Source organism: Eumetopias jubatus, unplaced genomic scaffold (assembly GCF_037043125.1).
Source record: "Eumetopias jubatus isolate StellerSeaLion01/CBP00866 unplaced genomic scaffold, mEumJub1_p1.0 scaffold_12, whole genome shotgun sequence".
NCBI lineage: Eukaryota > Metazoa > Chordata > Mammalia > Carnivora > Otariidae > Eumetopias > Eumetopias jubatus.
In genome coordinates, this window is record NW_028274818.1 from 7,407,011 (window position 1) to 7,479,099 (window position 72,089).

At 39.7% G+C, this 72,089-nt stretch overlaps 1 protein-coding gene across 1 annotated transcript; it reads left to right on the forward strand.

Moving 5' to 3' along the window:
• The first annotated feature begins 6,561 nt into the window (after nucleotides 1-6,561).
• Nucleotides 6,562-43,665, forward strand: NUF2 (NUF2 component of NDC80 kinetochore complex). The gene is made up of 14 exons (XM_028104745.1): nucleotides 6,562-6,657; nucleotides 10,226-10,365; nucleotides 11,552-11,626; nucleotides 12,634-12,710; nucleotides 13,422-13,483; nucleotides 17,926-18,023; nucleotides 19,215-19,288; nucleotides 20,550-20,646; nucleotides 22,082-22,144; nucleotides 24,719-24,856; nucleotides 26,804-26,944; nucleotides 27,858-28,033; nucleotides 28,943-29,078; nucleotides 43,274-43,665. The coding sequence occupies exons 2-14, from the start codon at nucleotides 10,243-10,245 to the stop codon at nucleotides 43,406-43,408; spliced, it is 1,395 nt and encodes a 464-aa protein (XP_027960546.1). The 5' UTR covers nucleotides 6,562-6,657; nucleotides 10,226-10,242; the 3' UTR covers nucleotides 43,409-43,665.
• The last annotated feature ends 28,424 nt before the right edge of the window (nucleotides 43,666-72,089 follow it).

Sequence of the window (72,089 nt, forward strand, 5' to 3'; positions counted from 1 at the left end):
TTTTTCTTGAGCCTGAACTCTAAACATGTATTTTAAAGCCAATAAATTTAGAATCTAATTTTTTCCACCTAGAACACTGTGTTTGATGTTTATCACTCCACTTCTGTTGACTTTCAAGGGGCATAAGGTTAATGTTAATACAACCACGCCACCCAGTGAACATGCCGTGCATACATAAATGTTACTAGAATTTGCTATTTTCTTTAAATATTGGTGCATTTTCCAGTAGATATACAGCCCCAAACTAAAATAGTAATTCACAAATTTATAAAAGCATTATACATTTTTACTTATTCATTCACAATTAACTATGGTTAAAATGTGCAAAGGATATTCCAACACTTGTGATAAAGGGTTTTGCATATTAGATATAACCTGTAATGTTGCCAAGCAATAGATGTTAGATGACAAATTGTTTCTCTCTTACAAAATGTTAGGCAAGCATAAAACTATGACACTTCTTTGCATGAGGTATTATCTACATCTTTCATACATAGTTTCAAAGATTTTTTCTGATGTCCTTCATATGAAATGTGTGTTCAAAATTTTACTTCAGCCTGCTACTCATGGTTAGTCATGATTTTTAAGAAATGAATATTATTAATAATATTAAGTGAGTTGAATAATGGCATCAATGATACAACCAACAAATCTGTGAGTCAGTCAATGTGATGTGGTCAAAAATGCTGTCATGATTTCAGACAGCATTACTATCCTACCTTACACCAATCAGACCACAGTCAGAGTGTGGTTTTCAGTTTAAAGTCCACAAAAGTTGAATAGAACACTTTTTTGGTCATCCTTTTATTTTTTCTTAAGAAATATAAGCACATTGAGGGGGGGAGCATAAAGACCCAAAGTATATACAATCAAAATCTCCTTTTACTCTGACCCACCCCCTCCCCATTTTCCTCCTCAGAGGCTACTACTATGACTGATTTCTTCCTGTTAGATGAACCATTTTTAAAAAGGAGTAGTTCATTCCAACAACAAACATTAACTGGGTGCTCAGTTTGTGCCAGACGTGGTGTTAGGTTCTTGGGAATCAAGTCATTAAGAACCAGCTCTGTGTAGTAGTTGAGACAGACATAAAAGAGATCATTTCAATATAACATAATTTTTTTTTTAAGTATACAAAGAATCCACTGATCTCTTCCAAATGCCATGGATCTGGACATTTTCATGTGTATCTCCCACAGGTGTCTTGAGCTTGACATGTCTAAAACTCAACCACCGCTCACCATCCAAAATGAGTTTCCCTCTATAAATCAGAATGACACCCCGTTTATCTGGGTGCTTGAGTCAGAAAATTCTCACGAAACAGACATTTATCAAGCAACTACAACATCTAAGGACTTGTGCTAGGCTATGAATATATGATAGGAAATATGGTAGTTCCTGTTTTCACCAAAAACTGTTTACGAGACTCTGTCCTTGCTTTCTCTTCCTTCTGCCCTCCTAGTTCAATCAGTTATTAAGTTCCACCATGTCTACTTAAATTCCTCTGGCATCGATTTCCATCACACTGGCAACACCCTAGTATGGGCTGCCATCTTCTTTCCTCTGGATTACTACAATGTCCCAGTTGGTTTCCCTTCCTCTTGAACTGGTTTCCTTGCCACTCTTGAATTCCACTTTTCTCACACAAGCCAGAATCATCATCTAAAATATAAACCCAGTCATGTCAAAACCCTTCAAGGTTTCTATTGACTAGAATATTCTTCATGATCTGGTCCCTGTTCACCTCCTCATCCCCTTGTCTAGAATCTGTGTTCCTAGATTGTGCTCTCCTCTCCTGTGTGGGCCTTCACCTGAGTTGTTACCTCTATCTGCTACACTTGTCCCCCCAATCCTGTTTAACCTAGCCAATTCCTAGATATTCTCAAGCACGGAGCCAATCAGTCTGAACTGCATTTTTTAAAAATTTATTTTTATTACCTGCTCCCCTTCTCTATGAGAATATAAGATGTCAGGTCAATTGTTAGATTGGTTTCTACCACATTTTTTTGTTCACTATTATGTTTCTAGTATGTAGCTCATCGTCTGGCACAAAATTAGGGGCTCAATAAAGTTTTCTGAATGAAAAGATGATTGCCAAGAAAGCCAGGAGGAAAGTCAACTAATTCAGACTATGGAATAGGTAAAAACTTCTTGAAAGACTCTCTGAAAAATAAGTAAGAATAGGTAAGAGTCAGGCAAAGAAAATCAGGATAGCCCAGTCAACAAAATAAGGTCTCAAAGTATAAAACAGCCTCATGAACGGGAAGTGGGTGTGATGGGACGTGAGGTTGGAAACATAAACAGTGACAAGATCATGGAGGTCCTAGCGTGCCAGGCTATGGAGTTAGACTTCATCTTGGAGGTGATAAGAAAGATGGATGGAAGAAATCTAAGCAGACAAATGAAACATTCAGATTTACATTTGGGACTGATCATTCTGGCTGCTACTTACAAGATGAATTTGGGGGTGTGGGCAGGGTGGTAAGGCTAGAGACAGCACTGAGATAGTGGAAATGAAAGGGACAAATTAAAGTTGGAATGGCTCATGCGCCCTCCCAAGTGGCTTTATCTAGAAGGCTAGGAAATTATTGGAGTCACCAAAAGTACATGACCGCTAGTTGACCTGTGAACTGGACACCAGCAACTGGAGGCTTCTCACTCCCTCCCCTGTCCTTGGAATGTGCGTTTAGCTTGCCTTCCCTGCGCCCAGAGGCTGCTCCAAGGACACAGGCTTGAGAGAGTGATGTGCTGAGACCCATCTGGATTGTATATGGTGACTGAATCCCATTAAGTATTCTATATAAACTTTCAAGATTTGGCAGGCAAGTGCAGAGATCTCCTCTTGCGGCCACACAAGACAAGTCTTGTATGTAAGTTCCTTTGCTTATTCAACCTGCTACCTACCATCTGGAGTGGCCTACCTCTTTCTTTCACCTCTCCCTGCCCTCCAACTATGGGTCTGGTTTCAGACTACACCCAGGAAGGTCCCAAGGAGCTGTGAACCAATAGAATTAAAAGCCTGAATCTCAAGGGAGAAATCAGAACAGCAGTTGTTTTAGGCTTCATGAGCAAACAGATTAAACAATGAGTGAATGATACTCCCAAGGAGAAAATAAAGACAAAATAACAAAATAATGTTGGAACTTACACTATTTAAAGGGCAGAGAGAGAAAGAGCCAGCTAAGAAGTAAGAGGTAGACAGAAGAGAGAGGAGTGAAGCAAAGGGAGTTAGGTTTCAAGGAGGGTTTGATCAGTGGTAGCAAATGCAGCTGAGAGGTTTAGAAAGAAAGAGAAGCACTGATCCGCAGCACAGGCCGGGGAGGTATATTTCATCTTCTAAAATAAGTAAGAGGGAGGTACACGTGGCAGGGAGGGGCATGAGGAAGCAGGAGGTTAAGGTGTGTGTTGCATGATGGCTTGAATTTTCTCAGTTAACTGGAAACAAGGTGACTGGAAATGTGTGTGTTCTGTAGGGAATCTCTGTTTCAATGCATGCGTGCCTGATGGCAAATAGGGAGTAAAATCCATCTTCGTATTTTCACCTATTTCTACCACCCTAGATCAAATGAATCAACTTTTCAGCCTTACTGATCTGCTGAAAACAAAGCAGAAACAACAATTTGGAACCCATCACTTTATTTTTTTTAAAGATTTTATTTATGTATTTGACAGAGAGAGACACAGTGAGAGAGGGAACACAAGCAGGGGGAGTGGGAAAGGGAGAAGCAGGCTTTCCGCGGAGCAGGGAGCCCGACGCGGGAATCGATCCCAGATCCTGGGATCATGACCTGAGCTGAAGGCAGACGCTTAATGACTGAGGCACCCAGGCGTCCCTGGAACCCATCACTTTAAAAAGAGATTTGTTTTAACCCAAAGCACAAGCTGCCACAGAGCACCACCTGCACTAAAGGTAAAGTCCCAGCTGCAGGCTGTCATTGTCTCACTGAGCATCCTCATCATGTCACTCAAAGGTCTGCTCAGTCCTTACAGGTCTGTCATCCAGCCTCTAAAGTGCAATCTAGAAAGGGAACATGAAATTAAAATGAGATCAGGAACAGGCATAAAAACTGCAGATGCATGTGAATGTGTGTTACATGCTTGAAAAACACCTTTCAGACTACACTGGCCACCTACTAATAAAGACAGGAGTTGAGGCTGGGAAGGGATAGTTTGTAAGAAGGCACTGAAAGCTCTAAGACAGGAAAGTGATGGATGATAAATTAATGGACTGTCAAGAAGCAGGCGGTGAGATGAAGCTGGAGACCACAAATGTGTCGTATGCCCCTGTGTACTGTTTCCTCCAGGGCACCAAGCTGGGGATTTATGGGATGCATTCAGGGTCACAGTTTTGACAGGCACCTGGGTCAGAGGCCTTGGACACAGGGAGTTTGGATGCTGATGAACCCTGCGGTCCAGGCTGGGAAGGGAGGCAATGGACTGAGGACTGACAGGGAAAATGAAATAGAAGGCAGATACAGAGCATGTGAGGGTATACAGGTGCAGAAAAATTAGATGCCACAGTCATAAAGAATACTAGGTTCAATATTCTGCTGCAGTTAGTGTCTTCATGGATGATGATTAAAACTCTAGAAAGTCTAAGTTGAAATTTCTGCCATTCCACCCTCTACCTCACATGGCCCTGTAATAGCAACTGAATTTTTAAAGTCACGCTTACCCTTATAGCTGAGATAATTTCAATAAATACCCATTAGTTCTTTCATACTTCTAACTATCAAATTGCCATATCGATGGTAAAATTATCCAACTAAACCATATTATAGAGGTGTCTTGTTTTTCTTTCTATTGGGTCTACTCTATTCTTGGCCCACATAGAGGTCACTCTTTTCCTGTCTGAACTCTCAACAGTTCAGACATTTGTTGAGTGCTTACCATGTGCATAGGGACCTCATACAAATAATAATCAAAATAACAGCTAATACTTATTGAGTGCTCACAATTCTGCCAGGCACTTACATGAACAAATTCATTTAATCTTCATGACAACCTATAAATCAAAGAGGACTATTTCTCCATTTTGCAGAAGTGGAAAGCAGCTTAGGTTAAGCAACTTGCCTGAGTCCACATAGGCAGTAAGTAGTGTGACTGGAGATTTAAATCCAGCTACTGATTCCAGAGATGTGCCCTCCACCCTTAGGTGTCCCCCCTTTCCTGCCTCTAAGGAGATGTGCTCCAGGGGAGGGTAAGTATGCACAAGTAATAAAGTTGATTTGGCCAAGTGCCAATGAAAGGTCTTTTTTCTCTTCTTTCCTGACTCCCTGAGATCTTTAAAATTCTACTTTCCTAACCTACTTTTGAGTTTAACTATTCTGACTTTGCGATTAACCTAAGAACATGGACTTAGGGAAAGAGACGTCCTAAACTATTTAATATGAAATGTATTTTTGTTAGAATGGGTATAGGCTTCTCTACCAATATGCACAAAAAAGCACCAGCGTTTGTCTACTTCCAACACAATATTTCTAGCATGATGTTTCACTTCATTCAGTCCAGACTCCCCATCCAACATAGGACCCTCACCGACTAATACTCCATCCCGCAGTCAGATGTAGGTCCCATTATGGCCTCTAGTGCCCAAAACCCAAATTAAACTTCACGGCTTCTCCATCGACACGAGTTCGCTCATGTCTTGTGCCGCAGGACGCTGACTTGCGATCATGTATGAAGCGCCCTTCACTGGGGCACGTGCACGTTTGGGGAACAGTCCGTGTCGGGAAGCACCTGTCTTGCTGGCTACTGTGGAGAGATGCCCGGAGGGAGGGAGAAGCTAAAATCAGGACACTGGCTTCTACTCTGGACAGTGCCGCTTACTGCACGGTAGGGAACAAATCACTTCCAAGCCCCCGTCTGCCTGCCTGTAAAAGTGAAAGGCTCTGGCCGGATGAACCGTTGGGTTCCTTTCACCTCTCGGGAGTCGTGTTAACCAACGCAGAATCAGGGGATTTGTGTCTGGATACTGGTTGTGCTACTTGTGAACACTGTGAGCGTCCTTGGCCAGCTGCATGGTCTCTCTGATTTAGATCCCTCATTTGATGACAGTATCTACTCGCCCCCATCTTCCTTCCCCTTTTAATGAAGCCTAAAACAGAAGCCGTGCGCTCATACTCGATGTCAAAATATCGGTATTAGTATCATCACTCTGCGACTCTACGACTTACGCTGCCCCACGGAGAGCCCCACATCCTCTCTCCCTTCTCACTTTGAACTTAGCTCAAGTCTCTAGAAACTGTCCATTCGCTTTTGCTCTCCACCTCGGGCCCGGGTGCCGCTATGTGGAGGAACTCTGCAGCAACCCCGCTCCCGGAACTCCCAGCCCTTCCTGCAAACCGTCGCGCTCCCACTTCCTGTGGAATCCAAGTCCGACTAGACGCCAACGCCGCAAAAAACAGTTCCGCCTAGATAGAGCCCGGCGCCTTCTCTCGCCGCACAAGGTCCACCCGCCTCGAGTCTGTTGAGCCTTACCGGCACCCGGCGCCGCGGCCGCGCAGGAAGTGGGCTGGGCGGAGGGGGCGGGACTTCCGGTAGGAGGCGGCAAGTTTGAAAAGACACAACGGTTGATGGTTGGTGTCTGTTGACTTCCAACTTCACCTGCCGCGGCTCCGGAGCTCTTCGCCCTCCTGCGGGCGGCTGGCTGGCGCGGTAAGTGAACGCGATCAAACACCGGAGGACGGGAGCCTGAGTGCGCCGTCCCTCCGGAGGCGCGGGCAGGAGCCTGGACGCCGGGCCTGGCAGTGTTTTCCTTGAGCGCAGCGCTGGGGAGGAGGCTGGAGAAGCCAGCCCCCGGGAGATGGGGTTCTTTTAACTTGGTGTTGGTCTCAGAAACAACCTGAGCTTAGTTCCTGCGAAACGATGAGTGTTGCTACGTAGACTGTGTGAGAAGAAACTTGAGCTGAAACTGGCCAGTTGAAGCTTGTATTTATATTTTTTTAACCCCTTTATTTAGAAGGCAATAGGTTTGAGACGCTCGTCAACTTTCTACAGATCTCCGTTGCTCACACATCGCTTAGCCAGAGCAAAGATATCATACTTAGTCTAAGAATCAAAGGAATGGAGCGGTGAATATATGGCACTGTGCATGCATAGCACGTTCATTTTCCCTGAATGAGTTCAGGAAACTTTTTACTTAATTTATTGTGGTTGTTTTTGTTTAGTCTTTGCGTCCTGGAATTTTGCTTTCATGAACCAGTTTTAGTAAAACGAAGTGTGTACGATTTAACAGGTATTCTGTCAACATCTACTCTGTTCAGCTTCTCAGTGTTGCAAATATAAAGAAATCAGAGGGATAATTAGCAGTTAATACCTGCTACTTGCTAGGCGGTCCGAGGGTCACTCTACATATGTTATTAGGTTGTTTACATGCTTTATCCCACTAGAGACCTCATACTGTTCAGTTGGAAGGCCTTTTTCCCCACCTCCCAAAAATGAATTGGAATTGAAATTGTACTATCAAAGAAAGATAGAAATTGTATATGGGAGATGATTCCAAAAAGAAGCATTGGGAGTTTGGGAAACATCTTGGAGGAGACTAACTTGAAACAGAAAATTCATTGATTTATTAAATATTGGAGTGTTTTAGAAACCAACAGAAAAAATTGAATTTGATATGGTGGGTGGGATAATTGAAGTATTTTTGTAAAAATATTACATGATGCATTGGTGTTCATAAGGATTAATCTGATAGAGTGTGTAAGACACATTAGAGAGGGATGTGCGATAATGATTATGAAGGTATTTTACACCTACTCTTTCTCTCATAATCTTTTTTTTTTTTTTAAGATTTATTTATTTGGGAGAGAGAGAGCGCGAGCACGAATGGGAGGGGCAGAGGCAGAGGGAGAGGGAATCCCATGCAGACTCCATGCTGAGCCACAGAGCCTGACCTGGGGCCTCATTTCACAACCTGAGATCATCACTGGAGCCGAAACCAGGAGTCGGTTGCTTAACCAACTGCACCCTTATTGTGATAATCTTTGATCCAGATGTAGCTTGTTTTGGAAAAGTGACTTTTTCTACAATATTTTGGCCCAGTATTTCTATCAGTGGTTTTTAAATCTATGACCTTAGATGAAAATGTGGAATGTGTATTAATGCTGAAAAGGACATTTAATATGTGAGGCATCAGGATCTGGAGTCAGAAAGATGCTGACTATGGAATGAAAGTGTGAAATTATAAAATTCAGTAATGGGAAGTGCAAATCCTTGCTTAACGTTCAAATAATTATGTTAAGAAAAACATGGAGAAGTCCTGGCTTGATATCAATGGGTCACATTGAAGATGTTCTGGGAGTTTTAGTTGATTGCGTGAGTGTGTGTGTGTGTGTGTGTGTGTGTGTGTGTGTGTGTGTGAGAGAGAGAGAGAGAGAGAGAGAGAGAGAGAGAGAGAGAAACAGAGACAGAGAGTCAGTAAGTGCTACAGTTGTAGACTAGATCAGCGTGGCCAATGTCTACTATATTGATGTTCTGCCCTAGGCAAACTGTATCTGGAGTATTGTGTTCAGTTTGAGCATTACATTTTAAGAAGACATTGACAAAATTGTTTTAGAGGAAATTGAGTAGAATGGTAAAGTTTCTAAAATAATATCATATAAGCAGTGGTTCTACTTAAATTATCCTTAACCTTAGAGAAGAGATGGCTAAGCAGAGATGTGATAACTTTCTTCACATTTTCAAAAGTGGTGTCATGTAAACAGAAATTAATACTTTCTTTGTAGTTGCGTTGACTGGAAATAGAACCAGTGGGTAAAGATTACAATAAACAGATTTCTACACAGTGTGAGGAAGAATTATTTAATTATTAAAGCCATACTGAAGTGGAAAAAAGTTGCCTTGAGAGTTAGTGAACTTTGTGATGTTTGCACGTGTTCACGCAGAAGTGCAAAGTTGTTGGTTGGTCATCTTTCAGAACAGCTTTCTACATTTATCAGAGGTTAGGCAAGTTGCTGAAGCTTCTTTTAACTATAATATTCTAAAGAAATATTAGGCACCTAAAGAAATGGATTTCCAGAATTGTGGGTCATTTCAGTTTGTTTGCAACGTTGAGTATATTCACATTGGGTCTCTTGAATTATGCTACTTCCTCACAGAACAGGGGATCTGTATGTAATAAATCCAATATTGTCAACTGAGAGGCAGAGGCAGTGGCTGCAATGGCTGGTGCTCCTGCTGCTACTACTGCTTTTCTGCTGGGCACGGCTAGAAATAAGAAGAAAACGCAAAGGTGTCAGCTCACGGGGGCTCCGAATGTAGTGTCAGAGTTCTAGAAACCTCACAATACACTGTGGCAGGTATTATAACAGTTAAAGGCAAGGCTCTAGGACATGATTTCTTAACCTCAGCGTTATTGACATTTGGACTGAATAATTCTTTGCTGCAGTGGAGGTGGGGGGCTATCCTGTGCATTGTAGGTTGTTTAGCAGCATGAGCTTCGAACCACTAGATTCCAGTAGCACCCCCATTCCAGTCCTGACAGCCAAAGATGTCGCCACATATACCCAGGTATCCCCCCGCAGGGGGGGGGTGCGAAATTGTGAGAACGACTGCTGTAGGGGGACACAGGTGGGAGTATCTCACATCTGAGAACATTAGGGGAAATTGGTGGTGGTGGTGGTTGTTTTAAGTTATCTGTCTGGTGATTGGGATTCCTACCAGTTACAGCATTCTATTTTTACTGTATTTTTTTCCCCTCTCTCTTCTAGGTGCATCTTAAATCTTATTACCCATCTCACTATGTGTACATCAAATAGGATGTTAGATCAGAGTACAGTTTTATTATCCTTATGTTGATACTGTTTATATACAGCTTCTGCTGATAGTGTTGCCTATATATCTTGCCTTGAGGATTAATTCTCAAGACCAATCTTGTTAAACCCTAAGTCCCCCAAATTTACCAAAGATAAAACAGGGATTTTCATGTATATTCGAGCAAAGTCCTCTTTCCCATTGAAAGAGAAGAGCATTAGGAAATTAGAGAAAGAAAACCATTTCAGAATAAAAGATATTTCAGACTACATACATGTATATACACATTTATAATTTAGGATATACATATGTTGTAATTTGTGTTATCTTACTAGGATGTTTGATGATAGTTAACACTACTATGAATAGTTCAACATTGGCTTGTTAATTTTGCTGATATTTATCAGCTTCCAGATAAAGAGAACAGCTAGTTGTCCATGTTTCTGATCTTTGCTTTTTCTTCCTTCAGACTGGGAGATTCCCAAGATGGAAACTTTGTCTTTCCCCAGATATAATGTAGCTGAGATTGTGATTCATATTCGCAACAAAATCTTAACAGGAGCTGATGGTAAAAACCTCTCCAAGAATGATCTTTATCCAAATCCAAAGGTACAATGTGATTGTGTTTGCGTGTGGATGATGGTATTTAAAAAGAAATGAAACTACTTGGCCTATAGTATTTGCAGAAGGGCATGTACCCTACTACTTGATGTGGGCCAGTCATTTTAATCCAGAAGCAATCTCTCACCAAGTGTAATTTTAAAATAATGTTAAGTTTATATGTGAGGTGACATCTGCATTTCCATTAGGAATTCAATTCCTTAATATGGTTGTTTCCTTAAAAAAAAGAACACTTCTAAATCATAGATGTATTAAAGTATATTAAATTTTTTTTATTATTGTAGTGATGGTCTGAGTGTATCATTTATTGGTAGGGCTTGAAGGAACCTATTCCAAGTGGTTTCCAACCATAAAAAGTGCTTAGGAAACAATTCTCTTTGGAAACTTACAGATTAATTTTCTTGCATTATGCCCCAAGGGGGGGATTGACTTGTTTTGACAGGCTTCATTCTTATTTCTTTAGTTATTAAATGCAAAAATGAACTATTTATGTGTCACAGAAAATCCCAAAGTCTCCTTCCATTTTCCTGCGTTGGTCTTGAAGTAATAACATAATAAAACCTGGTTTAATGATGTAGAACTCAAACTTCTTGATCTCGGTCCCTTTGTAATTCTTTAAAGTGGAAGGAATAATCTCAGAATAAATGAACTTGTATATGGGTCAGAACAGGTTCTACAGGCCAGTATCTGGCAGCTGCTGAATTAAAAGATAAAACTTTTGAAAATTCCATGCTACTCTATTAAATTTATACCCCCAGGATCATAGTGTTCACTTAAACTTTAACATCTCAGGAAACCTTAACGTCTAAAGCATGAAATAAGTTTGCCCATGGTCTTTAAAAAAAAAAAAAAATACACCCTCAGTGTACCGTTATGTTTGCCCCATGCCTGCAATCTATTTTGAAAGACTAACCCGTCTTCCCTAATGTGGATGGATTGCTTGGATTGGATTCTGTATATAAGCTTAAACAACTGATCTTACTGACCACTTATTATATCTGAGCAAACTGATAAGTATATATGTGTTTTAAGATTTGGAAAAATTAAATATTTCAAGAGAAATAGAGTAACTTTGTTACTCTTCTCTTTGCATCCATTGTCTACAATATCAGATGATGGTGATTCAGCTGTAGAGTCATGCATCAGAGTATTAAAAGTTGTTTTTCTGTTGTAGCCTGAAGTCTTGCACATGATCTACATGAGAGCCTTACAAATAGTATATGGAATTCGACTGGAGCATTTTTACATGGTGGGTTTAAGATGAGGCAAAATTACTTTCTTTTGCTGCATTTCCCTTGTTCATATTGCATACTGGTTTCAGGATAGGAAGTTCTTGACTTTATTTTTAACAAAATCAAAGGCTTATATAAAATTAATGTCACTGGCAAAAGAATCTTAGGTATAGTAGTGCCTTAAATTGATAGCTTTAGTAAGACAACAGTAGTAAAAGACAAATCACAAATTATTGGTGCTGTGTAGTTATTCAGATTTACAGGTTTGTCTTCAGAGGCTAATGAGCAACAGCACAGTCTTCACACATACTCTCTTCTGAGAAAAGACTCCCAAATTAGAGTGTGTGATGTACACTAAGATTGAAAATAATTGAAATAAGGCATCTGAGCTTTTAGCAAATTAGGTATTGCTAGTAGGAAAATCATTTTTCCTAATTTTGTTGTTGCTGTTAAATCCTCAGGGCATGATCTGAAATTTTACTAAAAATGTACTATCTTTAGAATCTCACCAATATGATCACATATTGTTTAAAAATCAAAGGCTTTGCCACATACTTGCTATGAAACCTTGCTAAGGCTGTTTGTGTATAAAATAGGGATAGCATAGTGTTTTAGGGTAGTTATGAAAATTAAAGAAGAATACATGTAAAATGCTGAGCATAGCTCCTGATTTTAGTATATGCTGATTTGACCCCTTCATTCATTCATTTAAAAAATCTTTACTGAGGACCTGCTGTGAACCTAGCATTATTAGTAACAACTCTAGTTTTGTGCTAGGATCATTATTGTTTACTAAGTTTTAAACATTTAATGATAATAAGGTTATTTTGATCTTAATTTATGATTAACAGAGGGCACGAGGTTGGCTCAATGGAGCATATGACTCTTGATCTAGGGGTCATGAATTCAAGCCCCACATTGGGTATGGAGCCTACTTAAAAAAAAAAGTTATTTTGAGGTTGAAGACTTTTCTCATTTTGTCTAATCAATGTGTAACTTAGATTTTGTGATATATTACATTTAGATGCCAGTGAACTCAGAAGTCATGTATCCACATATCATGGAAGGCTTCTTACCGGTCAGCAATTTATTTATTCATCTGTGAGTAAAGTGGTTTTATTTTCTGAGACTACATACATTTATTTTTTCATTACATTAAGCTTTTTTTTTTTTTAAGATTTTATTTATTTATGTGAGAGAGAGAGAGAGAGAGAGAGAGAGGAGAGAGCATGAGAGGGGAGAGGTCAGAGGGAGAAACAGACTCCCCGCCAAGCAGGGAGCCTGATGAGGGACTCGATCCTAGGATTCCAGGATCATGACCTGAGCCGAAGGCAGCTGCTTAACCAACTGAGCCACCCAGGCGCCTACATTAAGCTTTCTTAATGACAGGATTTTCTTGGAGAATTTCTATCATCTCCCTCTCCACTCCATCAGTACATTAAAAATTGTAGACTTCTTCAAATAGAACTAACTGCTTCCCTCTGTGGCACTATCAATTCTCCTTTCAGTAGGGTTTTAAGATGTTGTGAATCTAAAATTGTTTGGAGGTTTTGAGTTTTTAAAGAGTCCTAGTACCTCCAAAAGTGTGTGTTGTTTATTAGAATTTATAACTTTACCTTGGTATTGCTTGAATACTTGTGTAGTGTACAGAAAACATAGATTTCTGTGCTACAGGATTATGCGTAGTAGTTGACTTCTGACTTGGTCTTTGGACATTGAGAAACATATCCAGAAATCTCTTGGAAAATAAAATGTTTATATTGTATGGTTTATATATAACTTAAAATATTCTTTCTCCACTTCATCTTTAAGGGATTCATTTCTGCCCATCTGTCGGGTGAATGACTTTGAGATTGCTGATATTCTATATCCAAGTAAGTGAGAATTTAAAACAATTTTTAATGTCTGACTTTAGTATTTTACTTCTCTGTCAATAAATGTAAAAATAAAAACTACAGATAATTGGCTTTAGAAAGTTTATCCCATTTTTAAGGATTAATTTTTTTATATCCTTTTACTGGGATTGTTTTCCTTTGTAGGTCCATAGGAAAGCTGTTTTTCTGATCCGTTTTTCTTAACCCCTTACATTTAAAAGATACCCTGTAAATTTGAAAACACGCATATGAGTAATATGCAAGCAGTGATACTGCATAGTGGATTCATCACACCAATTTTCTAAAATGTAGCAATTACTTTTTACTCTGAAGAAAATATCTTTTAGCACTGATAAGAATAGTCTTGATATTATATTAACATGTCAATTTCTCTTAACTTTATTTAAATGTCCCTTAATTCATTTGACTCTGATATTTATACATCAAATTATTTTATGTTGCAAGAGATTCAGTGTGCTATTTAAAAATGTTTTTTTCCTCTTTCTGTTCTACCTTTTTGTTTTGTTATTGGTCTATAATTTACACAAAATAAAAATTCACCAATTTTAAATGTATAACTAGAATTTTAACAAAGGTACATAGTTGTATAGCCACTGCCACGATCATGTATGGAAATTTCGATAGCCCTACAAAAGTTCCCTCGGGTCCCTTTGAAGTTGATTACTTCTGACCGACCCCTCTTCCCTGGCAACCACTGATTTACTTTCTGTCACTGTAGTTTCTTGACTTGTCTGATATTTGATATAAATGAAATAATAGTCTGTATTCTTTTGTGTCTGGTGTGTTTAACTTAGCAGAATGCTTTTGAGATTCATCCATGTTAGTTACATTTATTAGTTCTTTGTTTCTTTTTATTTTGGAATAGTATTCTATTGTAAATATAAACTACAATTTATTTACCCAGTGACCAGCTGATAGACATTTGGATTGTTTACAGTTTTTGGCCATTATGAGCAAGGCTGCTCTGAACGTAGGTTACAAGTCTTCGTAAGGTCATGTGTTTTCATTTCTCTGGGTAAACACCTAGCAGTAGAAATGCTGGTTCATGTGTTCAGTACATACTTAACGTTTTAAGAAACTGCTGAACTGTTTTCTAACATGGTGGCATCATAACCATCAACAGCATCTGTAGTTTCAATTGCTCCATTTCCTCCCCTGGACTTGATATTGGAAATTTTTAATTTTAGCCCTTCTAGTGGCTAGATAGCTGTATCTCATGGTTTTAATTTTCATTTCCCTAATGACTAATAGCAGCATATTTTCATATGCTTATTTGCTGTCCATATGTCTTCTTTGGTGGAGTGTCTTTTTGAATAATTTTTTTAAGTAATCTCTGCACCCAGTGTGGGGCTCAAACCCACAATCCCGAGATTAAGAGTCACATGCTCCACCAACTGAGGCAGCCAGGTGCCCCATCTTTTTTTTTTTTTTAAATTGTTTGTCTTATTGAATTGTAAGGCTTCTTCAGATATTATAAAAACACATAGTTTATCAGATATTATGCAAATATTTTCTCCCAATCTATTACTTGACTTTTTAGTATCATACAGTGTCTTTTGAAGAGCAAAATATATTTCCATTTTGAAGATTCTAATTTATCAATTTTTTTCTTTTTTCATAAAAATGATTCATAAAACCATTTTTTTGTGTGTGCTATTAAGAAATCTTGGTTTCAGAGATGCTAAGATTTTACTCGTATATTTTAAGCATATTATAGTTTTATTTACTAATTATTTATTTATGAGAGAGAGAGAGAGCCAGAGTGCGCATGTGAAGGGGGAAAGGGAGGGAGGGAGAATCTCCTCCTTGGGGTTCAATGGGTTAGATCTCAGAATCCTGAGATCATGACCTGAGCCAAAATCAAGTGTCGAACGCTTAACTGACTGAGCCACCCAGGCACTCCAAGCATATTATGGTTCTCGCTTTTGTTATTTAATGCTTGAATTTTTATACATGATGTAAGGTCAGGGTCAAAGTTTAGGTTTTTTTCTTTGTTGCATATAGTTATCAAATTATTTCAGCACCACTTATTGAAAGATTCTTCTTTTTTTTAAAAGATTTATTTATTTGACACAGAGAGAGAGACAGCGAGAGAGGGAACACAAGCAGGGGGAGTGGGAGAGGGAGAAGCAGGCTTCCCACTGAGCAGGGAGCCCGAAGCTCATGGGATCATGACCTGAGCCGAAGGCATATGCTTAATGACTGAGCCACCCAGGTGCCCCAGAAAAGATTATTCTTTTCCCATTGAATTACCTTGGCAGTTTTTGTCAAAAATCAATTGACCAACCACCACACACCTATTAGAATAGCACAAATCCAGAATAGTGATAATATCAAATGCTGGTGGTTTATTGCCAACACCCCTGGGTGAGCTTTGGTGTTTCCCCTTTTCAGGGAATTTATCCACTTCATTTAAGCTGGAAAATTTATTAACAAAGTTGTTCATAATTTTCCTGTATCATTTTTAACAGTCTGTGGGGTCAGTTCTGACATTTGTCATTTGTTTTTTCACTCTTGTTGTTTTCCTGGACCAGTCTGGCCAGAGGCTTACCAATTTTGTTTATCTTTTCAAAGAACCAGCTTTTGGTTTCATTGATTTTTCTGTATTTTATTTATGTTTTTGTTCTATTGGTTTCTGTACTTACTGTTATTCCTTCTTTTTTTTCCATGCGTAGTTTGGATTTGCTGTTTTTTCCCCTATTTTTTTTTTTTTAAGGTAGAAGCTGAGGACGTTAATTTGAGACCTTTCTTCTTTCCTGATACAGGTGTTTAGTGCTATAAATTTCCCTTTCGTCCTGCTTTAGCTGCATCCCACAAACTGATGACAGATTGTGTCTTCCGTGTGTGTGCGTGCATATGCACACATGCCTTTGGATTATAAATCTAAGCTTGTCTTCAGCAGAGTCATCCTATTGTCTTCTGCTGCTGGGGTTGAGGCCACATCCCTCCTGGGATACTTTTTGCTTTTGGCAGTTGTTCCCGGGTTATCATTGGCTAAAGATCACTTTTTAATTCCAAATTTTGGGAGTTTTGGGGCCACATATACAGTTTAATTCAAACTAAAAATCCTTATGGCAGTAGGTTCAAGCTTTGGAATTCTCAGAGATCATTTGCTCCCCAGAGACAAGGCTAAGAGACACTAGGAGCTTTGTCATTTCCCTCACTGGCATGAGAGATTTTGCTTTCCCCAATCTACTTTTCACTAAGGATGCAGCCTTCCTAGAGTCTCACATCTGCTAGGATGCTCAGCGCCAAGCCCCTAAGGCATCAGCAGCGATTCCTACATGAAAGTTAATAATCCAAACCACTTGCTTACTTAGCCTGGACTTAGTTTCTATTGGTTCTCCCCCGGTCTAGTTGCTTGTAAGACTTTCTCCTTATCACAGGTTTTTAGCAGTTTTATTATAATGTGCTTTTGGGAGATTTTCTTTCTGTTTGTTGTTGTGTTCCTCGCCCCCTGCCCACCCCCACTAAGACTCGCTCGTTTCCTTGGCTATGTCTATAGTGTCCATCAAATTTAGAAAATATTTAGATATTTTATACAAGTTTTTTCTGCCAGTCTCTTTCATGGGACTCCAATTACACATTTGTTATGCTACTTGATGTTTTCCCTCAGCACATAGGTGCTTTATCCATTTTTTCTCTCTGGCCTTTTAGATAGCTTTTATTGTTGTGTCTTCATTGTCCCTAATGCATTCATCTGTCAGGTCGATCTGCTATTAATCCCACCTAGTGTATTTATTTTTGCAGATATTTTATTTTTTAAGTACAAAAGTTTGATTTGGGTCTTTTAAAAAAATCTTCCCCTTCTCTTTTAATGCTGATGCATTGCTCTGTCTTCCTGAACAAACAGAATATATTTATAGAATATATTTATAGAGGCTGTCAGGAAGATAGAGTTTAGTTGGGAGAGGCCAAGGCCTCTAGAACTCATAAATTCTAGTTGCCTTGGCCTCTCCAAACTCCAAACTCGATCTTCATGACTCAGGAAAACCTGCGAGTTGTTTGTGTTCTCCCTCCTTGCAGTATGGCCTGAAAACGCCCAAGTACTGGGCTGGTGCATTAATAGGGTTCACCTCATTTGTTTCTCTTAGGGATGGCTGTCCTGTATTGCCTGTTGTCTGGTGTCTAAAATTGGTTGCCTTGTATATTTTATCTGGTTTTCTAGTTTAAAATGGGAGAGTAAATCTGTTCCTTATTATTCTCTCGACTAAAAATGATTTACCTTTTTTTTTAAGTTATTAATGCAAAGATAATTCTGATCTTTATATTAGAGCACATTTTTTGCACTTTGGTTCATTATAGCATCCATGCAGTTTTATTCTATGTGTTATGAGCAGAGTATATCGTGGGAGAGAATGAATTTTTATTTTTACATTTGTTTCAAGGATTTACTTAAGGAGTCTTGCTTTCTATTTTAGAGGCAAAACGGACAAGTCGGTTTTTAAGTGGCATTATCAACTTCATTCACTTCAGAGAAGCATGCCGTGAGACATATATGGAATTTCTTTGGCAATATGTAAGATTTAAACATACTTTTGAGTCACAGAGCAGATCAGTTAACATCACTTACAAAGTGCTGATCTGTTTTGAAATAGTTGTCACAGATACCTAATTGTCAGATGGCTGTTAGAATCAAATTTATTTTAATATTTATGTAAGTTGCAGATTTTCATTACTGGAAAGCATGTATCAGAATGAGATTTTCTTCGCTATTGGATAGCATTAGGGAAAGGCTGGGTTTTTTGTTCTAATCTTACAGCTGAGGCTCCTTTTCCTATATTAGGAACTGTAAGGGAAGAGAAATAGTGACGAATTCACAGTTTTTTCCTTGGGAGTTTAATAGATAGTGCAGTGTTCTTCATTTAATTGAGATATTTGAGGTTTATGTTTGCTTTCTAAAGAATGGCCTAAAATGACGTTTTGTTTATCATGCTTGCCCAACAGTACATTATAAGATCCAGTCCAAGTAAATCACTTTAACGGATGGAAACTCATTTCATCAACGATTTAGAGAATTTGGAAAGATTATGGGTCATTCATGTGATTTCTTTGCATCTGTCCTCAGTTTTGGGTTATCATATTCTTAGAAAAGTGCCAGAGTAACACCAGATAATTAGAACTTCAGCTCCAGCGACACTGAGCTGTATAGATAGAAGCTTCCTTGCACAAATCATGTCAAGCTTATACTTCCCAAACATCACACATGCTCCAAAACTTCACGTAGATTTGCTAATATACACACAGAAACATACAATTTTGCTTGGCTAATTTCTCCTCATTTTTTAAGACAAAGCTCAGACATTTTTACAAAGCGCCCTGTGATGCTCTTCCCCACCCATTAATTACCCAGGTTGGGCTGGATGTCGTTATATTTAGTCCTGTAGCAAGTTGGTTTGTAGACTTACATGCATGTATCTGACCCTTCAAGGAGAATGAGCTACTTAAGTCCCAACTATAACTACTTCTTGGGTATTATTCTTGGCACTTAGCACAGTGCCTGACTATGGTAAGAACTCAGCATTTTTGCGTGAATAAGTAAATTCCTAATTCACTCGTCTTGAATGCCTGTTCTCTCTTAAAAATGTCTTATTTCTGATGGTGAAAGCTGAAGAGTAAGCAGTTTGCAGCATGTACCGGTAGATGTTTTTTTTTTTAAACACATCACTGTTTGTGTTGAAAAGCACTAATATGAAAATTGCTTTAATAGAAATCATCTCTGGACAAAATGCACCAGTTAAATACTGCGCACCAGGAAGCGTTAATGAAATTGGAGAGACTTGAGTAAGTAGGAGATTTACAGATAAAATAAACGTAATTTCAAGATGCAGAATGAATCATGAGTAGTATTTGACAACCCTGCAGTCTACCTCAAGTCTCTTTCACCTTCCTCACTAAATAGCAGACTATTTAAGTTTACCTGTTCCAAAAAAAGAAAAACTCGTTCTCCTTTCTAACTCTTAGTACATAATATATTCTTCTACTTTATTCTTGTTGTTAGTGAATTAGCCTCTTCCTTAAAGTCAGTTAATTCTGTTAAGAGAGCTTTGTTTTGTTTTGCCTCATCAGTCACGTTGGAGAGTCATTTGGGAGTTATGAGTTCTTGGCTAGATAGATAGATAGATCGATTTTGAGCAGAAAGATTTCCTATCCCTTCTAATTTCTTGATGGCTTTGAGTTTCTTTGTTTCACGGGAGAGCTTTCCTAACCTGCCCTGGTATAGACTGTCTTAGAGACAGCAGAGGCTGCAAAGACTGGGAATAGGAGGCAGATACTAAAATTTCACAGGTAAATTTAGTGCAAACTAAGTTAAGAGATAAATGACAAACTGGGGGGGCGGGTATCTGCAGCCTACCCAGCAGAGCAGCACCGTCCCTAGTAAGAAAACCTGTGTAATATTCCTAAAATATGAAGAACTCCTACAAACCAAGGGCAAAAGGATAATAGAAAAATGGGCAAAGGCCAAGAACAGGGGATTTACAGAGAAATAAATACAAATAGCTAATTATAAAAATATGTAAAGATTATTAAACTCACTAGCAGTCAGGGAAATGATCATTAGAACCGTAATTCTGTGCCATGTCTCAAAAGCAGAAGTTGAGAACGGTGCACATGGCAGAGACTTTTACATGGGCAGGTGCTGTTGGGAAGGACAGGCAGAGCAAAGGGAATGGATGATCCAGGGAGGGAGGTGAGGAGAGGAGCCAGGCAGGAGCCGGCACTGAACAGGGAAGGGAATGTCGCGCTCCTTGTATTAGGAGCTGAGTTAGAAAAGGCAGGTACAAATGCAGATGAGTCCATACGCAGATTCGGTGGTGAAAGGCTGAAGGAGCCCATCTGATCTTTATTTTCTGTGTTGTAGAGTCCAGGTCATCTATTTTAAGTCTGTCACATGGAAGGATGAGAATTCAGAAACACAAAAGCAGATAGTTTTGTTTTTTTTGTTTTTTTTTTCCGTTTGAGTCATTTGAGGACAGAGACTGTTTTGGCCTTGCAAAGTTAAGAACTTGATATATGTTATTTTCATCTATTTTGCTGTGTTTAGTTCTGTTCCAGTTGAAGAACAAGCAGAGTTCAAGCAGCTTTCAGATGATATTCAGGAGCTGCAGCAGTCACTGAATCAAGAGTTTCGTCAAAAAACGGTATCAGCTGTGTTGACCTTAAAAATTAAACAGCCAGTTATCTTATCAGCAAAAATGGATTTATTTGGGAATGGCAGAGAATTGCAATTTGGTACAAGTAAACTGCAGCAAAAACCATAGGCTTGTCCAACAAACAAAGGAGAGAAATGTTATTTTATGGAGAAGAAGGAGGAGGTTGGGAGGGGTTGTTTGGAATCAGAGTCCTTGGAAGAAAAGCAAGAGTCCAAACACAGAGTTTGATTCATTATATGACAAAAAATTCTTCTTCTTGGGCACTTGGGTTTTGTTTTTGCTCACAGCTAGGGAATAAAAGCAGAAAGCACGGCAAAGTAATTGATATGCTAGAACTTTGAGAACGCTAAGAGAACCACCTTTCTTGGGGTCAGAAAAGACTAACCTAGCACGAGGGTGGTGATGGTTTCTCATTGGGGGAGTTGCAGGGGTAGTGGCTTTCCCGCAGAGACTCAGTGGACCTCTTGCCCTGTTGGGGGCCTAGTTGATGAGGCTTCTTGGGGTTGACACGGCTTCGCGGGGGGTGAGAGCTCCCTGTCCTGGCCTCCCGACTCCATGTGAGCAAGGTTTCATTTTATTTTCACAGTTGTTTGCTTAAAATTAAAAACAACAACTTTTTTTTTTCTTTTGGCTGTGGAGGCCGTAAGAGCATGTTACTTTCAGTTACAAAAGATCTAGGGTATATTGCTGTGCCCATTTGTGCTCCTTATAATGGATATATACTTCTGTCAACCATGGTTATCAATTTTTGTTGCCCAAGTCCTATGCTGTCTTATTGACTAGAATTTTTTAGGATTTGCCTTTTTCTAAACTTGCTGTTCCCAAACTGTACGGAGGCACCCTGGACTTCAAGGGCTTTGGGATATTTTAAAATTTCATGGGAAACAGTGATTGTTCGCATCTGTTGTACCCTGCTTGAACTCCTAGTTCAAGGCACATTGCCTTCCATTCATATCTTTTGAACCTGGGTTCTGGCATTTGTCGTGGTGAAAAACCAGTACTACGTGAACAACCTCACAGAACAGGAAATGAGAATATCTGTGTCCAATCTGATTCCAACGTGTGTGAATTTGTGCAGGGCCCAGTAGGTACACACATCCAATTTGGAAGTAGTTGTGGTTATTTAAGAATAAAATAAACATATTGTTTTTTTCCAATTTGTATGCATAATTTTTTCAAAGGGCTACTAAGTTGTTAGGATATACATACTTATGCAGTTATTTGGACTCTCCTACTTAGTAAAGAAACCATTAGGTATTTCTTCTGGCCTGGGGGCATCGTAAACAGAGGAAGTTTGAGAATATCTGGTCTAATCCATTTAACTTCTCTCCTTCCTTACCTTTATTTTATGAGAATGCACTGAATGGCTAAATTTAAATCTGTTTTGAATCATCACAGAAAAGTTTATTGGCTTTTTCCTTAGATAGTGCTCCAGGACGGAAATTCCCAAAAGAAGTCTGATATTTCAGAGAAAACCAAGCGTTTGGTAAGCGTCTTTGCATATAACCAGCGTTTAAGGTTTGGATATTTTGCGTGGAGGAGTATTTTAACTGTGTGCATTGTTACAGTAAATGTTTCTCCCTTTTTCCTTAAAATGAAACTAGTTTAACTTTTTTCAGTTTAAATATAATAGCTGACTACCTTTTTTTTTTTTTTAATGGAAACATGGGAAATGTGTGAGGAGAGTGCACATCACCCAGTGGCTCACCACACAGTCTGATGTGTGCATAGACGACATTCTCTATGCAGAGAGCCATGTGTAATGTTACCTCAGAGCTGTGAGGTAACATTATGCCTCAAACCTGCCTTTTTTCACTGAACAAAAGAATATGAATACTTACCATGCCACCATAGAGCCTCATTATCTTAACGGCTGCTTATGGTTGTACATCACACTGATGTAGATCCTTCTGGTGTCCTGTTGGTGGACTGGCTTCTAATGTTTCTGCTACTAGACAGCAGCGTGTGTGTGCTGCACACCCACTCACGTACACACACCGAGATCTGTGTACCAGGCTGCTTTTCATCTTAGACCAGATTCCTACTTGTAGGATTTCTGGGTTAAAGGGAATGCACATTTAAAACTGACTCACCTTGCCAAACTGGCTTCTAAAAAGATACCCATTTACATTCCTACCAATAGAATATGAGAGTGTTCTTTTCCCTACTGTCTTGCCAAAATGGGAGGTTTTTAGTTTGCTTTTTCTGTATAGGAAAAAAAACCCTCATTTTCATTTTTTTTTGATTCTTAGTGATTTTGACATCTTATTCAATGGTTTGTTGTTATGTCTTATTTTGTAAACTACGTGTGTTCTGGCTTCTTTCGTTTTTTTTAAAGAAACTTTATGAATTAGTGATATTAACTACTTGTCTTTTAAATTCATGATTTTTTTCCATTAGAAGCCTTATGTTTTTAATGTAAAATTTGTAGACATGGCCTTTATGGTTTGTGGCCTTAGTTCTATACATAGAAAACCCTGTCCCATTTCTCATGTTTTTAATCCCAGGTTGTCTCATTGTACTTTTATGGCTTCTCTATTAACACTTACGCTATATAAAACCACCTGAAATTTACTTTGGTGTAATATATTCTGTATTTTTCTGTCACTCTTTTTATTAGCAAATGCTTTCTTCTGAGTAGTATTGACTGGTTATTTTTTATTCATTTTTTTCTGTCCCATTTAAATCTACCTTAAAACAAAATCGTTTTGTAATTATAGTATCGGGTTTAGGCTTCTTATAAAGGGAAGAAATGTGATGAAAGTCAACGTCAGCTGTAAGGAGGTTGGGCTCTGCTTTTGTAGAGCATGAGAGAGTAGAGTAGACAGTGTAACCGTTTGCTAGAATAACAGACATACGGTGTCAAACATTCAATTTGGGCCTCTGAGTTAGTTGATCAAAATGTAAGATCATTTGTGGTTCTTTTTAGTTGAAAATAATTTGTAGACAAATTACAGAAGCCATCCAGTAATACATTCCTGTTATAAAATACTCAAATGACATGCCTCTGTGTGTGCACATATATATATATATATATACATACATATATATATATATATATATATATATATCATGAGAGAGACAGAGAGTCAGACACAGAAGTCCCTCTTCTTTGGGCCTGCTTCCCTTACAGTTTACACCTTCCCATTCCTTTCCATGAGGTTGCATGTGCTTATATAGACACATATAGTAAATCTGTTGCCATTTCATTATTCATTGTTCCTAGAAATGGGCCTGTGTTTGTTGATCTGTAATTGATTCTTTCACTTAATATTTTTTGGAGATCTTCCCATATCGATACATAGAGAGTATCTCAAAACAATGTAAACATAATTTATCAACTAATACTTGGGGAGGAAGTTCATATGAATATTTTTTATCTTTATATAATTTTAGACTTGCAGAAAATTTTCACAAAAATCTCTGATGCCCTTCACCTCAATTCCCCAAATGGTTTGAAATTCAGGAGAGCAAGGAAATTTGTTTTAATTAAGCAGGCGTGTATTGAGCACCTGCTCAGTGCTACGGCTTTGTCTGTGTTCTGGGAGAACAAAGATGACTTCTCACAACCCCAAGCTGCTCAGTCAAATTCAGCCACACAGATGAAGTACATAATTATAGCATTGCATGTACAGTGATTGTGCTGTTCATAGAAGGAATTCAGGGGAAGTGGGAGCAGGATTTCCAAGGATTAATGAAACTCAGAGGCAGTACAGGGGTGGGATGATGGTATTCAGGAGGACCTTACTGATCAAAGAGAGATCACTTGCATCTGTTCAAACCTAGGACTGGTATTAGTAGGCTGTAGGTAGGTGGGGCACTGGCAGCAGAGGACCTTGCAAGGACAGGAGGCGTACACAGTGAAGGACCTTGAATATCCTGCTTAAGGGTTTGGTCTTGGCCCGTAGACAAAAGGGAGCAAATAAGCAGGTGATTATAATTTCATTGTTCCCCCACTACAAAGAGCACAGACCCAATTTCTTTGTTCTTTTCCATTATTGTAATGGTAAGTTAACAATTTTATTACTGTACCTAATATATAAATATGTTTTCTCAACAGAATGAACTAAAATTGTCAGTAGTTTCTTTGAAAGAAGTACAAGAGAGTTTGAAAACAAAAATTGTGGATTCTCCAGAGAAGCTAAAGAATTATAAAGAAAAAATGAAAGATACAGTCCAGAAACTTAAAAATTCCAGGGTGAATTTCCTTTTTTTGATTTTAATGCTTTTCTATATATTTTTTTCTTTTTAGCAACTTTTGTTTAATCATGGGTTCATTTTGTGATTTCCAGTTTATCTACACTTCTTTTCCTCTTAAGCTTTTTGCCCTTGTCTCTGATATGTTGCTCTCCTCTAAAGTAGGTGTAGGGAAAAGAAGTACAATTTCAAGACATTTGTTCAATGATGCAACAAATTTTTGAGACTTTGCCCTGGGTGAGCAGAACAGAAATTCTCTGTCCTCCTGAGACTTACTTTATGTGATGGAGAAAAGTATTAAGTTTATAATCAGTGATATAATTACAGGTTATATATCATGAAAACGTATAGGGTATGCACACGTTGGGGTAGGAAGTACATGGGGAATCCCTGTTCCTTCTGCGCAGTTCTGCTGTGAACCTAACACTGCTCTAAAAATACTTTTTAAGAAACACCAAAAAGAGAAACAAAGAATAGGGTTCTTTGAAATAATATAATGAGGGTAGCCTAATTTAAATTTTGGAAATCTGGGGTGGAGATGGGAAGGAAGTAGAAATTGACGCTGACATCTGAAGAATAAACCGTGGTTATCCTACTGATTTTGTACATGGAAGACCACTGGAGGCAGAGGGAGCAGCATATGCAAATTCTTTGAGGTAGAAGGAAGCGAGGTGTGTTCCAGGAACAAAGCCTCATGCATAAGAAGGGGAGTGGCATGAGGTGACCATAGGAAAATAAGCACTAGGCAGGTTATTCAGGGTGCTGGATTTTACTTTAGGCGCAAGGGCATACCACTGATTAGTTTAAAGGGGGATGTTGGAACATGATATGATTTATATTTAACAAGATGATGGGTTGTTGTGGGAGATGGATGGAGGCGCAGTGGGACAGAAGTAGAAGGGGGCAGACAAGTTAGCATCCTTTGTGGGGCAGGGCTTTTAAACCATCAGTTAACAGAACATTTCTGGTTTACCTCTGAATTTGCTATTCTAGTCATTCCTGTTTAATTAAGAATTATCACCCAGGAATAGACAATGATTATGAGAACAGAAATGAGAGCCAAAAACTAGATCTAAGTGTTTATGAGAAAAGTGTAGTTTATTTAATAAAAAACAGTTCTGGTTCAGTTGGTTGTTCACATAGAAGAAAAAGGATCTGGGTCTATACCTTGCACCATTTTAAAAAATAAATTCTATGGATTAAAACTTTAACAATTTTAGAAATTTTAGGAGAACGTTTGTATAATCTTGAACCGGGATAGATTTTTTTTTTTTTAATTAAGTTAGAGAAAAGGAGACCTATGGATCATGTTTATAATGCATATGAGAGGTAAAGGGATTATATCCATAACATGCAAAGAGTGGTTACAGATTGGTAAGAAAAAAGACAACAAAAATGAGCAATGATATGATTAAGCATTTCACTGAAGACAAAATCCAATTGGTTAAGAAGGTGGTTGGAGGGATAGGCTAGTGGGGAGAAGAAAAGTAAGTCCGTATTGTTACATGTTCATTTTCTAATTTTAGAAGAGGAATTAATCTTTTAAAAAGAATCAGCCGTAGTAATAGTTATTATACAGATGAATAGGAAGATCATAATTTGTAATACAATTGCCCAGGAGTAATTAGGAGCAGTTTGAATATTAGCAGACACGAACTCTTTTCAAATCATCATGAATAACCTTTGGAAGGTACTTCAGTGAGTGATTTAGTAAAATTGTGGCAGTTTTCCTTTGTGTAAGGATATTTGGCAATTAAGAAGCATAATTATATGTACTTAGACACATGTCAGTAATAGCGCTTTCTTACTGACCTAGAAACTTAATTGTTTTCTGCTCTTAAGCTTTCAGTATTAAGTGCAGAAATTATTTAAGAGCAAACAAATTGACAGTACTGCAGTTTCATAAAGGAGACTATCAGACTGGTTTTTATGTTTCTTTCTTTGAAAGCAAGAAGTGATGGAAAAGTATGAAATCTATAGAGACTCCGTTGACTGCTTGCCTTCATGTCAACTGGAGGTACAGTTATATCAGAAGAAAATACAGGACCTGGCAGATAACAGGGAAAAATTAACCAGCATCTTAAAAGAGGTTTGTATTGTGTGGAATTTTAATGTTTTTATTATGGAATAGTTTACTATAGTTCCTTGGCTTTCCTTTTATTTTGTGTTACTATTTTTCCTAAAGAAAGGCAGGATCATTCTAGAGTATAATAGATGTGGCAGTGTTCGCTGAGCAATAAAACATTTTTCTTCTTAAACACAGCAGTGGTAAGACCTATGTTAGCCTTCAGATGAAATGAATGAATAATTAACATGGCACGTTGCTGTGTATATTTTGGAGGAAAGTAATGGAATTTTAAACCTGTTCTAACAGTTGGAAATGATCTCACCAGTAAGCCCAAAGTCCCAACTTACGGTCTCACATCGTACCTGCGATTTAAGTTTATGCCCTTAGTGCCTGCCTTGAAGATGGAGGGTGAATGCCAACATTAATTTTCCCAGGCTAGAAGCTTGAAAATCCTTTTTTACTTCTTAACTTTATCATAGTAACCCACACTGTCCCCAGGATCACTAACACTGCATTTGATAAAGGATTTCTTTTTTTGAGGGAAGTAGGGGTTAGAAGGCGAGGTGACCTGAGATATACTATCCCAACCATACACTTCCTTGTCTGCCATCCAGAGTCAGCAAAAGAAGGTTGAGGTTCACTGCTTTTAATGGTTCTAGGGTTTCCCCTTTTCTCTTTATTCCTCCTACTTTAATTCAGACCCAAACCCCCTTCATGTAGCCCTGCCCAGGGTCCTGTTCCTTCCCAGTGTCCCCAGTGCCTTGCTGTGGTCCCCTCCCAACACTTTGCCTTCTTCTGCTCGGCTTTAGGGCTTAAACAGTTACCTCATCTTCAAATTGTATCTTCTTATAGCTCATCCCAGGAAATAGATGTTTGTTTTGTTTATAAATCCTAATTGGTTGTATCGACTTTAAATACTTCCTGTCAACTATAGAGCCTGAACTTGGAGGACCAAATTGAGAGTGATGAGTCAGAGTTGAAGAAATTGAAGACGGAAGAAAATTCCTTCAAAAGACTAATGATCGTGAAGAAGGAAAAACTCGCCACGGCGCAATTCAAAATAAATAAGAAGCATGAGGACGTCAAGCAGTATAAACGCACGGTGATTGAGTACGAACTTGTTTTCAGTTTAATGTGTTAGAAAATAATTGGGGAAAGCTAGTCCATTTTCCCCCCCTAAGATCCTGAAACTCCTGTAATTTTGACAGGGTATTCCACCTGTGGGTGAATAAAAAAAGATGAATTAATTATGAATCTTATAATGCTGGGTCTAGATTTAGAGCTGTTTTAGGTCCTAGTTTTTCCCCTTTCCAGATATCCATGCTTCCACATCCTTTGCAGGATTCTCCAGAAGGGTTCTGGTGCCCCTGCCCATTTCAGTGCACTCAGAGGAGTGGGCTAGGGCTGCATCAGATGAGTCACCTGGTCCATGTTAAGGTCCAGCTGGGCTCCGGCATTATAGCATCCATGTTTTGAGAAAGGGTCCTATTTTTTTTTTTTTAAATCCAGGTAAGAAGTAATATTTCACTAAGCGTTTTATGGCCGTTGTTAGCCAGCATGCTGGGGTGTTCCCGTGGTAGAGCCTTCTTCCTGTCAGTCCTCAGGATATATTTTTAGAATACACCCCCAGATACGTCTATGAGATGTCCTTGTTTCAGTCTGCACGTGGTGAAAATTTCCTTTGTTCTTCCTCATGCGGATGAAGACAAAGGACAGAACAGGCGGATTTTGTATTTGCTGCCAAACTGCCTTGCAGAAAAGTTGTCCCGAGTCACATTCCTCCCAGTAGTACGTGCGTGAGCACAGCTGGGGGAGTCACCTTAAAGTCTCCGGCGTAAATAACAGCCCTCAGCTCCAGCACCCTGTGGGGTTTGCAGCTCTTTGCTTGTATGTCCCAAGAGAGTGTTTAGGTTTGTCAAACAAATATACGTGATCTCTTTGGAATCAAAATTAGAGTTTCATGTTTTCCTTTTCAGATGCTTGAGCGGAATTAAAATTTAGCCGTCTGTTTTCCTTTAGAGATTGCAATAAAGTTCAAGAAAAAAGGGGAGCTGTCTACGAGCGGGTAACCACAATTAATCAAGAAATCCAGAAAATCAAATTCGGAATTCAGCAACTGAAAGATGCCACTGAGAGGGAGAGGATGAAGTCTCAGGTGAGTGGGTGCCCACAGGTGCCTTTTTAATGGTCTCACCAGCTCACTGTGGCGACTCTGCCGCCCTCACGTTCAGGATATTGCTGGCTCTCTAAAGTAGACATTGACCCCCAGTTCCTTGGTTCTGATTCCATTTACAGCCCCTTTTCCATTACCAGTGTTTGTTTGGATTTATGCCTCCTTCATACATTTTTTCCCACCATGTCCTTTCCCCTGACCTAGCCGAGCATCCGTGCTCTGCTGTAAGAGTGCGTGCTCCATAAAGGTTCTGAACTTTTTTTTAAATTAATTTATTTTTAACTTAAATTCAATTAATTAACATATAATGTATTATTGGTTTCAGAGGTAGAGGTCAGTGGATTCATCAGTCCTATATAATACCCAGTGCTCATTCTGAACTTTTTTGATAGATGAACTTGGATAGTGATTTTAAGTAATGTCCTTTAAAAAGTTTCTGCATTTTTTCGGCCTTATAAAAGGATCTCAGAAGTATTTCTAGAGGCGCCTGGGTGGCTCAGTCGGTTAAGCGTCTGCCTTCGGCTCCGGTCGTGATCCCAGGGTCCTGGGATGGAGCCCCGCATCGGGCTCCCTGCTCGGCGGGGAGCCTGCTTCTCCCTCTCCCACTCCCCCTGCTTGTGTTCCCTCTCTCTGACAAATAAATAAATAAAATATTAAAAAAAATTCTCACCATCAGTGTTAAATGTGTTTGAGCTATTACCTGAAACAGAATAGCGGAGGGCGGTCCCTATGTGATGAGAATTTTCATGATATCTTTATCAAAATTGCCTAACGTTACTTGCTGCTTCCATTCTTGGCTTGTTTCGGTGTATTTATTTTATTGTTTCATAAACAGTTCTAAGTTTAATGAGGACAGACATCGTCTACATTTTTGTCCTTCCAAAATGGCAGCACGGTGCCAGACATCAGATGTTTACCTCTTTCTATCCTTTTCTTACCTGCTAGTGTCTCCAAGAAGTCGTTTATTCCTGATACACGTATTATACCTCATTTTCTCTTAGCTTTTGAAGTTTGATCTATATCTTCCAGATTGCCCCAAAATGCTCTACTAGAAATCACTAAAAACAACTCTTTATCCCATGGCCTCTTTTTTTTTTCCCCCTCGTTCTTTTTCACCTTCCCTTTATTGACATATTGGATCCAGGTTTCCTAACACTCTGATACCTGAGAAATATTTAAATACTTGCTGTCTCTACCTTCTACCATCCATATCCAATTTGCAAGGAGTCCTAAAACTAAAAGCCACTGCAGACAATCCCCCTCACCCGTTCTCAGGAACCTGTATCCTCTCGAAAAATGGCATCGCTACCTGACATGGAAGCATGCGTAGACGTACCCCGAGCGCTGTCTCGAGGCTGCTGGGAAGGGAGGAAGGAAGGACGGACGGAATGAAGGAAAAGAAAAGAGAACGGCCGTCCTCCCTGCTGCGGTCGGCCCAGTCGGCTGTCCTAAATTTCTGTGTTCTTCCCTTTCTTTCCACATTTCAACTGCTTCTCTTTCTCCTGCCCCTGAACGAGATATTCACCAACGCCCAGCTCTCTGTTTCTCTCTAGAATGGGGGTTAAGAAGATCTAGGAGATATTTAATCCTACTTCTTAATCAGGGCAATCAATCGGTGACTTTTTTTTTTTTAAGATTTTATTTATTTGACAGAGAAAGACACAGGGAGAGAGGGAACACAAGCAGGGGGAGTGGGAGAGGGAGAGGCAGGCTTCCCGCCGAGCAGGGAGCCCGACGCCGGGCTCGATCCCAGGACCCTGGGATCATGACCTGAGCCGAAGGCAGACGCTTAACGACTGAGCCACCCAGGTGCCCCTCAATCAATGAATATTTATTTGTTATCACATGGTCAGGCCCAGTTAGCGAACCAGCTACTATGTGCCTCAGCACTTCCAGCCCATCAGTCGTAAAAGTGCCCCTGCCGGCCTCACGTCATTGTGTTTAGTGTCTGTCTCGCCAAGAACATCTTCAGTTTCTCAACAGTAGCAATCATGTATTTTCTACCTTAGTATGTCCTGTCAAACCATGCCTGGAATGGCGCCTTATATGTAGTATGTTTTTCATCAATATTTGTAAACTTGGATGGTCATCTAGCATGGTGTTTCTTAAAACCAGCTGCATATTAGAATTCAAAAATGAACAAACAACCACCCCCCCAAAATGTCCTGAATTAGAATCATCAGCAACGGGGGGTTCATGAACTGGAATTTTTTACTGTGGCTTTTGAGAACCATTGATAGGTTCTGCTTCATTGTTTTCAATATCATCGAGCTCATAACCACCCAGGCTGTTCTGCTAGGACCGCTTTAGTGGTTAAAATGTTATTTCGAATTTAAAATATAATTTCTGTACTCAAGTGAACCAAGATCTCTCTGGAACAAATCTGTATCATCCTCTGCTTAAATCACTTCAGACATTTGAGGATAATGATCATGGGTTCCTCCAGCCTTCTCATCTGGGTTAATGAGCCCCAGTTTTCCAGCCATTCTTTATATAGCTTAATTTTCAGATTCATTACTATCCTGTTTACTGTCTTCTCCCCTCTGTTTCCTGTTTGTCATTATTCTGTTTAAAATGTAGGACCCAGGACTAAACATAGCCTTCCAGATGATGCTGGGACCAGTCCCAAAGCACAATGCTTCTGTTACTGAAGTGTAATACTGGCTTGGATTTTTAGCAGCAGCATCTCGCCCTTAGCTCATATTGAGCTGCTGATCAATTTAATGACCCTATCCGTTCCACCATGTAGTTCTGCCTAGTTAAATTGCTTCACCGTACATAAATGCAACCATTTCATGGGACTGTTACGTCAGAATTTTACTAGTATTTCGTTAAGGCTTCCATCTATTCTATGCAGATTTCAAAGTATCAAGGTCATTTTAAATCTTTTTATCATTCATTTATCTCATGGCTTAGCACCACCTGCACATTTGATCAACATGCCTTTTTCGCCAAAATGAAAATGTTGAGTAGAATTGGGCCCTTTGCTACAGTAGATATTTCTTCCTTCAGAGTGGCATAGAACCACTGAGCAGAACTTTGGATGCAGTTGTTGAAGTTGCTAAGTTGTTGTAACTTTTCCCAGTCTGTATTGTGATACCCATGTGTCCTGAGCAACATGGGACAGTCTAAATCCTATGGTGAATCATGATGCATTTTTCCAAAGAGCTCCTTTTAGCTTCCTTCATAATCAACCTCCATGAGAAGGAAAAGACAGCCTACAGTTGCCCATTTGTTCTGGGTGCAGTTTCTCTGAGATCCTAATGATCTTCACATCCCTTTTTTTTGTAATATTTTATTGTTATGTTAATCGCCATACATTACATCATTAGTTTTTCATGCAGTGTTCCATGATTCATTGTTTGTGCATAACACCCAGTGCTCCACGCAGAATGTGCCCTCTTTAATAGCCACCACCAGGCTAACCCATCCTCCCACCCACCTCCCCTCTAGAGCCCTCAATTTGTTTTTCAGAGTCCATCGTCTCTCATGGTTTGTCTCCCCCTCCGATTTCACCCCTTCATTCTTCCCCTCCTGCTATCTTCTTTTTTTTTTCTTAACATATATTGCATTATTTGTTTCAAAAGTACAGATCTGTGATTCAACAGTCTTGCACAATTCACAGCGCTCAGCATAGCACATACCCTCCCCAATGTCTATCACCCAGCCACCCCAACCCTCCCACCCCCCACCACTCCAGCAACACTCAGTTTCTTTCCTGAGATTAAGAATTCCTCATATTGTGAGCTCGTATGATACATGTCTTTCTCCGATTGACTTATTTCGCTCAGCGTAACACCTTCCAATTCCATCCATGTCGTTGCAAATGGCAAGATCTCATTCCTTTTGATGGCTGCGTAATATTCCATTGTATATGTATACCACATCTTCTTTATCTGTTCATCTGTCTGTGGACATCTTGGCTCTTTCCATAGTTTGGCTATTGTGGACATTGCTGCTATAAATATTGGGGTGCACGTACCCCTTTGGATCCCTAATTTGTATCTTTGGGGTAAATACCCAGTAGTGCAATAGCTGGATCGTATGGTAGCTCTATTTTCAACCTTCTGAGGAACCTCCATACTGTTTTTCCAGAGGGGTTGCACCAGCTTGCATTCCCACCAACAGTGTAGGAGGGTTCCCCTTTCTCCACATCCCCGCCAACATCTGTCGTTTCCTGACTTGTTAATTTTAGCCATTCTGACTGGTGTGAGGTGGTATCTCAGTGAGGTTTTGATTTGGATTTCCCTGATGCCGAGTGATGTTGAGCACTTTTTCATGTGTCTGTTGGCCATTTGGATGTCTTTAGAAAAATGGCTGTTCATGTCTTCTGCCCATTTCTTGATTGGATCATTTGTTCTTTGGGTATTGAGTTTGGTAAGTTCTTTATAGATTTTGGAAACTAGCCCTTTATCTGATATGTCATTTGCAAATATCTTCTCTCATTCTGTAGGTTGTCTTTTGGTTTTGTTGACTGTTTCTTTTGCTGTGCAGAAGCTTTTTATCTTGATGAAGTCCCAATAGTTCATTTTTGCCCTTGCTTCCCTTGCCTTTGGTGATGTTTCTAAGAAGTTGCTGCGGCTGAGGTCGAAGAGATTGCTGCCTGTGTTCTCCTTTAGGATTTTGATGGACTCCTGTCTCACGTTTAGGTCTTTCAACCATTTGGAGTCTATTTTTGTGTGTGGTGTAAGGAAATGGTCCAGTTGCATTCTTCTGCATGTGGCTATCCAATTTTCCCAAAACCATTTGTTGAAGAGACTGTCTTTTTTCCACTGGACATTCTTTCCTGCTTTGTCGAAGATCAGTTGACCATAGAGTTGAGGGTCCATTTCTGGGCTCTCTATTCTGTTGCATTGGTCTATGTGTCTGTTTTTGGGCCAGTACCATACTGTCTTGATGACAGCTTTGTAATAGAGCTGGAAGTCCGGAATTGTGGTGCCGCCAGCTTTGCTTTGCTTTTTCAACATTCCTCTGGCTATTCGGTGTCTTTTCTGGTTCCATACAAATTTGAGGATTAGTTGTTCCATTTCTTTGAAAAAAGTGGATGGTATTTTGATGGGGATTGCACTGAATGTGTAGATTGCTCTAGGTAGCATTGACATCTTCACAATATCTGTTCTTCCAATCCATGAGCATGGAACGTTTTCCCATTTCTTTGTGTCTGCAGTTTCTTTCATGAGCATTTTATAGTTTTCTGAGTACAGATCCTTTGCCTCTTTGGTTATTAGATTTATTCCTAGGTATCTTATGGTTTGGGGTGCAATTGTAAATGGGATCGACTCCTTAATTTGTCTCTTTTCTGTCTTGTTGTTGGTGTATAGGCATGCCACTGATTTCTGCGCATTGATTTTATATCCTGCCACTTGACTGAATTCCTGTATGAGTTCTAGCAGTTTTGGGGTGGAGTGTTTTGGCTTTTCCACTAAAGTATCATATTATCTGCAAAGACTGGGAGTTTGGCTTCTTTGCCGATTTGGATGCCTTTTATTTTGTTTTGTTCTCTGCTGTGGCTAGGACTTCTAATACTATGTTGAATAGCAGTGGTGATAGTGGACATCCCTGCCGTGTTCCTGACCTTAGGGGGAAAGCTCTCAGTTTTTCCCCATTGAGAATGATATTCGCTGTAGGTTTTTCATAGATGGCTTTTATGATATTGAGGTATGTACCCTCTATCCCTATACTCTGAAGAGTTTTGATCAAGAAAGGATGCTGTACTTTGTCAAATGCTTTTTCTGAATCTATTGAGAGGATCATATGGTTCTTGTTCTTTCTTTTGTTAATGTGTTGTATCACGTTGATTGATTTGCGGATGTTGAACCAACCTTGCAGCTGAGGGATAAATCCCACTTGGTCGTGGTGAATAATCCTTTTAATGTACTGTTGGATCCTATTGGCTAGTATTTTGCTGAGAATTTTTGCATCCATGTTCATCAGGGATACTGGTCTGTAATTCTCCTTTTGGATGGGGTCTTTGTCTGGTTTGGGGATCAAGGTAATGGTGGCCTCATAAAACGCGTTTGGACGTTTTCCTTCCATTTCTATTTTTTGGAACAGTTTCAGAAGAATAGCTATTAATTCTTCTTTAAATGTTTGGTAGAATCCCCCTGGGAAGCCATCTGGCCCTGGGCTTTTGTTTGTTGGGAGAGTTTTGATGACTGCTTCAATTTCCTTAGTGTTATAGGTCTGTTCAGGTTTTCCATTTCTTCCTGGTTCAGTTTTGGTAGTTGATACATCTCTAGGAATGCATCCATTTCTTCCAGGTTATCTAATTTGCTGCCATAGAGTGGCTCATAATATGTTCTTATAATTGTTTGTATGTCTTTGGTGTTGGTTGTGATCTCTCCTCTTTCATTTATGATTTTGTTGATTTGGGTCATTTCTCTTTTCTTTTTGGTAAGTCTGGCCAGGGGCTTATCAATCTTGTTAATTCTTTCAAAGAACCAGCTCCTAGTTTTGTTGATCTGTTCTACTGTTCTTTTGGTTTCTATTTCATTGATTTCTGCTCTGATCTTTATTATTTCTCTTCTCCTGCTGGGGTTTAGGCTTTATTTGCTGTTCTTTCGCCAGCTCCTTTAGGTGTAGGGTTAGGTTGTGTATTTGAGACCTTTCTTGTTTCTTGAGAAAGGCTTGTATTGCTATAGACTTTCCTCTTAGGACTACCTTTGCCGTATCCCAAGGATTTTGAACAGTTGTGTTTTCATTTTCATTGGTTTCCATGATTTTTTTAAATTCTTCTTTAATTTCCTGGTTGACCCATTCATTCTTTAGTAGGATGCTCTTTAGCCTCCATGTATTTGAGTTCTTTGAGACTTTCCTCTTGTGATTGAGTTCTAGTTTCAAAGCATTGTGGTCTGAAAATATGCAGGGAATAATCCCAATCTTTGGTACTGGTTGAGACCTGATTTGTGACCCAGGATGTCATCTATTCTGGAGAATGTTCCATGGGCACTAGAGAAGAATGTGTATTCCGTTGCTTTGGGATGGAATGTTCTGAATATGTCTGTGAAGTCCATTTGGTCCAGTGTGTCATTTAAAGTCTTTATTTCCTTGTTAATCTTTTGCTTAGATGATCTGTTCATTTCAGTGAGGGGTGTGTTAAAGTCCCCCACTATTATTGTATAGTTGTTGATTTGTTTCTTTGCTTTTGTTATTAATTGCCTTATATAATTGGCTGCTCCCAGTTAGGGGCATAGATATTTACAATTGTTAGATCTTCTTGTTGGATAGACCCTTTAAGTATGATATAGTGTCCTTCCTCATCTCTTATTACAGTCTTTGGTTTAAAATCTAATTTGTCTGATATAAGGATTGCCACCCCAGCTTTCTTTTGGTGTCCATTAGCATGGTAAATGGTTTTCCACCCCCTCACTTTCAATCTGTGGGTTTCTTTGGGTCTAAAATGAGTCTCTTGCGGACAGCATATGGATGGGTCTTGTTTTTTTATACAATCTGATAGCCTGTGTCTTTTGATTGGGGCATTTAGCCCATTTACGTTCAGGGTAACTATGGAAAGATATGAATTTAGTGCCATTGTACTGCCTGTAAGGTGACTGTTACTGTATATTGTCTGTGTTCCTTTCTGGTCTATGCTGCTTTTAGGCTCTCTCTTTGCTTAGAGGACCCCTTTCAAGATTTTTTTTAGGGCTGCTTTCGTGTTTGCAAATTCCTTTGTTTTTGTTTGTCCTGGAAGTTTTTTATCTCTCCTTCTATTTTCAATGACAGCCTAGGTGGATATAGTATTTTTGGCTGCACATTTTTCTCATTTAGTGCTCTGAGTATATCATGCCAGTCCTTTCTGGCCTGCCAGGTCTCTGTGGATAGATCTGTTGCCAATCTAATGTTTCTACCACTGTAGGTTACAGATCTCTTCTCCTGAGCTGCTCTCAGGATTTTCTCTTTGTCTCTGAGACTCGTAAGTTTTTCTATTAGATGTCAGGGTGTTGACCTATTTTTATTGATCTTGAGCAGGGTTCTCTGTGCCTCCTGGATTTTGATGCCTGTTTCCTTCGCCAAATTAGGGATGTTCTCTGCTATAATTTGCTCCAGTATACCTTCTGCCCCTCTCTCTCTTCTTCTTCTGGGATCCCAATTGTTCTAATATTGTTTCTTCTTATGGTATCGCTTATCTCTCGAATTCTGCTTCATGATCCAGTAGTTGTTTATCTCTCTTTTTCTCAGCTTCTTTATTTTCCATCATTTGGTCTTCTATATCACTGATTCTCTCTTCTGCCTCATTTGTCCCAGCAGTCAGTGCCCCCATTTTTGAGTGCACCTCATTAATAGCCTTTTAGATTTCAATTTGGTTAGATTTTAGTTTTTTTAATTCTCCAGAGAGGGTTTCTCTAATAACTTCCATTCATTTTTCAAGCCCAGCTAGTGTCTTTAAAATCATGATTCTGAACTCTAGGTCCAACATCGTACTAATGTCTGCATTGAATAGGTCCCTGACAGACGGTACTAGCTCTTGATCTTTTTGTTGAGGTGATTTTTTCCATCTTGTTGTTTTGTCCGGAGGAGAATAGATGAATGAGAGAACAAAATGCTAACAGGGTAACATCCCCAGAAAATATACTCTAAACAAATCAGAAAAGACCTGAAGCTGGGGGAAAAGAAAGGGAAAGAAAGAAAAAAGAAAAAGGGGGAAAAAGAAGAAAAAGAAAAGATAAAAACAAGCAAAACAGAACAAAAAAAAAAACCAGAATATGATCAAATATCTAGCTGTTGCATAGATCAGTGCCACCCACTAGATTTTAGGTGTATTTTGGTCTGTTAGAAGAAAGTACCTCCCAAAATTTTAAAGAAAGAAAAACTTATATATGTACAAAAATAAGGGTTGATATGATGAAGGGATGGAATATGAATGTAAAGTTGAAAATTATAAAAAATTTTATAAAAGCAATTGATAAGAAGTTGTTTGAAAAAAGAAAGAAGAGGATTTAAAAAAAAAAAGGGAGAGGATGTGATCAGGCAGGAGACTGGAACAAAGCCATACACTGGAGATTTAGGGTATATTTTGATCTGTTAGAAGAAACTGTATCTCAAAATTTTAAAGAGAGAACAACTCACATATATATGCCAAAAATAAGGTAACTACTATGAAGGGATAGAATATGACTCTAACAATGAAAAATAAAAATGTTTTTTAAAAAAGGGATTGATAAGATGTTGGTTGAAAAAGGGAAAAAGAAAAATTCAAAAAAAGAAACAGTTAAAAAATTAACTTTGAAAAACTAATGAATCATGGTAAAATAGCCATGAATTCTATGTGCAGTATTCCCCTAGCGCTGGAGTTCTCCCGTTCTCCTTGATCGGTAAACTTGGTCTTGGCTTGCTGGCTGTTCGTGCTGATCTTCTGGGGGAGGGGCCTGTTGCCGTGGTTCCCAAATGTCTTTGCCGGAGGCGGAATTGCCCCGCCCTTGTCGGTCTGGGCTAAGTAATCTGCTCGGGTTTGCTCTCAGGAGCTTTCATTCCCGGCAAGCTTTTCGTACGGCTTTGGAGGACGAGAGTGAAAATGGTGGCCTCCCAATCTATGCCTGGAGGAGGCGAGAACTCGGGGCCCCGCTCCTCAGTGCGCCCCCAGAGAAAAGCAGTGAATCACTCCCGTGTCCCCGGTCTCCGGCCGCACTCCGTGCTCACCCGGCCTGTGACCGAGAGTTTCTATCTCTGGCACCCGACCCCATGTGGAGTCTCCAAACCCAGCAGATCCCTGCGGTGCGCTCCCGCGCCGCTCCTCCCTGGGGAGGAAGGGGAGTCTCCCCGGCTCTGCCGCTTGTTGGGTCCCTGCTGGAGGAGCAGTGGCCCGACTGGGCCGCGGATCACAGTTTATGGCCACCCCGAGCTGCGAGCCCGCGCCTCGGCTCCGTCTCTGCAGCCGGCTTCCCCGCTCTGATACCTGGGAGCTCTGCCGCACTCAGGCACCCCCAGTCTTTCTGTGACCCCGAGGGTCCTGAGACCACACTGTCCCGCGAGGGTTCCACCTCCCGCTTAGCCACTGGAGCGACGTCCCTCAGGGGAGCTGACTTCTAAAAGTTCCGATTTTGTGCTCCGCGGCTCTACCACTTGCCAGAAGCCGCCCACGGAGGCCCCCTCCCCCGCCATCTATCCTCCCGAATATCGCCTCAGAGTCACTTCTCCACAGTCCTACCTTCCAGTAAGTGGTCACTTTTTTGTCCAGAGAGTTTTTGTTATTCTTTTCTTCAATCTCCTGTTGAGTTCATAGGTGTTCAGAATGGTTTGATCCCTATCCAGCTGAATTCCTGAGACCAGATGAAATCCAGGTCTCCTACTCCTCCGCCATCTTCCTTCACATCCCTTTTTTCATTAAATATTCTTTCCCAGAGATCCTTATCTCTGCTGCTTTCAGTTAACACCTTTATTTAGATCGGTTTCTAAATCGGTGTCCTGTTCTGTCATCCCATCCCTGCTCCTTAGTGGAGCTGCCCGCTCGCTGTTTTCAGTGGGCTCACTTATCACAACAAAAATAACATTTATAGAATGATTTGCTTCCAGCATCTCTCCTCCTCACTGTCTCTCTCCTTCTCTGCTGCCTGTCTCTCTTTCCCTTTTACTCCATTTCTTCCCAAATTTCTTCTTATGCTTTGATGGCATCATCATTTTTCCATCACAAGGAGTTGAAAGTTTGGACTTTGTGTAGATAATCCTGACATCCAGACAAGCACCTGGTTAGTGTTCGGATTTTTTTAAACGTCATTGATACTGTTCATCACAACCCCTTTCTCCTCTGCTTTTATCACCTAATTTTGTAATGCTTATGGATTGTGGCAAAAACTTGCTAAATTTCTTCCTTGACTTAAGATTCTCTGCATCAGATCTGCCCTGAATACTAAGTACTGCCAAATTTATCCTGCTAAACTATCCCTGTTGCTATACTTTCCTGCTTAAAACGGGAGCTCCCGGTTTCCCTGTGGTGCATTCCCTCAGTGCGTTGTTCACCTATGGCCTGTGCATTTTCTGGGTGCCAGGGGCACCACCTGACTTGGAGTCAGTAGTGCATAAGGAAGGCACGATCCGTGCCTTCTAGACTTTTAAAGCTTTAGATCTAAGCTAATCATTTCAGTTACTTACAATTTACTAAAAGTATAGTCTCTGATTCCTGTGACATATCTTCGATCTCTCTCCTCTCTCAAATACTACTATAGTGCTTTTAGTTGATTCCAGAGAATCTGGATTTGTGCTGTCCAGTGGGTAGCTACTGGCAACACATGCCTATTTATATTTCTATTTAAATTAATTATAATGAAATAATATTTAAAATTTAAAATATTTAAAATATAGTACAAAATTTAGCCATCCTTTAAGTGCCTGGTATCCAGTCTGGTCTGGATTATATGTTCCTTCAGGGTAGAAAGCACATCTGCATTTTCTAGTGTACTTATGCACTGTGCTACTTCTAGAAGGTACTCAGTAATGTATTTTGTTGATGCATTAAATATGTACTTGTTGGGTAATGATTGGCTGTAAAACCCCATTATATACAATTGAACCTTGAACAACCCAGGGACTCAGGGTGCCAACCGCATGCAGTTGAAATTCCACATGTAACTTCTTACTTGCTAAAACCTTAACTACTAATAGCCTGCTGTTGACTTATAGCCTACTGGTAAAATAAAGAGCCAATTAACACGTGTTCTGTATGCTATATATATTGTGTACTGTATTCTTACATTATGTAGGCCAGAGAAAAGAAAATGTTAGGAAGAAAATCATGAGGAAGAGAAAATACATTTACAATCCCATACTGTATAAAAATCTGTGTATAAGTGGACCCGTGCAGTTCAAACCCATGTTGGTCAAGGGTCAACTGCTCTCTTCAGTTTATCTGATGTAAAAGTGAGACAGTTCCCTGGACCAGTGCTGGCCAGTAGGACTTTCTGCAGTGATGGGGATGCTCTTCTGTCCTGTTCTGTACGGTAGCCACTGGGTCCCTGTGTCTGTGCAGCAGCTGACGTGTGGTTAGTACAGCCCAGGAGCCCGGAGGTATTTAAATGTCAGTTTTCTAGCCACAGGCACCTGGTGGTTACCTCACAGACACCACAGAACCAGACTTTGAATTTAAAAATGTTTCACTTTAGTGAAGTCATCACCGTAAGATGTACTTATTTTGTGGATTAGATGTGGATTAATTAGATTCTAAAGTTCCACTTGGATGCAGAATCTAATTGGAAACTGAAATAGCATTTGTGAGGGCTGTGCTTGTTGCCATTAACATCCTCTGAGGGTTGCCTTGTTACTTCAGATGTGTGCTTGCTGCCTTCCGTTGATGTGCCCCGGAGTGGACTTTTTTTTTTTTTTTTTTTAAGTAGGCTCCATATCCAGCATGGAGCCCAACTTGGGGCTCGAACTCATGACCCTGAGATCAAGACCTGAGCTGAGATCAAGAGTCGGATGCTCAACCCCCACCCCGAGCCACCCAGGCGCCCCTGGAATGGGCTTTAACGTGCCATTTATGGTGGCTCTCCCTGCAGGGTTTGGTTCCTCCATGAGAGTCTTTGTTCTTGGAAGGAAATGGTTTCTTTAGGTGTGTTGAAGTGGTTGGTTCAGATATTTAGATTGTGTATCTTTATTTAACCACACTTAGTCTTTTTTTTTTTTTTTTAAGATTTTATTTATTTGACAGAGAGAGACAGCGAGAGAAGGAACACAAGCAGGGGGAGTGGGAGAAGGAGAAGCAGGCTTCCCGCGGAGCAGGGAGCCTGATGCAGGGCTTGATCCCAGGACCCTGGGATCATGACCTGAGCCAAAGGCAGACGCTTAATGACTGAGCCACCCAGGCGCCCCAACCACACTTAGTCTTAATAGTTTCTTATGAGTACTTTCTTTCTACCAAATTTATTCAGCTTCCTTTTTAGTAAGAATAAATATACACTTCTATGGAACTAGGAAGTTAAACTGATCTATAGCTGCTGAATGTGCTGAGTTTTTTTTTTAAATGGTGTTTACACAAGCTAGCAACTAATTTCACCTTGTTTTTCCTTTAAGATTGAAGAGATAAACCTTTCAAAAATGTTTGATTTATTTTCTTAATGATTCGTATTCCATCATAGTTGTAGTAATTTGATGCCCAGTTAGATCTTAGAAATCTAAATAGACTCTTCTATTTTTGTATTAGGATTTAATAAATATCTGTGTTTGGTTTTGGAAAGTGTTTAGCCTTAAGCATCTGTTTATATTCACTGAATCTTGAGCAGTAGTTCTCAAACTTGCATAGATGACAGAGTCTGGAAGTAGTTTCATTCTTTTTTGAAACACTATGAATTGTAATATATTAAATTATCATCTGTATAGTTTGTTCAAAATCAGATAGTATCTACACTAAAATTTAAATTAAGGTAAGTAGTACCAAACTATAGGTTTAAGAAAAATTTAATGGCAGGGATGATTAAAATGAGAACATTATACCCATTTACTACTTCTTCCTCCCATTGGAAGAGAACTGCTGTTTTATTTCAGTGATGAAAAACCATCAACTTAGAATACCACTTCTTCTTGTGTCTGGATTTGAGAATTGTTTTATTCAAGAAAAATGAATAATACAAGGATCAAAATTGCACTGGATGAGTATGAGTGTTTGCAGGCCAACTGGCTTCTTTTATTATTTTATTCCATCTCTAAACATTGTTCTCTCATTTTTTCTTAATTCTTAGCACATCCACATATGTTTATATGAAAACTCATTATTGCTTATAGTAGAATTACCCGATAAGTTTATTAAAGTGTCTCTAACGTGTGTATTTTTCAGTCGTACAGATGACTTAGGAAATCGGTTGACCTATCTTTCATTGGTGATCGGGGCCAGACACAGAGGGTCTAGTTGTCTGGAGTAACCCAGGGACTTGCCTGGAGATGAAAAGCTCCAAAGTAAAAGCTTGTCCTTGGCAATTACAAATACATTCTTCACATCTTTGAATCCAAGTCTTTGTTACATGTCTCTCTGCTCTGTTCTTTCTAAGCAGCAGACCTCTTTGATGTGTCTGTTCCGCCTAATGAAGGAATGTTTAAAACGAGTAGGTACGTGTGTGTGTGCACGGGTGTGCGCATGAGATCATTTAGGCTTTAAAATATTATTAATATTAACGAGATGGTTGGAATTCTTGTAACTCTTATCAGTTTAGGTTGATGCACGGGATAATTCTTACTCCATTTCATTTTCCGCTTAGGAAATATTTCTGAGTTTGAAGGCTGCTTTGGAGAAATACCATGAAGGCATTGAAAAGGCCACAGAGGACTGTGGTGCTCAGTTAGAGCAGAAGACAGGTGAACTGAAGAAGAGGATGTTCAGGACATCGGCCTGATGGACACAGTCACTTGGCTTCCTATAAACAGCTCACCGCCTTCATTTTACCTTTGGAAAGGGAACAGTTAAATTGAAGTCAACAGAAGTATCAGAAGCAACACATAATATTCTATTCCTCTCATAGGTTGTTACTTTGTAAGATAATGCATTTAATGTAAACTTTTCTTAACTTATAATTCGAATAACTTGTGTAGTGATTCATGTCTCTGCCCCTTGTAAGTAGTTGGAATAAAACCAAAATAGGTGCATTTGAAAGATGTACTTTTTCTTTTGTTTTCCTGGCTGTTGGTGCTTTGTTTGTGGACATCAGGGGGTGTAGTATTTCTGATCATTGTGGTTGGGATCTCATTTGATCCTCACTTGGGCAACTCTGGGTGCAATTTTTTTTTTTAAGATTTTATTTATTTATTTGACAGAGACACAGCAAGAGAGGGAACACAAGCAGAGGGATAGGAAGAGGCAGAAGGAAAAGCAGATTCCCTGCTGAGCAGGGAGCCCGATGCGGGACTCGATCCCAGGACCCTGGGATCACGACCTGAGCCGAAGGCAGACGCTTAACAACTGAGCCACCCAGGCGCCCCTGGGTGCATATTTTTATTACTGCTTTATGGGTGAAGTAACCATGAGGGTACTGAGATCAAACAGCTGAGCCAGAATTTGGGCGGCGCTCTGTAGGGTGCTGGAGTCTGGAATGTTCCCCCTATACCACACTTTCTAATGTGATCATTTGAAAGAAAGTTTGAGTGTGGGCTTCGGCCCTTGATCCTCAGCTTCTTACTCCTGTTTGAAAACTTGTATCTACACCCACAGCTCCAATCACAATGGAGACATCCATGCAACTTTTACTACATTATGTACATTTAATTACATTTTGCTTATTTCTCCTGAATTTCACACTTGCATGTCCAATAGTCAGTAGACGTTTTTAACCTTTTGGCATTCTGGCCGAGCCTAATGGACCCTCTCAAAATAATGTTTTTCGTGCATGAAGTAAAACACAGGATTGCAAGGGGAACCGATGAGATTCAAATAAGATTATCAAAATGTTTAACACATGTTCTGCTAAATAGTATCGCTAACTACACATAGTTGGAACCCCTCCATTTTCCCTCTTGTGTACCTCACTCCTTTTTTTTTTTCTAAATATTTTTTATTTATTTATTTGACAGATAGCACAGGTAGGCAGAGGGGCAGACAGAGGGAAAAGGAGAAGCAGGCTCCCCGCTGAGCAGGGAGCCCGATGCGGGGCTCGATCCAGGACCCTGGGATCATGACCTGAGCTGAAGGCAGTCGCTTAACCGACTGAGCCACCCAGGCACCCCTCACTCCTTTTTTATAACATTTAGTTAGCAAGAACTGTGGATCAATGTACACAACTCAGCTTCTCACATCTTCCCTTGTGCTGCAGTTTGCATTGTCCTTTCCTACCTGAGAAGCTTGTGATGACCACCTCACCAGGCTCCTGGTCTCTACGCACCCCTACCCCCACAGGCATCTGGGCGTTCTAAACTTGCAAGTTAGATTATGTCAATGATTTGCACAGTTCTTTTGGATATTCAAACTGCTGCTGGGGTGCCATGGTGACCTCACAGGGGAACCATGGAATAGTTGAAATTTGCAAGGGAAGCATAGAGATGGTGACTTTCTATTCGACACCACTGCAAACTGCTAGCCCAATGTAGCTCAGTTTCAAAGTTAGATCCCACTGCATTCCTTTCAATGATAACATCTTGATGAAGTGGGTTTCTGGCCTTTGCTGTGATAATAAGTGTCACATTCTCATGGAATAAGAAATGAGGGTGGTGATGTCCAATCTGACTGCAAAGTTTGAGAACTTGGGCACTGTCCAGTAGGTACACACATCCAATTAATAATTGGTTATTTAAGGGTAGAATAAAAATACTTAAAGTTTTTGTGTTATTCTTCCTAAACACACATTGTTAGAACAGAAATGCCCAAGAAGTTGTTTTAATCTAACTACTTAATAATGGACCCGTTAAGTGTTTGTCGTTTTTTTGGCCAAGGGGCACAGTGAAAGAATTTCCGAAACAGAAAGGGCTTCATGAACTGAGAACCTCATGGGACCTCTCACTTAAGGACAAAGTAACTGTGCCTGAGTTTTAAGACCCATCTTAATCCAGACTCCTGCCTTGTCTCTTGCCGCTTCTCGTCAGAGCTTTATCCTGGAGTGATCCCGGGCACATCACACCTGCATGCGTTTGTACCTGTTTCCTCCCTTAGCTTCTGTTTTTCCTTTGTATGTTCAACTGGAAAACACTCATTTTTCAAGTCTCAATCCAAACTACAGCTGAAATGCCCTTTTAAACTTTGTCAGGTTTTCCTTTATGTCTGTTATGATTTTCATTAATTTATATCACTAATTTTTTACACATCTTCACTTGCTAGACTTTCTTGAGGCTGTGTCTCTCTCTGTTGTTTTTTTCCTCTCTCTCTCCCTCTCCCATACTTCTAGGATAGCGTAGAGCTGGGCACCTGGTAGTCACTTATTCTGTTTCCTTAAGGAACTGCCATTTTTCTCTCCCGTGACCAAATAATTTGTCCATTGAGGTCAGGTTTATCTAAATCCAGCAAGAAACTTGTATCTTCCATGCATTTTTTTTCACACCAAACCACTAGTTTGCTAGCTTCACTCTCCCTTCCCAGACATAAAAAATCCACCTTCAAGAAGCCCTCAGTATAATCCACATTAAAATCTATGTTTGGCTGTTTCAATTGAAGACTACATTACAAAATTTGAGATTTTTTTTTTCCCCAAAGCCTCCTTGAATATATTTGACTTCCTTGGGCTGTGTAGCATTTTAAAGTGTATTAACAGAACAACGACTGCTCTGAAGGAAGGAAAGAGCAGTGTGTGTATGTGACATAGGCTGAGGCCTGATCTCGAAGGAAATTCTGCCCATATTTAGACTCTAGGCATCTTTTATGAGTCCAGCTATATGTCGCTATATGTAGAGCAAATATAATTTCAAATTGAACTGGCATATTTCAAGGAGCTAATCCATTTTATGACAAAGCAAGGGAAATTGAAATATGTACCTTGCAGGCTGAAGTTAATACATCTGATTTTAGCTTAACGGGATGTTTCCTATTTTTAGTAAGACCAGAAAAGTTTTATATGAAATTCCATTTCAAATTCAGGGCCCGCCACCGACTTCAATTAAGTTGGCTCTCTCCCTTTGATTGAGACTGGCCTCTCATCTTCCTACCGGTATTGCCACCAGGGGGCATAACATAGCTTGCATGACCAATGCCGGAATAACCCGATTTTAAGATCTGAAAGCTGAAAAATTTAAAGTGATAGTTACAACTCGAAAAAAGCATCAGAAGGAACCCGGAGACAATCTATTTAGAGTCAAAATAGGTTCTAAACAGTAACTTAAGATTATTTAAAAGTCTGCTTACAAGGATGACTCAACACAAAGCTCCGATTTCTGACCCTATTTTATTATCTTTTTAAGATTATTTTATCTAAATAATCCTCCTAGTGCTTGGTTGCTGGATTTCCAGCTCAGATTTCATGCAACTCTTAAAACTGAATTTTCCCGAGACAAGAATTTGAGATACCCCATACAAAGATTAGCAAGTCACTTAGGAAAAGAAGCTCAAAGACTGGCATTGAGGACTCTGGGGGACAACCTTTTTTCTGATAAGATGATAAAGTCAGTCTCTACCACCGCATCGTCCTCTAATCCATTCATACTGCCACCCCATAGATCTCCCTTTGGAGGTCCCCTTTAGTCATCTGTTCCCCACTGCTCTACGAATCTTTGCTGCTCACCTCACCATTTCGGGAACAGTCCGTTGTCCTCTTTGAAGAACAATGTTGCAATGGAGGGAGTTCAGTGTAGCGCAGCAGTCCTCAGACTGTGGGAGTGTAACATTTGCCTGGGGTACTTGTCACACATGCCTTGATGTGGTGGGTCTCGGGGAACCTACACTTGAAACAAGCACACTAAGTGACTCTTACAGCACTGATCCTCAGGGATCACTTTAAGAAGTGCTGCTATGTGATTAAGAGCATTGGCATCAGAATCAGCCCTCACATTACTTACTTTATTATAAAATGGCAATAGTAACTACATCTCTAGCTTGTAAGGACTGAGGGAGTTTGGGAAGACAATTAGCACAGAGCCTGCCACATAGCAAATATTCCAGGGATAGCAGGTGCCATTATAGATATAACTGTTAGTACACTGCTCCGGGGACCAATCTGATGCGCTTTCTACCTTCCGCACTACCTCGACTGCAATCTTTTACACTTACTTGGTGATGAATGAGTAAATGTTCGCTGAATTAAAGGATCTAGTCTGCTTGATCACAATGGGCACAAGACCTCAAAATAAACAGTTCATAGGGAAAAACATTAGCTTTGTACTTTTAGTGCAAAGAACAAAGATCACGACACTTTCACCTTACCAGGGAAAAGCAGCAGGTACATTCATAGAAAAGGTGCAAACTTCCCTTGGCTCCACAGGGTGTCGCTGCTGGCTCTTCTTTCCAGGTTGAGCAGAGGTAAGGAAGGCATTAGCAGGTCTCAGACCTCACTGAAATCACCTGGATGCTCCACCAGCTTACGGCTCCGGCTCCGGCTCCGGAGTTTCTGATTCAGAAGGGCTGGGGTGGGCCTCTGGAATGTGCCTTTCAGTCAAGTTCCCAGGGGAAGCTGATGTTGCTGGTTCAGGATCCCAGTTAGAGAACCACTGCTTTAGGGGAATCCACCCATAGCCGGGTTAGGGTTTTTACAGATCTCCTATGTGTTCAAGTCACTGAGATCTCTTGTTGAAATGAAGATACTCACTCAGTCGGTCTGGGTGAGACCCGATAACCTGCATTTCTAAAAAGCTCATAGGTGATACTGGTGCTGCTGGACCACAGACCACACTTGGAATATGAAATTAACAGCCTCTCATCATTGGTTCCGTCTTCATAACGCCGGGTTCTTTGCCCTTCAAGGCTGAGATGATGTACGTGGTGCAGCGGCTGGGCCATCGTCAGGCACTTTATGTGTGTTGGCCATCATGAAGACGAGGCATTTAGCACAGTGGTTCAGGACGCAGGTTTAGGAAAGACCTTCGAAATCCATGTTTACAACTGACCAGCCGAGCGAACTGGGGCGCATTCCGGAATGGCCCTGAGCCTTCGGTTTCTCAAGTGTGAATCAGGGATTATAGTGTCTTTCTGTTGCTGTGAGGATTAAATCAGATAATAAATGTGAACTACTTAGCACTCTTTGTAAGTGGCTATTGTTACTGGTAAAGCTCAAGAAGTTGAGGTGATAAAATTAGCTGTGGCCGTGCGAGGTGAGCTTTTATAGTTTGAAAGAAATAAAATCGAAGCAGAAAAATAAGCCCTGCTGTACTCGGGACTCTGACTATCCACTACCCACACCAACGTTCATTTATGGCTATGGGGTCTGTCGCCAGGCAAAGGAGAAAGGATTCAGAAAGTACTGAGATGCTTAAAGTCATCCTTTCGAGGAGATTTGAAGGAAAAAAAATGTCATGGGAATGTTAATATCTTCCTAAAAGTTCTCAGAAGTCAGCTGCATTTTTCCAGGAGGGCAAAGCTGTCCAGTGTCACCAAGGCAAGTTTATATCAGTTCTTCAGAGGCCAGAATTCATGTTTTCATCGTTAGAACTTAGCACATAAAGGAAGTGAAATAATATTTGGTGAAGAAACTTCACTGTCTCCAAGGGGATAATAGACTGCCCCTCGTCAGGTTCTTCCATGAATTCTCTGCTTTCCCTGGAAGGCTCCTCTGATGGGGCTGTCACTGTTGTAATTTTAGTACTCATGTCCCACCTTCAGGAAACCCCTGTGTCCTGGGCAAGCCAGGATGGTTAGTCTCCCTAGACATGTCTTATCCCCGAAGCCCTATTCACCCCATGCTCCTCTCTGTGGTTGGGCTCTCTTTACTTTCACAAAGTTTAGCCACCCACCTTCACTCAATAATTCAAGGGACATCTACCAAGAGTCCACCTTATTCCATGTCCAATCGGACTGCATGGAAAGAAGGGAAAGCATAATTTCTGCTCTCCAGAAGTATTCATGGACATTGTCAACTCTTTTTTTTTTAAGATTTTATTTATTTATTTTAGAGAGAGGAAGAGAGCAGGAGTCGGAGGAAGGGCAGAAGGAGAGAGAGAATCTCAAGCAGACTCTGCACTGAGCATGGAGCCTGAAGTGGGGCTTGATCTCATGATCCTGAGATCATAACCTGAACCAAAATCAAGAGTCAGACAATTAACTGACTGAGCCACCCAGGTGCCCTGACATTGTCAACTCTTAAAGACTTTCTCTCCATCCAAATGTTGCTAGTCTTCCTTTTGCTCCAGTCCTTGTATTAGTAATCCATGGCTGTATAACCCATTAGGTCGGCAGGCCCCAGATTCTCCTGGAGAGAGCGAGCCCATCCTCTGCCAACGCAGAGAAGGGTGACTTTTTTTTTTTGCTTGTTTTATGTTCAGGGGAAGGGAAACTGCCAAAGTTCCTATGAGTGAAGATTCTTTTTCCAACTGCCCAGAAAGGTGGGTGGGGAAGCAAGGTCAGAACCCCACGTGCCCTCCCACCCTACAAAGCATATGCCTAGGGGTACACTGTGCTCCCTCACACCTGTCCATCTGTGGGATCTAGGCGTTCAAGGAAAAAAGCTCCTCTCTTCTACACAGAATCCCCCCAGCCCTGGCAACACATCCCAGCTCCCCTCTTTTGTTAAGCAAATGGAAAGGGGAAAAAAATGCCAACGTTGGAGTTTTGGCTAGAGCTTCTCCCTCCTGCTGTGACTTTTAACCATGCAGTGATGTACCAAGAAAGTTGGTGGTGTTCTAGGACTCTGTGCAACTACAATTTCTCTATATCTGCAATTAAAAATATAAAAATATTAAAGAGTTAGTTAGTTATTTGAAAAAAATATTTTCTCCCATATAGGATCTGACTTTTTTAACTTTTAACAAAAACAATCAGATATCTATTAGCCACATTTCCAGAATTTTGGAGCCTGCAGGATGAACTCTACAGCCAGATGTGATTCCAGAGATTTAGATCTGTAGATTCTGGGAAGCACGGTTTGGATCCCTAGTTGGGGTTCCCTTATAAGAAATACAAATACAGCTCTTTTCCAACTTCTGTTTCTATTGTGGCCCTCTGGGATTGCCACCAACCCCATGCCCCATATGCATCTTGGTTCACTTCAATTTTTCTTTGAAACTTAAGACCAGCCCATCCTACCCTAGTCCCAGTGATTTGACGGTTACCAAGCATGTCCCAAATAGTTGACTTACTTTCCAAAGGTGATTTCAAAGTAAAACAGGCCCACTAAGTCAGTTCTGCCTCCATCAACCCCAGGAGAAATGTCCCCTCGAAGTCTTTGAAATAGATCATTGGCATGCATGGGTAGGCAGTACTGCTATAAATGGAACAGGGCTAGGAATCCAGGTCAGACGTGGAGTACCCACTGAGAAGTTTTCCCTGACTCTTAGAGATAAAATTACTCCTCATTTTCTACTTCCCTGAAGGCTGCCATTTTTTTTTTTTTACCGGTTACAAGAGAATTTCTACTAAGGAATTATAAACATCTGACATGGGATCCTAGCCCAGAAACCCTGAAACAACAGGCTATGTTTTAATTGATAATGCTACCAAATCACAGCACTAGTTTCAATGTAATGAAAACTCTATAATGTTAATTTCTCAAGAGCTAGTTGAACCTATTCTGGATATTCAGAATATGAAGCAGACTCTTTAGTGTTTAAAATATTTGGTTGTAATACTTAACAATCAAAATCTTTACGTAATGATTGAATGTGAAGATATTTCTGTTTTCCTAAAAGAAAGGTATTATATTTCAGAAATATACAAGGTTACTACTATAATAAACATCCCTGTACCATCCCCTACCTTGAAAGAGAAAGCACAAATGCAATTAAAGCCCTTTCCAGAGCCCCACGATGACCAACCCCCCTCACTGCTTTCAAGTAACCATTATCCTGAAATTGTAGTTTATTATTTCCATGAATTTCTTTATACTTTTACTGCCTATATGAAGCATCCCTAACAATACATGGGCATAATGTTGAATGGCATGCTTTATATGTTCTTCTGCAACTTGCTTTTTTCACTTACTGGGAACAAATTACAAGTGTTGGCTTTGTTTCATTCACTGGTATATCCATAGCACCTAGAACTATGTGCCCGACACATAGTGGGTATTCAAGTATTCCTGGACCAAATCAGCATTATATTTGTGAGCTATGTCTATATTTATATGGATATCTTTTGTTTCATTTTTACTTCTGTGTAGTATTTCACTGCATGGTTATATCACATACTCCCATCAAAGGACATTTAGAGCATTTCCCTTTTTTTTTTTTTTTTGCTATTGCTATTATAGATGTGTGTGCTATGAAAATTTGTTTACCTTTCTATGCACATAGTGACATTTCTAGGATATATATCAAGGAGTAGAATGATGGACTCTCCAAAGTGGTTTGCCATTTTATCTTAGTGCCAGTGACATTTGTGCATTCTAAAGATTTCCTACCTTTTTCACACTAGGTATAATCAGAAGTCTTAATGTTGGTCATTGGGGTGAATGTGAAATGACATTTCACTGTGTTTTTCATTTTTTATCTTCCTGTTTACTATTGAGGATAAACATTTCATATGTTTATTGGCCATTCATCTTTCTTCTTTGGTTAATTACCTGTTCATATTTTTTGACCACATTTCTGTTTGGATACCTATTTTTTTCCCTTGCTGCTTTCAAGAATATATGTATTTTTAATTCTGGGTACCAGCCTTTGCCAGTTTACAAATGTCTTATTCCATTTGTGGCTTGTCTTCATTTTCTTTTCCCCACAGCATTTGAAAAACTTGCATTGTAGTACTTATTCCACTGAATTGTAATTTTTAAATCCATTACACCCATTAAATCCATTAAAAATACTTCATCTACCAGATTGTGGAGTTCTTGAAGGCCAATTATCATTCATTGTGCTTTGTATGTACTGGGGCCTAGTAAATCCTTTGATTTGGGGTTTTGAAATGGATAGGGCTCTGCCCTCAGGCAAAGTGAAAAGCAGCAAATAGGGAGTAGTCCAGCAGTGGGTAAACCACAGCCCATGGGCCAGACCAGACCACTCCCTGCTTTTGGAAATAAAGTTAGAATATTAGAACACAGTCACACTTATCACTTATAGATTGTCTATGGCTGCTCTCTTGTTACAGTGGCAGAATTCAGTAGTGGGGACAGAGACCACATGGCCCACAGGCCCAAAAATACTTAATGTCTGGGTGTACCAGGGAGAAACTTAGCATGTCTGACTCCATATTGCTTCTATTTCCCTTGCTGCTGTGACCTAGAGCTTAGAAACTTCCTAAGTGGAAGTTTAGGCTGCACATTGGGCATGTTACAGCTGAGATTTGCAAAAATGACTTTTTACCCACAACTACCTTGCTTGAGGAGTTAAGGAAGTGGGTGCAGAAATGACTAAGTATGTCTAAAATTTATGGGAACGACATGACCAGATTCCCATATGCAAAGATCAACTGACCAAGGACAAAGAAGTCACAACCTTCCTCGGGTATCTACAGAGATCAGTCACCTTTTGACACCAACCCCCTCCCGCATCCCCCTTTTCCTGACATAAAAGAAGCTCAAATTTCATGCCCAGAGGAGATGATCTTTGGGACAATGGTCTACCATCTTCCCAGTTTGCTGGCTTTCCCAGTAAGGTCGCTGTCCTTACCCCAACTTGACCTTGCCTCTTAACTTATTGGCCTATTATGCAGCGAACAAGACAAGCTTGAACTCCATTCTGTGGCCCTTTACAGAGGAAGTTTGTAATCCTTGGTCCAGCAGATAAAGGTGATGTAGTGGGAAGCATGTAATGATGACATACTTACGGCTTCAAAAGAAAAAGTGCACCTAATCTCTTCTGTCATTTTCCTAACATCACCAGCCTATGTACGTCACAACTCCTCACCTCATCCTATTTTAAAAGTTCAGTAACAAAATATACAGAATATTTTAAAATAATCTAGGGGCACCTGGGTGGCTCAGTGGGTTAAGCATCTGCCTTCGGCTCAGGTCATGATCTCAGGGTCCTGGGATGGAGCCGCCACAGGAGGCTCCCAGCTCAGCAGGGAGTGTGCTTCTCCCTTTCCCTCTGGCCCTCCCTCTGCTTGTGCTCTCTCTCTCTCTCTCAAATAAATAAATAAAATCTTAAAAAAAAAATCTAAATTAATGTAGGCCCACAATGATGCCATCATTCTATCTTTAACCCATCAATACAGAAATGGGTATTATTTCATAAAAATTCCTACCAAAAATTGCCTCCAGGGTCACCAACTACTTAGGAACAGAGAAAGTGTCTTTGAATTCCTTTGTCACCTCCTTCCCCTGCCTTCCTCTCCCCACCTCCCCCTGCACCGCAGTCAGTGCTGCTCATGAAGGTCACTCCATAAATGTGGACTTAGGGCTGCTGATAGTATGGCACGTTATTTACCTGGTTGCACTTTGTAGGAAATAATTGGGGCAGAGAGAGGGGGCCGAGGATGGGGGGTGGGGGCCAAGGGACAGAGGGAAGCAATGAAGAATGATGGTCCTGAAAGCATTTGCTAATTTACAGCTTCTGGGGCTGCTGAAACCACTTTCAGATTTTGCAGCCTTTGACATTTCTGCAATTTTTCCGTGTCTTTGCTGCGGTTCCAGGACCACAGATAAGAAACCCTCAAACCTTGCTCTGTTCTGTAATAATGAGATTGGAAAGAAAAGATCTTTTTCATCTTTTTAACATTAAAAAAAATACTAGTCAAAGCCCAGGAGTTCAACAAATATTACTCATGTCGTTGGCAAGAAGAAAAGGGTACTTTTGAATTAAAAAAAAAAAAAGGACAAGACGAACACAGAAGCATTGTTTGCATATCAGGAAAATTAATCTACGTAGGAAAGTGTGAGAGCCTGCAATTCAGAAAGCAAAGAATTAGGACAGCCCAGCTGAGAATAATTTTCTAGCCAGTTAATTTAATTGCATAAATCATTCCTTTGTTAGCAATAAAGAGATATAATTAAAATGAGATTGCCTCTAGTTTCTATTCTCTAGAAACTAAAGGAATTGATTTTGGGCAAAGCATTCTTCCAAATACCGGATCGGCAAATTACATTTACCTTTTTAGAAAAGCTAAATTATTTTGCCGTAATATCATGGTGGGTTTAATTAATTATAGATCTGCCATATGATCTTAAAGAAATAATTTATTTAATGTCCTCAGAACAGAAGTTTGCAATCATGTGTATATCCCTTTGGTAGATGGTGTGCAGATTTTTACAAACAGGTCAGAAGTTTAACAGGCAGCTGTCAAGAGGAATTTGAGGCAGTATAACGATTGTTTGGGGTTTGGATTTGCTGTCCTTATTTAAAATAAAAAACGCCACTACTTAGTATTGCATAATTTAACTGAACTTATTTAGATTGGCTTTATTCTAAAATTGCTACTAGTAATTATTTGCTGTCTCTGAACCTTTGGGATTTAGAGCCTATAATTGTCTATTAAATAGGGGGAAATCAGATCAAAGAAGAATGCAGAAAGTCTCCTACTATAAGGAGGTCTGCTGATCAGTCAATTGAACGTCAGAGAGAATTGCAAGCTGTGACAGAGAAGAGGCTCATTTTTATGGTAATGAATTTGAATTTTTTAAAAACGTACTAAACCCTACCTGCTTGCTGCAGAGTTTTAAGTTCCTTGGCATTCCTTGGCAACAGGGAGCGGTGGTGGGAGGGAATGCCATCAGCCTTCAGGGGGCCTGGGCTCCTGGAAAACCATGTCCCAGAGCTACAGCTGCCTTGGAAGTTCTCACAACACTTCCAAGCCTCCCAGAGGCAGGTGCCCCTCTTTCCATTTTAAATTTCAACCACTAATCACTTTCACGTTAGTGGTTACTGGAGAATAGTGAGGCGCCTTTTCCTCGGGAATAGGCTAGAGTAAAGGCTTCGGTTGGATTGCTAATAAGGATATTTGAGAGAGCGAGAATGAGAGAGAGAGAGCACATGAGAGGGGGTTGGGTCAGAGGGAGAGGCAGACTCTCCACTGAGCTGCAGGGAGCCCGATGCGGGACTCGATCCCGGGACTCCAGGATCATGACCTGAGCCAAAGGCAGTCGCTTAACTAACTGAGCCACCCAGGCGCCTGGATTGCTAATGCTTTCTTTCTTCAGTTAGAGGATGGTACATGGATGTCCACTATTACAATGTAGCAACATTACATATTTCTGAAAGATAAATACCTTTCTTAAAGGAGAACAGAGTGTTGTGAAACGCTCAGATTCATTTTTACACTGGATACAATGTTCTGTGCGGCTGTTGGAGGTTTACATTTTGACCTGTTACAATAAGAAGTACACCACCGTTTATCTGAATTCCTGGCTCCTGAGAAGGCAGCCGGAGGAGAAAATCAGCCCAGTGCTCAGGGGAAATGAAATCTTCCTGCATGATTTCTACTGCTCCCTGAAGATCTTCCCAAGGGGCTGGACAGTGAGGAAGACTATCTAGACACCTTTGCACCCCACATTCACTCCCCAGGACAGAACCATTGGATCCGAGCACCTTCTGCCTAAAAATCAAAAAGCTTCCCGTCTGGACCAGGGCCGTTGCTGTGGTGGACACTTGGATCGGGCTTTGAGAGCAGGGTCCAGCCCTCGGGTTCCAAATGCCTGCTGGACTTGTCACCTAACGCCACAACTTTTGGTCTCAAATTCTTCCCCTTGGCTCACTGCCAGGCACCTCGACCCACTGGCTGGTCCTTGTCACCCTATCAGTGTGCTCAAAACAAAAACAAAAACAAAAACAAAAACTGGCATTACCTCCTTCCCTATACCTAGTCTTTGTGACTAAAACCATTGACTTGAGCAGGACATCAACACAGCAAAAATAACTAAAAATTAATGTGAAGTTAGTCAACAAATGCTCCGATTTATTTGGAAAGTCTAGACTGAAAAATTAATGTGGAGGACATATTGAGCAATAAAACGATGGTTTTAGCCAAAATTGTTATGGACTGTAAATACTATTACATTGTTAGCATTAGAAACAGCTCTTACTCTGGAGCAGTTTCAAACTTATCACCTGATTCTGGATCATCTCTGCTAATTAATCCCAATTTCAGGCAATTCGGGTCCTGTTCTGTATATTGTTTTTCTTAACCCACATCAGTCAGGTGGAGATTCTGACTTGCTCCCCCAGTACTGTGGTTTTGGTCATTCTATCGTCTACAGTAAATATACTTTCTATTCAGTGAGTTTACTCACGGGTGGCACAGATAATGTTGCTAATTGAATGGATCAAGGGATATCCCAAGATGCAACACCCAGGTCCTTCAAATGTGATAGATATAGATACTTCCAGATGTATCTATCAGTGTTACCAGGTCTAGCTAGAAGACTTAGGACATCCTGGGCCATCTCCTGAGTGTGTGGTCTGATTTGGGGACATCATGACATCCATCCTCATCATGTGGAGAGTGTATCACACACCCCTCCCCCCCAGATTACCAATGAAGGAACTTAGGGTCAGAGAAGAGTGATATCCCATGTGTAGCCCACACACAAGAAGTAAATTGCCAACAGTTCCTGATAGCAGCCTCTGGCTTTCCTACTTTAATTCCCAATCAGTCTCCCGATGTGGACCAGGTAAGAGTGATTTTTAATTCAATTATTTTTCCATAGAAGGCTTTTATTTTTGTAATGTTTGAAAATAGGTTAAAAATACCCACCAGCCCACAAGCATTTTATGAACCATCAAGAGTTTTAAGGGCTTTATCTTTGCGAGTCCCAATAAGGGTTATTACCATTACTTGGTATGACCTGTCTCCGTGCTAGCATTAGGCATTTGGCCGCAACCACGGGTCAAGTGCATCACCTCCTCTCCTCGGTGTTCCAGACCACTACTACCCCCTCCCTCTTCTATGTCCCACAATATCCTTTCCCTGTCTCTTTGTGGGTCACAGTGGTTTGCTGTTACTTTCCTATATGAGAAACTCCACCCGCATCCGTGAGCTCTTGGGCTCATTCACTGTTTGATCTCCAACATCCAGCACCGTGTCTGGGGTATAGACACTCCATGACTCATTATTGTTGTTATTACCAATACGGGGGTGGGGGGAATCACTCCACATCCTTGGCCCCCACGGCATCCTCGTCAGGTCCCTGGCCTCCTGTATGCAATTCTCATCAAGAGGTATATTTCATGTGTTTCACCGTGCTTCCCAAAGGACCTTTATCATGCTAGATATATAATAAATTTTGCAAAATGAAAATCGTCCTGAGCTGTGCCAGGCCTTTCAGCAACTGCCAAGAGACATGTTTCAAGGATGTCCAGCATGCTTAATATCGGACATGGAAAACCGTCATGCCCCTGAGCGCCTGCGGCTGGCCCTCCTCAGGGCTGTGTCTGAGGTCCTCCATCTGTGGTCTACTCTTTCCCTCAGCTTTGTTGTCTGCTCTTCCATGATAGCTACATGTCCAACACAGACCTTCCTTCTGAGCCCAGACCCATGCATGTGCCTTTCTTCTGAGCACCCCCACTTAGATGTACTATAGGGACCCCATTCCAACACATCCAAAATATAATTCATCATTTTCTTCTCCCCTTTTTAGCAAATGGTACCACCAGCTATCCAGTTGCACAAGACAAAAAAGAAGATAAAAACCTAACTGAGATTAAGCCCCCTGTGGCATCCCCACATATACCATACTTTTCCTATTGAAACACTCAACATTATTGAAATTATTAATAAATATCTGCCCTCCGCATTAGACTATAGGGGGAATTTTTTTTTCATTTCCATTCCCACAGCCTTGTGTAGTGCCTTTGCACATAATCGGTGCTCAGGAATAATTTGTGGAAGAATGCATGAACGAAATCAATGGCTCTGTTCTGTGGGGAATTTATTTTCAGATTGGACCCTAAATAGTAAATGGCACTTTCTCCCAAGGCAGCGGACAAACATCCTCTGTCATCGCAGCATGCAGGTGATCCAATGGGGCAGAACGCTGAGCTGCAGCACCAAGCAGACAGACAGAGAAGCTATTCCTAGGGTGGTAAGTAATTAGCGCACGTTTGGCAGAGTGTATTGGAAGGAGCAAACATCCTTCACAGTACTCTTGGAAAACACTCAGGACTTGGAGCTGAGAACAAACAATGCCCAACTGCAGACAGATACTAAGAAAAATCTTCACAGCGCCATGAGGACCTTGCTATTTGGAAGCATCACTCTGGAGAGACCAGTGTGGGGGTGAGGACAGAGGGTAATATATGGTGGAATCTCCTAAATTAGGGCTACACGGGAGAGGAATTTGGCTGTCTCTAGAACAGAGGGTTTTCTATGTTGTTGTTGTTTTTTCTCTTGGCCACATCAAGGTGAAGGGCATTTTTTTTCTAATTTCTTTTTTTTAAAGATTTTATTTATTTGACACAGAGAGAGAGAGAGAGACAGTACAAGCAGGGGAAGTGGCAGGGAGAGGGAGAAGCAGGCTCCCGCTGAGCAGAGAGCCCAACGTGGGGCTCTATCCCAGGACCCTAGGATCATGACCTGAGCCGAAGGCGGACGTTTAACCGACTGAGCCACCCAGGTGCCCCATTTTTCTAATTTCTTAATGAGGAAGGAATTGAAGAGGAGTGTCCAAGTCCTATTCTATAGTTGCTCTAGCTGAGGTACAGGGAGTCCTTCCTCTGATGGTCAGATCCCTCCAAGTGAATATGTTCATTTGCAGTTCATACTTTAGGGTTTTCATAAAGTCTTCATTTTTTCCTAAACTCCAATATCCTTGCACATTTGGACTGGGAAGCTGCTACGGTGACTCGAACAGTCAAACTTTTGGCTCTCAACACAGCAAATTAGGAAATTGTGCTTAAAGAAGCTTATTTCTCTCTGGGTAAACTACATAAAATTCGATGGAGTCATTTGAAAGATAATGAAATCCACAAAATGACTTCCCCCACCAAAGCGCACCAGGGTGTTGTGAGGAAAGAGAATCCAGAGCGGGTTCGGGGAGACCGGGAGTTCCTCCATAGTTGTGCTGACTCAGACACCTGGCCTCCTGTCTGGGTTCTCCTGTGCCCATCCAGAGTCCTGCTGTTTCTCTGAAGAAGGGCCTTTGTCCTCCCAGCAAACACTTAACATCGGGGTTGGCACATGAAATGTAGGATGCCCAATTACATTTGAATTTCAGAAACACTACGAGTAATTTTTTTTAGTATAAGTATGTCTTACATTTATATTTGTTGTGTATCTGAAATTTAAATGTAATTGGGCATCCTGTAGTTTTTATTTGCTAAATGTAGCAATCCTAATTAAAATTTATTCATCATTACAAGAAGAATAACATTTCTCTCGGTTGTCTCTACTCACCATCACAGAAAGCCATGGAAAGCTAGGGAAGTAAAAACCTTCCCTGAGCTTTTACTAAGGTGCCAATGGCTGTCACAGGCAACACACACACAATACATTCCTTGGGCTTCTTAAGAAGGGAAAAGAACTGACAGCCTCCTGCGTGAGGTGGCGTCTGTCAAGGTGGCCATTGGATTTTCACACATGACCTTCCATTCATATCTCTGCTAGCGTGGCGGTTTGCTGTGTTTTGTTGCATTTTTTTCCTCCTTTGGTAAGTTAGGCACTGACGAGGCTGTGAACTCAATTTTCGGAACAGGTGAAGTCTCTCAGTGGCGGGACCACAGCCCACATTACACTGGGACCATGAGGCGTCCCTTGAGAAGTCATAAACAACGAGCTGATTGATTGGCTCTAGCAATTTAAATATCTAGGCATTCATTTTAATTAAGCACTTCATTGGAAAACACATAACATAGACTATTGTCACTAGAACTGTGACAACTATATTGCAATTTTATAGCCCAAAATTTAATCAGCAGGTGCTGATTAATCCTGCTTTAAAAATCTTCCTTAGCAGGCAGTTGCCCAGATTCCCTACACTTCAAAAGGGGAAGGGGGTGGGGGGAGTTGGTCAGCACTGCTGAGAAAATAGATCATTGTCCTTTTTACTTCTGCACCCGTGTTCTTTGGGAGTTTTGATCTGAGCTAAAAGCAAACTCTCTTTCTCAGCACCAGTGTCTCCATGACTATAATTTAATATTTTTGAAACCTTAAAAGAGAACTGCCTTTCAAAATGATCCCGCTCTGAGTTTATAAGGACTGGGTTTAAATGTTCATAGCTCGTGTACAGACAGTAAAAAATAAGCCCCCTCCGTGTACCACCTTCCCGCCGGATCCCCCTCCTCATTTCAGTACTCTTTCCCCTCACCTGCAGAGGGTTCTCTTCTTGACCCATTCTCTTGCCTTCAAAGTCCCGCCCTCCTTTGCTTGGCCAAATCCTCTTTATACTTCCATCAACCTCCCGCTCAAATGCCACTCCCTCTAGAAGCCTGCTCTGACCTCCACCCCAGGCTGTGATCCCACACCTGCTTTGATGTGTCTACAGCGCTAGATGAATGTACACTAGATAATACGTTTCTCGTATTAATTTCTATCTGCTTCTAAAAGCAAAGTTTGCTTTCAGGAAAGGGAAAATTGTGAAAAACTAAAAATCACCAGTCATTCCACTACTCCGAAATACAATGTTAATATATTGTTAGTATTACTTTTCAAACCTTTTTCTATGTTTATGGTGATTAGGTTAATTATAAAACATTTCCTCAGTTCTCCACCTCTATCTGTATTCTGGTCATTTGCAATATGTATTTGTGGCTCCTTCCATCAGGAGGGGGGGGGTCGACTTTCCCTCCCTTTTGTCTGGGTTGAACTTGCGACCTTATATGGAAAGTGGACTATGGCAGACGTGATAATGTGCCAGTTCTGAGCCTTGTACCCTTCCCCTTTCTCTCTTGGAACCTCAATACACCATGAGAACAATCCCAGGCCGGCCTGATGAAGAATAAAAGACATTTGGAGAATGGATGAATTATTCCAGTGGAGGCCATCCTACACCAGCCAGCTCCCAACTGACCAGCTAATCAAAGATGTCCAAACAAACCCAGATGAGAAGAATTGCCCAGGTGAGCCCAGCCTGAATTGCCTGCAAAATTATGAGCTAAATAAATGGTTATTTTAAGTCACTAAATTTTGAGGAGCTGTTTGTTATGCAGCAGTAGCTTACTGATACATATTTTTACAAGATAGAGTTTACACGATTACAATAAATTTATAGCTTTCTCTCCCCTTAACATTTTAATCATAATCATAATAGAAAATTTCTGGCCAAGCATTATGTTTATCACTATATGATAGTCTACTCTATGGATGTAGAATGAAATCTTACTATTTTCCTATTTTTTATATCTAGATTGTTTTTAAAAATTTTTATAATAGAGGGACGCCTGGGTGGCTCAGTCATTGGGCATTTGCCTTCAGCTCAGGTCATGATCCCGGGGTCCTGGGATCGAGCCCCTCATCGGGCTCCCTGCTTGGCAGGAAGCCTGCTTCTCTCTCCCCCACTCCCCCTGCTTGTTCCCTTTCTTGCTGTGTCTCTCTCTGTCAAATAAATAAATAAAATCTAAAAAAAAATTTTTTTATAATAGAAAGCAGCATAATGGACATCTTTAAAGTAGAGGTAGAACTACCAGGCTAAAAGCCATATGAACATTTTGAAGGCCTTGGATACATAGTGACCAATTCCTTTGCAGAAAGATTACAGCTCTGTGCAAAGTCACTGGCGCTGCCCCAAACAGCTCATTTTATCCCAATCTTGCCACAGTCAAGTGTTACTTTGAAATAAATTGTTGAGGCACCTGGGTGGCTCACTTGGTTAAGTGACTGCCTTCGGCTCAGGTCATGATCCTGGAGTCCCGGGATCGGGTCCCGCATTGGGCTCCCTGCTCAGCAGGGAGTCTGCTTCTCCCTCTGACCCTCTCATGCTCTCTCTCTCTATCTTATTCTCTCTCTCTCAAATAAATAAATAAAATCTTTTTTTTAAAGAAAGAAATTGTCAATTTGGTGGTCAAGAAATGCATCTCATTCTTTTTTATTTTTTTATGTGTGAAGTTGGAATGATATTCTTGTTTTATTAGCTATTTGACTTTGTTCTTTTGTGAGTGGGCTCTTCCTGCACGTTTTTCGTCTTTCTTTTTTTAGTAGCTGGGCATTGATTTGTACATCCCCTATATTAACAGCATATATTGCAATAGCTACTATTTATTTAATGACTACTAAGAAGCTAACATTACACATAAAATACCTCATCTAAATCCTCACGAAGAAAGTCTTTCAAGGCAAATTGTAGTATTCCCCTTTTTACAGATGGGAAAACTGAGGCCTGGAGAAATTTAAGTTTATACAGAGGAGGCCCAGGTTCTAGAGTCTGGTTTTTACCCTTGGATACTACTACTTGACTTTGTTCATCACAGTTTTGCAAGGTGTTTCTTGTTTTATTTTGTTTTGTTCTAACTTGTTTGTTACCACATTATAGAGAGATTCTTTCTTTACAGGTTCATCTGTCTTTCCCACTTGACTGTAAAACTTCTTATGGTTGGATCATAGCCTTATACCTCCTGCACCTAACATAGTTCCTGGACATGATATACATCCCATAAACACTTGTCAAACTCAGTTCTTTGCTCTCACATTAACACTGATAACAAGATGGCCAAAGTTTTTGTCTGATGGGCTGTTACATATATTAGAATAAACCCTTCCCCAACCAGATGTTATACAATAAGCAGGCTAATTACATTAGATTATTTTACTTTGTCAATTTGTTTTCCCAGAATGAGGGAGCAACTGATGCCAGATCCATGGTCTATAATCATGATTGAAAATAAATATCACTGGGTTTCATTGTCCCCCAAAAGCCTATGATCTTGAACCCCTGAAGTAGAAAGTCATTCACAATACTCTTGAACCCTCTTCCATATGACAGGAATTTGGCCAAAGGTACATTGATGGTTCCTTTCCCCACCCCTCAAAAACTGTTAATGATCAATCCAACTATTCCTTGAAAAATTGTTCTGGAATAAAAACTAAATTTAGTTACTGAAGACAAGACCTATGTCCAAGTTTCTTGATCTATTGGTTACTTAGAAAATAAGTTCCAAAGCTATATTTCAGAGAACATCACGCTAACATAATGATACATTAAACTGGTGATTCATTTTACCATGCCCATTTAAAAATTGTGTGTGATTCCCCTGCTTTTAAATTCACCCTAAATTGGTCCAATTTTGACCTTTGTAAGTTTTCAGAAGGCCAGATTATACCCGTTATTTCTGTGGAAGGTTTTGGAAATCCTTGGTCAGAACAGAAAAAGTTCTGATTAGATTCATAAAAGGGAGCCTTTCTGATCTGCCTGTGTTTTTATCTGTGGGTACAGTTAAATCTCCTTGGAAACAGGAAGGATGATGCCCACATATATTTACACAATGAAATAGTTACCAGGTTAACAAATGAGTCCTCATAGGCAGTTACTAAAATTTGTGTGTATTTGCTTTTTAAAGCAAATCAAAATTAAATAAGCAAGACTCTTTTCTTTCCTGGTGGGATCCCTAGCTACCTTGGGGACAGACTGACAGAACTGCTAGCTTCAGCCTAGGGAAGGGTTGGAATCGCCTGGAAATGCTGAGCCGTTCCTTTGTATGAATGTGCAGCACCTGGCCCTAGTATTTTAAAACCCCCTGGAGAGAATCACCAGTTTTTTTAAAAGCTGAACAACAACTTGCTGGGCTCCAAACTAGGTCAGTGAGCAGAGAAGGTGGGAACTTTCTGTTAAGATCAACTTCTCATTATATTTAATAACGGTTTCAAAGATTAAGTGGGGGGGGGCATGCTGACAGTGAAAGAATCCACTTTCTTAGAATAATGCACACAGGATTTCTCAAATGGAAAACCACCTGGCTCCAGAATTCTGAAGTCTGTTTAATGACAATCCAATAATTTTTCATTTATGTTTTACAGGAGGGGTTATTAACCAGTAGATTGGAATCCTCTAGCAAATATTATTTTCTCTTCAAAGTGTTTATATTATCAGGTTTCAGAAATATGTAAATAGATCAACTTGGTGGCATAGTGTAAGTAGCCTAGAAAAAAAGGTCAAATATATATGAATGTATTAGACGATCATTGTGATGTTTCAAAATGATGGGAAATGGACAGTGTAGATATCAGAGGCTACTTACCTATAGAAGCTAAATTCCTTCCTTGTACCTTGGATAAAAAGTAAATGCCAAAAGAACTAAGCATAAATGTCAGAATTACAGAAATATGATAAAATCTTCTGTTCTTCATTAATCCTACACATTTCCTTACATATTTATATCTGGATACTTTATACTTTTTCTGCTGATGTGTAAGCACAGGATATCTTTTTCAATTACAGTTTCCAGCTGATTTGTTAGTATCAAAGAAAGTCGTTTAATGTTAATCTTGTATCCAGCCACTTGCTGAATTCTTTAGTAGTTCTAATAGTTATTTTTATTTCAGTTGAATCTCTTGAAAAAAAATATTTTTTATTTTATTTCATTAGCTGTTAATTCCAGAATACTGTTTAACTGGTGATGGCTGCAGGCATTTCTTTCATTTCTGGCTTTAGAGAAATACATCCACTGGCTCATCGTAAAATTTTACATTTGTTATGAATTTCTGTTTCATGCTTCTTCCTGTTTTTATAAATTTTCATTCTATCCTATTTTAATTAGAATTTTTGTTATGAATTAGATATTTTTTTTACAATCATTGTTCAATGTTTTTTCTCTTTTAAATAACATGAACATATTTAAGGTGAAAAACCACTGAACAATAGCTTTTTTTTAATGCACTTAACAAAAATAACACAACTAATATCATTTATTGCTGCTTTTCCTCCCACTTAACCTTGGAACAAACTCCACTTGATCATGAATAATTTTTAATGCATTATATGACTATTTGTTAATGTTTTAGGTGGAATTTTTGTATCTAAATTTGTAAGTGATATTGGGCTATAAGTTCTATTTTGTGCTTATTTGTACCTTTTCTAATCTTTGGCAAGGTACACAATATCCTCTCCTAATACTGGTCTATTCAAATTTCCTATCTCATCTGGACTGTTTTGATAATTTAGTTTTTCTAGAAATATGTCCATTTCAGGTACATTTTTCAAATTGTTAGATTACATCATTTATATATTTTTAAAAGTATTTTAGTTTTAACTGTAATTGTAAAACTTTCTTGCTTCTGAATTTGTATCTTTTTGTTCCCCTTCTTTTTTCTCATTTATTTCCTCTTTGAAATAAGTGTTCACACTTTTTTAAAATCATTACAGCTTTGCCTGTGTCTTTTTGTTATTTTCCAGTTTCATAGCATTGTTCTTACGAGAGTCTTGGAGTCTACTTTCTTTGTGGCCAACTGCACGAATATGTGTTCTCCTTCTGTAAGATACAAATTTCTATATATCCATAAAACAAATGCACTATTTGTGTTAACCAATTGTTTCCTTATTTACTGAGCATCTACCATGTGCTGGGCATATATGAAGTACCAGGTTCACAGTGGCAACCAAACAGATACACTCCCTGCTTTAGAGTTATCTTTTTTTCTCTTCAATTTTTAATAGTTTTAATGAGATAAACTTTACATAAAATAAACTGTTCCCACTTAAAGCACACGGTTAGATGAATTTTGGCAAATGTGTGTACTCAAGAAACCACAATCCCAGTCATGATATGGGACATTTTATCCTTCCCTAGAGCTTCCTTGTGCCTCTTTGCCCTCCATCTCTTCTTCTGCTCTGGCCCCAGGCAACCACTGATCTCTATTTTGACACTGTAAATTATTTTGCATCTTCTAGAATTTTCTATTAATGAAATCATGCAGTATATACTGTTTTGTGTTTAGCTTCTTTCATTCAGCATAATGATCTTTGAGATTCATCCAAGTTTCTGTATGTGTCAGTAGTTAATTCCTATTTATTGCTATGTGATATTCTATTGTATGGATACATCACGGTTTGCTTATTGACTCACCTCCTAATGGACATCTGGGTTATTTCCAGTTTTTGCTATTACAGATAAAGTTGCTATGAACTTTCATGTACAAGTGGTTGTGTGGATATATGTTCTCATTCCTTTTGGGTAAATAATTAAGAATGGAGAGGTTGTATCCTATGGGAGCTATATTAGATTAATCTTTATAGACAGCACAACACTGGATTTGGGGTTTGGAACCATTATATGAATTTTTTCCTTTAACAATAAAACTTAACCCATATATATTTATGAACCCAACTGATCTATAAAGTCTCATTTTATTTTTATATGCTTCCTTCTTATTTTTCTACTTAGATGTTTTCCTTAATAACTTTTTCCCCTATTATAGCATTTCCCAAAATATGTTCTATAGAATAATAGCCCTATTGAGATACTGTACAAAAAGTAGTTTTTGTAATCAAATAAATTGAAGAAATGCATCTTCTTAGAGATTTACAATTTGTATCAGTATTTTAAGGGCTCTGAGGAGTCCTGCTTAATACTCTCCAATGGTTTCCCATTGCTTTTAGACCAAATCCCAGACCCTTAGCACAGCCTGTGAACTCCTACAACCTGGTTCCTACCAACCTCATGACACTCTGTCAGACTTGATTTGTTTTGCAAATATGCCAGGGTTCTTTTTCTTACTTCTGCACCTAGATAACTCATTCTTCCAGTTCACAAGTCAAATACCATTTCATCGGGGAAAACTTCCAGACTAAAAATCAGGTCCACATTATACATTACCAAAGCATCTTGTGCTGTTCCTCTGTAGCACTGGTTATAACAACAAATAATTAAATAGTTATTTGTATACTAATCTGATTAATGGCTGTTTTCCTGGGTGGATTGTAAACTCCGTAAAAGCAGGAACTTGTCTGTCTTGTTCATCAATAGAGCCTCATCATCTGCCTGTTCTATATGAATAGAAGGCATCCTGTAAATATGTATTGAACGAAACAAGAATCCAAGTAATTTCATTTAACACGGCATTCCCTAAGCTTATTTGACCTATCTCTTGCTAATATTCCATAGAATTCATATTCAGCCAATAATGCTCTTAGGAATGTAACTCTGTAGGGAGTGTGTGTGTGTGTTGCTAGTAATTATCTTATTCACTTATTCAATAAATATTTATTGAGTGCTGTTATGTCCTGGGCACCTCAGCTCAGAAGCACTGTGGGTCTGTGCCCACGTAGTTTACCTTTTAGTGGGGATGGTCAGCCAATAAATGTCTAAAAGTAAATATGTCCAGTGATGATGAGGGCTGGTGAAGAAAAAGAATAGAGAGGGATAGGAAGATAGAAAATGGGGATTGTGCTTTAATTTATACAGGTGGTCAGAAAGGACATCTTCCATAAGGTGACATTTGACAGAAGACCCAAAGGTAAGTAACCTGTACTTGCTGCTCTCTGGGGAAAAGCATTCCCGATAGAGTGAACAGCAACAGCTAAGTGCCTGAGCTGGGAACTCATTTGGCAAGGAGTTGAATACAGCTCTAGCAAAGGGACTAACTGGTGGGTACATGGCAGATATGAGGTCATAGAGGGTGGAGGGGGTGGGACATGAGGTTGTGCAGGACTATGAAGGTGCTGCTGAGAGTTTTGGATTTAAGTCTGAGGGAGAGGCGAAGGTATGGAGCAAAGCAGGGCTGTGAAAGCTCACTGGCTCTTGTGTGGAGAGTATCAGGAGGAAAAAAGGAAAATTGTTAGGAGTCTCTTGAAAAAGATAGATGAAGGACGTAACTAGGGTGGTAAATGGCACAGAGGGTGGGAGAGAGCAGGATTCTCTGGACATGCGGTGTAGAGACACCAGGGAATAAGGATTAGGTGTGGAGTGTCAGAGGAAGACAGGAGTCAAGCATCATTTGAGGGATTTTTGGCTTGAGCTACAGCACAAATGGGACCACTTGTTAAGATGGAGGAAGACTGGGAACATAGGGCACCTGAGTTTGGGTTGATTTTGCTAAGTCTGAGATGCCTATTAGAGACTCAAGTGGAGATGGAGATTAGGTCATGGTAAGTCAGGGGAGAGATCAGGGCTAGGGGCATAAATCTGGAGGACAACAGTGTACTGATATTAGTTAAAACTACCAGACTGGGTGAGATTATCAAAGAAGGAAGTAAGCACAGATCAAAAAGAAAAGGAGTCCAAAGACTAAACCTTTGGTCCTTTCATGTTATCTCACCCCCAGTAGTTAAAATTAACAACCTCGCTATATAAGAAAATGGAATGGACATGAACAGTTTTTCTCCCTGTCCTCTAGATTTTTTTTATTGTATGAGAAAATTTTCTCTTCTTGTTCCTTTTTTAAAGTGTATTTTCAGTAATCATTTAGATCAGTATATACTCAAAGCATTTCCTTCTTTATCATTTTATATCAATTCATTCCTCAATGAAAAGCACTTGGATTGAAGTATTTTCAGCATTGGTACATAAATGTTATCTCTCCCTAGTCCTTGTGTATCTGAGAGTATCTTTTTCCCAATGTGTAAATTACAATTTCACTGAACATGGACTCCTTGAATTATAGCCATTTCCTTTATACTCAATAGTTATCGATTTATTGTCTTCTAGTCTTCAGGCATTAAATGCTAAAAGGAGAAATCTGAGCCCCTGCTTCCCGCCTCCCCCACCCCCGCTCTGTTGTCAACAGTTTGTTGGCTTTATGTATTTATGTTTTTTGGTTGTTATTATAGTTTTTTTTTTTCTCCTGACTGGAAGCTCATGGGGTTATTTCTTCACAAAATTCCAAAAGTTACAACAATATATGCAGGTCTTGATTTCTGTAATATTTTTTTCAGATTTTAGTATTAAAGTTATACTCTCTCCTTAAAATAAATTACAGAGCTTCCCATTTTTTTTATTGTTTAAAATACTTTAAACAATACTGAATATAAAGGACAGAATTTAATCATTTTCCAAATTCTTCTGTGATATCTGGTACTATTCAAATTATCTATTTCTTCACAGGTCTTTTTTTTATTCATTTACATTTTATTAGTAAATTATGTGTTTTCTATAGGTTTTCAAATAAGGCTCCACAGGGCACAGATTGTGTTCTTTCCTAATTTTCAAAATCTCTTGTCTTTTTTTCATTTTCTGATTTCATATTTTTACTTTCTTCTTCTTTTCCCATTAAATAGGATTTCAGGAAGCTGAGTTTTTAAAAATAGTTCTTTCAAACAGATTTTGGAGTTATGAATCCTCTCTAACTTTTTGGTTTTAATTTAATTGTGGCATTTATCTGTATTAATTGTCTCCTACTTTCTTTTGAATCCGTTTGTTCCTTTTTTAAAAAAGATTTATTTATTTATTATTATTTATTATTTATTAATCTCAGAGAGAGGCAGAGTGGGAGACAGAGGGAAAGGGAGAATCTCAAGCAAATTCTGCCACTGAGCATGGATCCCGATGCGGGACTCAATCTCATGGCCCTGAGATCATGGCCTGAGCTGAAACCAAGAGTTGGTTGCTTAACTGCCACCCAGGCACTGCCCTTTTTTTCCCCTTTTTTAAAGTTCTTAAGTTGAATCCTAAGCTCCTTTGTCACTGTTATTTCTTTTTTTTTTTTTTAAGATTTTTATTTATTTATTTGACAGAGAGAGACACAGTGAAAGAAGGAACACAAGCAGGGGGAGTGGGAGAGGGAGAAGCAGGCTTCCCGTGGAGCAGGGAGCCTGAGGCGGGGCTCGATCCCAGGACCCTGGGCTCATGACCTGAGCTGAAGGCAGACGCTTAACGACTGAGCCACCCAGGTGCCCCCGTCACTATTATTTCTTATTTAAAAATAAAAGTTTTTATTTTTATTAAATTTAAAATAAATATTTAAATAATATTTACTAAAAGTTTCCTTTTAGCTACTATGGGTTATGATACGAATCATACTCTAGTTTTTTACTCAGAATTTCAATTTTGACCACCTTTTGGATCAGTGGCTTTGTAGGACTACTTTTCTTAATTTCTTAAGAGTTAAAACCTCTATGCTAATTTTATTGAAATAAATTATAAAAATTTCTCTTATGAGAATTGTTAAAATTGTTTTAGGACAGTTACATGGTAGATTTTTGTAAATATTCCGTGGACATATGAAATAAATTTACATTTTCCTTTTTTATTTTTATTTTTATTTTTTTATTTTTTTAAAAGATTTTATTTATTTATTTAAAGATGTAAATTTCTTTCTCGCTCTCTTTCCACACACACACACACACACACACATGAGTTGTGTGTAGGTGAAACTTAACTTTTCATTGTATCATGCTGTTCCCATGGCCTTATATACTTTTGTCCACCAGATCTGTTTGATTATGTGCTTTTTGTACAAACAACCAATAGAAAAATAGGTAAAGGTTACGAACAGGCATTTCACCCAAAAGTGACTCATAGAGCCAATACAAACATGGAGAAATGTTTACCATCATACATGCAAATCAAGATCACAATGACTTAGCATTTTATACCTGTTGTACAGACAAACATTTAAAAAAAAGTCTACAATGTCAAGTGTGGGAGAGGATATGGGCAGGACCTCTTACATGGTGCTCTGTACTTTGAAAACCAGTTTGGTATCATCTTCGAAAGTTAAATAGTCACGTACCATGTATATGTAGGCAATAGACACTCTTGCCATTGCTCTAACAGGACACACGCACAAAATGTTCATAGCAGCACTGGTTGATAAAATCAAAACTTCTAAAATCCCCAAAATCACCAATGGGAGAATGGAAGGATGAACTATGTTTGGGTGGAATATTCTATGACAATGAAAACTGTAAGGACACACAGCAAAAGGGGTGAATCTTTGCAATAAGATAGCAGTGACAAAGTAAATTCCTCAAAGATTTCATACATGGAATTCATTTGTATAAAACTAAGGATGAATGTGTGTGCATGTGATTTAGGAAAATATAAATAGGAGGAGATTAGTTGCTTTCTTACCAGAAATTGTGTGTAGGGATTCTCAGGGGTTTGTAATATAATTAAAAATAATGAATGAAATATCCAACTAACTAAATAAAAGTAGGCTATGAATGGGCCAATGATGAGAACTAGGAATTATAAATAATCCACTTTTGGGAGCCTGAGGTCAAATAAAAATAATTTTAATAATAGTATTACATCAATAACTTAAGAATTGGGCTTTAAAACAATTGACATACAATTGTCCTCTTTGATCATTTGTTAATTAACTTTAAACATCACCTTGTTTGATATTAATATTGACTTTTTTTATTTGTTTGCATTTGTCTGGTACTTCTTTGCCTACCTCTGTGTTTTCAGTGTTCTTTTCTAAATTTGTTTTAAATATGTGTCTTGTAAAAGGATGTTCCTCAAACTTTAATGTGCAGATGAATGACATGTGGATCTTATTAAGCTACAGTTCTTGTTCGGTGGGTCTTGGGTGGAACCTAGGATTCTGCATTTCTAACAAGCTCCAGGTGATGCTGATGCTGCTTGTTCCCCACACTTTGAGTAACAGGTTGCAAACAATGTATAGCTGAGCTTTGTTTGTTTGCTTTTTTAATCTGAGCTTTGTTTTTTCACCAAGAAAGTCTTAGTCCCTGTAATTTAATAAGAGAACTCAGCATATTCACATTCAACGAAAACAATGTGTATACTTGATTTTAATCTTTCCATTCTACTTTATATTTA

Bases quoted from the DNA above. Each gene is read 5' to 3' on its own strand.
- NUF2 (XM_028104745.1), top strand. From the start codon at position 10,243: ATGGAAACTTTGTCTTTCCCCAGATATAATGTAGCTGAGATTGTGATT. The intron at 13,484-17,925 runs GTAAGTGAGAAT...TTTCTATTTTAG, and splicing joins TGCTGATATTCTATATCCAA to AGGCAAAACGGACAAGTCGG. The intron at 20,647-22,081 runs GTATCAGCTGTG...CTTTTTCCTTAG, and splicing joins AAGAGTTTCGTCAAAAAACG to ATAGTGCTCCAGGACGGAAA.